Source organism: Chenopodium quinoa, unplaced genomic scaffold (assembly GCF_001683475.1).
Source record: "Chenopodium quinoa cultivar QQ74 unplaced genomic scaffold, ASM168347v1, whole genome shotgun sequence".
Taxonomy (NCBI): Eukaryota; Viridiplantae; Streptophyta; class Magnoliopsida; order Caryophyllales; family Amaranthaceae; genus Chenopodium; species Chenopodium quinoa.
The window spans coordinates 1363-73451 of record NW_018744055.1 but is presented as its reverse complement, the minus strand read 5'-3'; the positions used below and the strand labels follow the sequence as shown (position 1 = coordinate 73451).

General features: G+C 40.6%; 1 protein-coding gene and 1 pseudogene across 1 annotated transcript; both read left to right on the top strand.

Annotated features, from left to right (window-relative positions):
* The first annotated feature begins 36210 nt into the window (after positions 1-36210).
* LOC110690627 (probable glucan 1,3-beta-glucosidase A) lies at positions 36211-39056 on the top strand. The gene is made up of 8 exons (XM_021867475.1): positions 36211-36622; positions 36800-36919; positions 37044-37241; positions 37360-37518; positions 37630-37799; positions 37904-38059; positions 38174-38526; positions 38610-39056. Exons 1-8 carry the CDS (start codon positions 36404-36406, stop codon positions 38795-38797), a joined length of 1563 nt encoding a protein of 520 aa, XP_021723167.1. The 5' UTR covers positions 36211-36403; the 3' UTR covers positions 38798-39056.
* Positions 39057-39226: 170 nt separating this feature from the next.
* Positions 39227-64302, top strand: LOC110690626 (annotated as a pseudogene).
* Positions 64303-72089: the final 7787 nt, after the last annotated feature.

Sequence of the window (72089 nt, the reverse complement as noted above, 5' to 3'; positions counted from 1 at the left end):
GCCGTACTAGAAGATAAAATAATATAATTTCAGTCGAAAATGCTATTTGATCTAATTAAAACTCTAAAGAATCCTAATTGAATTAAGAATGATAAGACCTTCTAGAATGTTCTAGAAAACCAAAACCATTCCTAATTACATTAGGAATGATAAATCATATTAGGCCCTCCCCTAGATCATTGGGCCGTACTTAAAACTCAAACCGGGCCCAGTTTAGTAAATTGGCCATAACTTCCTCAATATTTATTGGAATTGGGCTTATAATATCGTTGGAAAGGTCTTTGCAAGCCCCATCCAAATACACCACTATTGGACCCATATCATGGACCAACCAAACTGGATTGGCTGTTTTCTTAAAATAAAGTTTTCAAAAATAGAGAGAAGAGAAAAGAAAAGAAATAAAACTTTCCGCAACACTAGACCTTTCCACACTTTCGTTTCATTCGATTATGATCCGATGTGAAAGGCACTCATCACTGGGTTTGGTTTTGGGGAGACACAAATGGGTGTCTACAGAAGCCCCCACTTTGACTGAGTTTGGAGAAACACAAGTTTCGAAAAACAAAAGTCAAAGTATCGACAGGGATGGAGAATGATTCAGAACGTTCTGCGATCCTAAATCAATCTTATAACGCCGATACCTGCAAAACTAGCATTAGTTAAACAAATAAAAGAGTTAAGAAACGCGTATCTTGCACCGTCAAGCACACGTCTCTGAAGTAACCGATTTGTTTTGATGACCTCCTGGAAGCTAGAGAATGTCATCCCGCTTGAAAACTGCTACGCCTTGTAACTGCTTCCAAATTAGAAGATTGCTTCGCCCGAAACGATCCTATCCGCTTTGATAATATTCCACGTCCAAGGGAATATCATCGAAAATTATTTCTCTTGAAATAATTCTCATCCGCATTGATAATATTCCACATCCAAGGGAATACCATCAAAGATCATTTCTCTTGAAACAATCCTTAATTTTTGTGACAACCCTCCACAATCTAGGGAGCGTCATCTTGCTATTTGTTTTGACGATCTTCCGCAATCTAGGGAACGCCGTCGATCAATGTTGCTACATCTTGAGCCTTTTCTTGAATCATAGTGACAACCTTTCCAATCATAGCAAGAGTCGTCGAAGACTGCCCATCTCGTGCTATCTTCTCAAATCTTGGGTGACAACCTCCACAATCTTAGCGAATGCCGTCGAAGACCTCCCATCTTGTGCTATCTTCTCAAATCTTGGGTGACAACCTCCACAATCTTAGCGAATGCTGTCGAAGATCGCTCATCTCGTGCTATCTCTCAAATCTTTGTTGACAACCTCCACAATCTTAGCGAATGCCGTCGAAGATCGTCCATCTCGTGCTATATTCAAATCTTTGTTGACAACTTCCACAATCTTAGCGAACGCTGTCGAAAATAACTTCACTTGAAGTCATCCTCAATTGTTGCGATAATTTTCCCAAAGGAAAAATACCGAAGACCCACGCCTGTCGATCTTTAAAAGTTCGCCTGAACTTTGCTTTTTCTATGCCTGTACGTCGGCGTTCTTTGCTCTTGAACCTATATATCGGTGCCCTTTTGCTAATGAACCTATATGTCGGTGCCTTTTTCTAATGAACCTGTATGTCGGTGCCTTTTTGCTAATGAACCAATTCTTAGGCTCTTTAAGCTTAGTGAGGCGATCTTTTCATCAGGTCGATCACTTCATGTAATCAAGCCGATTACCTAATCATGTCAAATTTCTCAGAGGGGCTAACTGGCGTACCAAGGAACCCAAAATATATTGCAGAAGGCTAGCACAACCCCAACAGGTGGCTGGCTGATTTGGCGTCGCTGAAAATCAATCAGCGCCAAAAATATGGCATTAGCGCAGGCCCTGGAATTGGCGCCTGGCGCCAAGCACAGAAAGTGACGCCAATTCCTAGGGACTGGCGCCGGCACGGATTCTCCTTTAAATTCAATTTTCCGTTTTATTTCTTGCTCTGTTCGTCACGAACGTTGCGATAGGGTCTTCCCTGTTCTGCTGCACCTGTATTTATTTTGACTATAGAACTTTGTCAATTTCTTTAATCATCTTAGGGTTGACCTAAGGTTTAGCGTTGCTTGACTCATTGACTTGACACGACTCAAGGTATAAATTTGATTCATGTGATCGACCGACTCGAGGTTGACTCGACTCAAAGTGAAATGACACGTGTGACTCAAATCAAAGTGATATGGCACGACATGACTCAATGTGTACATGACTCGTGTGTGAATTTTAATGTGATCGTGCGACTCGAAAAAAAAAAAAGCAAGAATTTTCCGTCAATTGTGGAGGGTACCGACTTTCTCCCGAAAAAGAAAGACGTGAAAAGAATCGAAAGTTTGAAGATGCATGTTGAATGAGCTTAGTCAAATGTCACTTGATACTATCTCTCAAGGTGCAAGGATTAATCCATCATAGGCTATCTCAATGGTTGACTCCATGATGAAAGTATTTGGGTAACTTAGGGCACGGAGGCTAAGCACTTCATGCTTCGTGATGCAATGACAATTATGAGTGATTTTGACGAAGCATGCTTCAGCGTTGTGTTAAGATTTCATGACAAAGGGTTCCTAAGGGAAATATATTTGGTCATGTATCTGTGCAGTGTGTGATAGTGACACTAAAGCTAGGCCGCAAGAGCTAAGTGTGTGGAAAAATATTATTGTTAGAAGAGCCAAATAATGGTGACTCTTAGGCTAGGTAAGCTAATGATGTAGGGATCAAGCCCCAAGTCTAGCTCTAAGTGAATAGGGATGAGCATTGGAGATCCCTTGATATGATCATGTTGTAAGTGTGTGAATGTGAAGATGAATGCATGTTTATTGCGGCCGCACCTCGATGTGAGGTTGCCTACGCATCGTTAGGAATCAGGCCGAACGTAGCTCTAGCCGAACCTCGCACAAGTGTGTGTACCTCAAAAAGGACTTTTAAGGGTTGTAACGCGGTTAGGCTAAAAGTTATAGAAGAAGGGGATAAAGGCTCAAGACCCTAGACAAGCCCCCAAGGTGTGCAACCTTGCTTCTGAATCTTTGTATTTTCATGCTTGAGGTTTTCTACTCTTTTTTTTTAGCTCTTTCTTTTGCTTTAGCATTTATTTTATTTTTATAAGTGTGGGCAATCCCGATCATGCGGTCTATCACTCACTGGCATTCATGTTTCTCAGGCACGGTACCGAGCACTTGATAAGAGACGCAATCTGAGACGTGTTCTTATCGAAGATATTTTCATATCAAAGACATTGGAACACTTTGCCCTTTTGTACACTTGTTTTCGTTTTTTTATTATTATTTATTTTTGCTATTGCTTCCTTTTGAATTTGCTCAAGCTTTCTTTAGAATTGCATAAGTTGCACGCCATCCCATCCCAAGGTTAGGTAAATGTAGGTTGAAAAGAGAAGGGTCTATCGTTAGACGAGGCTCAAGTGGTTTATGAAGAAAGGATTGTATAATTGAAGGGTGAAATGAGATATGATGTGGCTACAAGGGGTGCCTCAAATCATTGGTATACCTTGTGCTTAATTCGACATGGTTTTTATTTTATTTTTTTTATTTTTTTATTTTTTTTGGAAACACAATATTAATGCAATGATCATATGCAAGGAAATAAATGCTCATTTTATTAAAAAGGGAAAAAGGAAAAAATCCTATTAATCTACAAAGAAAAGAAAAGGTGCCTATGCTAGACTTATTGGGGAAAGAAAAGATGAAAAAGAAATAGAAAAAAGAGGTCACGAAATCTTGTCGTTGCAGCTCGCCTCTTGTCTTGTGTTCATTTGTTTCATCATCACCCAGTCTTCTTGTTAACTGGAGGCATGGGAAACTTGTTATTATCAATCAAATGTTGGGATAGCCTCCTTTAGCTTCCAACAGCTCTCAGTAGTATGACCCCTACCTTGATGGTACTTGCAGTGTTCGTCTGGATTCCAACTAGGAAAATCTCTTTTCAGGTGCGGGATCTTGAATAGGTCCAATGGGAGTAATGAGTCCTTTGGCATGGAGTCGATCGAAGGCAGTATCGTAGCTCATCCCAATGGGGGTGAAGTCTTTCCTTAGTTGCTTCTTAGATCCTTGGTTATCTATGGCTAAAACTTCACTGAGATCAAAGGTACTAACATTGTTACTAGAGTGGGCGTTTTCGGAAGAAGAAGGATTGTCGTTCTTCTTTCCTTTCCAGCCACCGTGGTTACTATTGTTAGTAGTTTTTTTCTTTGCAAGGTCATCTTCGATTTCAATTCCGATGTCATAAACGGCCTTGAAAGTATTCAAATTGTGTTGATATTTTAGGTGCTTTGAATACTTTTCTTGGAGATTCTTGATAAACATCCTCACAGATTCTTTTTCGGTGGGGACCTCAATCATCTTGGCGGAAGTTTCCCTCCATTTATTAAAGAAGGAAGTAAAGCCTTCATTTTCTTTTTGTCTTAGCATCTCAAGTTGTCTATGATCGGTTTCAACTTGAATATTGCACTTGTACTATCAACGAAAGCGTTTGTTGTCGATTCCCAGATAGAGGTTTTCTCTTTGTCAAGGGAGAAGAACCATTGTTGGCAAACTGTTTCAAGAGATAGTGAGAACAGAGAGGGAAAAACCTTCTTATCGATACCCTTAATGGTCATTATAGTTTCAAAAGCTCTTAGATGGAAGTAAGGGTTATCTGTTGCCTTGAATTTAGGGATGTCAGTGGCGTTGAACTTATGCGGAAGAAGTCAATGAGACTTGAATAAAGAAGTTGTCCTTGATTAATCGCCCTTCTCTCCTCGACCAAGTATTGTGGAAAAGGAATTTGGGGATACTTATTGTTAATTATTTGACTCAAACTTTATTCAACATGCAATGGATGGAGGAAGTGAAGAAAAATTGGAATAGAATGTGAAGAGGATTTAGATGGAGGGACATGAAGGATTAGGAGTAGAATATACCCTCCAACTCAAATGACGGAAAGACCGACTCATGCATGGACCTACGACATGGTCATGGTGACGTGTACTCAAAGTGTGTGCTAAGATTAGTGAGTGTAGATGACATGTTAAGGCTCGTGTCATGACCATGTGGCTAGAATATGTGACCAAGACTCGATTAATGACTCGACAAGGTGTTATCGACAACGAAAATTAACCGAATTAATTAGCAAACTGGTTAATTAGACCCTAGGTGATGACTCGACAAATAATCCGAACTGTCGGCCAAGCGACAGAACTGGCGTCACAATATGGTGATTTGGCGCCAGGCTTTTTAGCAAATGTCTGGCGCTACACACCATACAGTGGCGCTACAGCTCAGACTTTGGCGCCAACATTGGAGCTTTGGTCTGGGACTGTTTTCGGTATTATTAGTCAACTGGGGTATGCCTAAAGTCGTACTAGGTCGATTCCGATTAAAAGAAGAAAAAACTTTATTGACTCGAATTAATTAATTAATTAATTAATTAGGCAAAGTTCTTTAATTCATTAATTATAATCTCAACACAAATCACAAACGGTTAGGAGGAGCATAGAAAATATATGCACAACAAATAATGCACAATTAGTCAAGTAGGCACAATATGATGCAATGAGTTCGCAACATAACCATGGCGCTAGTTCTCTAAAGTTTGGGATATGGTTTAGTCAAATAGGGTCCATGGTTAATTGTTCAGATGCACCGCGTAGAAGCCTAACCGTGAAGGGTTAACGCGTGTGGATAGAACACTGCGAGTTTTTAGAAAAAAAAACTCGCTTCCATGGTTTGGTGAATTCAACCTCTCAGATGTACCCTTTGTTACCAGGAGCGTTCAATCGGGTAGATAGAGCATGAAATTCCCAGAGGGTTATGTCCATATGTAGAACACATATGGGTTTCAGAAAAATGAGAAAAAATTCAATCAGGAAGTAGGATCGAGCAAACAATACGAAAAACCGGTCGAAATTAGAACGCATATTTCTTGCTCGGTATTGGGGGAAATTGGCGCCAGTAAACAGAAACTGGCGCCAACTTTTAACTGTAGCGCCTGGCGCCAATACTGGCGTCTGGCGCTACGGCTAAAAGTTTGGCGCCAAGCTCTGGCCCCTGACGCTACTTCCTACATGCCTCAGCAGCTTTCTGTGCTCAATAAAATCATCCAGTTTCGCGCGATGTTATTTCAGTCCTAGTTGTGAAAGACATTTCTCAAATTTCCTACGTGTAAAATCCTTATGTTTTTGACTCATTACGGATGGTCATTCCAAAGAGAACCTTTTTATGCATATGACAATAATGTTAATCAAAATTACGCACATGAAATACTTAGAACTTTTCGAGTCTCATACACTCATTCTAAATCATTGCCGAAACAAATTCAGGAATTAAAATAGAAATCCTCCCCAGTGGAGTCGCCAAAAAACTGTAGGGAATAATTTCAAGCCTTTAAAATCCCACTAGCTTGAACCCCACTGTGATCATACACTAAAGTACGGTGGCGTCCAAAAGGGAAGAAGATAGAACAAAAGAGTCGCCAACAAGTTTTTAAGGAACTTGTAAACCGTTCACGAGGTGAAGGTTACACCCCTTAACGATCCAAGAGATCGCCAACTCCATAAGGTCATGAACCAAATAATGGTTCGGGGATGAAGGTACAAATCCAACCTAAAAGAGATTGAACCTGCCCTAATGATAGGCCTCTACTTTATTCTGCTCGTATTCATGTGCGCTTTCTGACTAACATACAATCAATAGGGTTAACCCTAAACCTGTTTAATCTATGTTGGTTGAATATTAATGCACAAATAAACTATTATTGGCGATCACTTGAATTATAATCACAATTAACCTAACAAGATTATTAATTATCTTATTAAGCGTGATTGCAAATACCAATTCCCTTTAAACTGCAACAAAAGGTGATCAAGCAATAGACAATATACAATAATATGCATATCAAGCAACATAATAAATAATCATCATCAATCATAATCATAAATGTTATAAAGAACATAGGAAGCATCATACTCTTAATCATGCTTAATATTAAAAACACCCTAGACATGATACTAGGAATCATAATAATCTAAGCATGATATCTACATCATAAAATCAATAAAGTACTTACTTGGATGCCTCGTACCTCTTTCTAATAACAAAATACACACGTTAGTAACTTCAAGGAAAATAATAAACAAAGCAATTAAATTAAATAATTGAAAGAGAGATTTGGGACCAAACCCTCAGAAATTAAAACCTTTCACGTCTAGGGCGAAGGAAACTTCGAATATGGCTAGGTGTTTCAAGATCTTGTGAATGCGGAATTTTGTATGAAAAAGCAAGAAAGAAAGAATGCTAAAAGATTAATGTTATCGAGAATTGATGAAAGAAAGATGATGAATAGAGAGAATTGGATGAATGAGATGAATGATAAAGAATAAGGAGAATTGATGAATGTCGGTGATTGTTGATTGTAGATGCATAAAAACGGAGTTTTTGATACGATATTTATAAAGAAAATCGGCCAAAAAAGATAATTTATCAAAACAGAGTCTGAAGATCACAGAAACACATTGGCGCCAGTCCTGACTCATTGGCGCCAGGACCAGTGGCTAGCGCCAGGCGCCAATGGCTGGCGTCTGGCGCCAATCCTGGTTCCAGGCGCCAAGGCCTGGGTTGGACGCCAAACCGGCTTTTAACACGTTTTCGAAAATATGATAATTTTACCGTACTGGAAGATAAAATAATATAATTTCAGTCGAAAATGCTATTTGATCTAATTAAAACTCTAAAGAATCCTAATTGAATTAAGAATGATAAGACCTTCTAGAATGTTCTAGAAAACCAAAACCATTTCTAATTACATTAGGAATGATAAATCATATTAGGCCCTCCCCTAGATCATTGGGCCGTACTTAAAACTCAAACCGGGCCCAGTTTAGTAAATTGGCCATAACTTCCTCAATATTCATTGGAATTGGGCTTATAATATATCGTTGGAAAGGTCTTTGCAAGCCCCATCCAACTACACCACTATTGGACCCATATCATGGACCAACCAAACTGGATTGGCTGTTTTCTTAAAATAAAGTTTTCAAAAACAGAGAGAAGAGAAAAGAAAAGAAATAAAATTTTCCGCAACACTAGACCTTTCCACACTTTCGTTTCATTCGATTATGATCCGATGTGAAAGGCACTCATCACTGGGTTTGGTTTTGGGGAGACACAAATGGGTGTCTACAGGGGCAGAACAATCTTTGTAAGTACATTTTGAACTATTAATGAAAGGCCTCCGAGCCACTATTTTCTACAAAAAATTGCAATCTTTACTCTTTCATTCTTTCTTTATTCTATCTACTCTTTAAGGGTTTTCTTCAGCCCTGTCCGAAACCTTCGCCCTCAGAGCATCAGGTTTTGGATTGCCGATAAACTCGCCTTTAAAAAGAACACTGGTCTTTCAGCTGGGGTGAAAACCTCAGTAAGGCTTGTTCTATAAGGCATCGAGTCCATGGAAAAATCTGGGATATTGCCTTAACTGAGCCTTATATCCCAGATAGCCATTATTTAAAACACTGCCTTCAGCTGGCCTTGTGTTTGAAATATCCATATTTTCAGTTAGACAAAAAATCAAGAGCAAAAGCATAAACTGATAGAAAATAGACAAGGAAAACAAAAATGACCTCAGAAATCTAAAGAACAAGTCTTCAAATCTCTGCGGGGAAAGAAGCACAACAAGTGCAGACTGCCTCAGCTGAGACCTCTAAGCCGAAGCTTTGTTCAAAGCAGTCCAAATATTCAAGCATGCAAGTTCAAAGCAAGGCAATATGAGGGAAATAGCAAATTCATAAATAGGAAATCATGCTCGGATTACGAGATACAAAACATAAGTGTTTTAAATAAAGAGAAATAAAATATCGGCAGCCGCCCACAAGCGGAAAATAACAGCTGCTGAAATGCGTACAAGACAAAAAGTAAATAGTTTGTACACTGAGGCAAGCTGAAGAAAAAACAAAGGCAAAAAACATTCAGAAGTGGAAACTATCATTTTAAGAGCACGTTGATCCGCAAGACTCTGAAGATGAATGCCCAAGTCCCTAGGCTTCAGCTGAGGGGTCAGGCCTCCCAGCAAGGTTGGAGTCTGTAGGGAATAATTTCAAGCCTTTAAATCCCACTAGCTTGAACCCCACTGTGATCATACACTAAAGTACGGTGGCGTCCAAAAGGGAAGAAGATAGAGCAAAAGAGTCGCCAACAAGTTTTTTAGGAACTTGTAAACCGTTCACAGGATGAAGGTTACACCCCTTAACGATCCAAGAGATCGTCAACTCCATAAGGTCTTGAACCAAATAAGGGTTCGGGGATGAAGGTACAAATCCAACCTAAAAGAGATTGAACCTACCCTAATAATAGGCCTCTACTTTATTCTGATCGTATTCATGTGCGCTTTCTGATTAACATGTAATCAATAGGATTAACCCTAAACCTGTTTATCTATGTTGGTTGAATATTAATGCACAAATAAATCTATTATTGGCGATCACTTGAATTATAATCAAATTAACCCTAACAAGATTATTAATTATCTTATTAAGCGTGATTACAAGTACCAATTCCCTTTAAACATGCATAAAAGGCGTGATCAAGCAATGAATAAAATATCAAGCAACGTGATAAATAATCATGAATAATAAAAATATAATCATCATCAAAATAATAATAATATTCATAATCATGTTAAAGCATAATAAAAATAGCAAGATCCTAGGCATGATACTAACAAGATTAATAACAAACCCTAGCATGTCACTAAGCAATAAAAATCAAATCTTTAGCCCTAACATGATACTAACAACCATAAATATTAGGAAGAACGTAGGAAGTATCGTAACAATCATATTTAATATTAAAAATACCCTAGACATGATACTAGGAATATCATAATAACAATGTAAACATGATTTCTACATCATAACATCAATTAAAACCATTAAAGTACTTACTTTTATGCCTCGTACCTCTTTCTAATTACAAAATACACACGTTAGTAACTTCAAGGAAAATAATAATCAAACAATTAAATTAAATAATTGAAATAGAGATTTGGGACCAAACCCTCAGAAATTAAAACCTTTCACGTCTAGGGCGAAGGCAACTTCGAATATGGCTAGGTGTTTCTAGATCTTGTGAATGCAAAATTTTGTATATGAAAACAAAGTTTAGAGAAAAAAGACGAATGAATGCTAATTAAAACTGATTGTAGATCTTGAGATTTGGTGAATGATTAAGAGAGAATTAGTGAATTAATGATTGCGAATGAAAACTGATTGTAGGTGTATGTAGATGATTGATGATTGAAAACGGAGTTTTTAATACGATATTTATAGAGAAAATCAGCCAAAAGATAAATTAAACAAAACAGAGTCTGACGCATAAAAAACAGAGCTGGCTCCAACCCTGGCTAGCTAGCGCCAAGCACCAACACTAGCCAGGCGCCAATGGCTAGCGCTAGGCGTCAAGGCCTGGGGTCAGACGCCAAGATTAAATTTAATGCGTTTTCGAAAATCAAATAAGTTTGCCGTACTGGAGGATAAAATCATATAATTTCCTCGAAAATGCTATTTGATTTTGATTAAAACTCTGAAAAGTCAACAAAAGTCAATTTATCAATGCTAATTGAATTAGGAATGAAAAGAACCTTCTAGAAGATTCTAGAAAACTAAAACCATTCCTAATTACATCAGGAATGATAAATCATATTAGGCCCTCCCCTAGATCATTGGGCCGTATATAAAGCTCAAATTGGGCCCAGTTTAGTAAATTGGCCACAACTTCCTCAATATTCATCGGAATTGGGCTTATAATATATCGTTGGAAAGGTATTTGCAAGCCCCATCCAACTACACTATTGGACCCATATCATGGACCAACCAAACTGGATTGGCTGTTTTCTTAAAATAAGTTGTCAAAAACAAAGAGAAGCGAAAAGAAAATAAAACTTTCCGTAACACTAGACCTTCCACACTTTCGTTTCATTCGATTATGATTCAACGCAAAAGGTACTCATCACTGGGTTTGGTTTTGGGGAAACACAAATGGGTGTCTACAGAAGCCCCCACTTTGACTGAGTTTGGAGAAACGCGAGTTTCAAATACAAAAGTCAAAGTATCGATAGGGACGGAGAATGATTCAGAACTTTCTGCGATCCTAAATCAATCTTGCAACGCCAAGACCTGCAAACTAGCATTAGTTAAACAGATAAAAGAGTTAAGAAACGCGTATCTTGCACCGTCGAGCACACGTCTCTGCAAAGTAACCAATTGTTTTGATGACCTCTACAAGCTAGAGAATGCCATCCCGCTTGAAAACCGCTACACCCGTAACTGCTTCCAAATTTGGAAGATTGCTTCGCCTGAAACGATCCCCCTCCGCTATGATAATACTCCGCGTCCAAGGGAATACTATCGAAGATTATTTCTCTTGAAACAATCCTCATCCGCATTATGACCATCTTCCATGCCTGAGGGAATATGATCGAAGACAACTTCGCCCGAAATTACCTTCAGTTGTTTGTGACAACTCTCCGCAAGCTAGGGAATGCTGTCGAAGATATCTTCTCTTGAAGTCATCCTCATTTGATGCGATAATTTTCTAAAGGAAATTACCGAAGATCCACGCCTGTCGATCTTTAAAAGTTCGCCTGAACTTTGCTCCCGCTATGCCTGTACGTCGGCGCTTCTATTGCTTTGAACCTGTACGTCGGTGCCCTTTTGCTTTTGAACCTATATGTCGGTGCCTTTTGTTAATGAGCCAATGCTTAGGCGCTTTAAGCTAAGTGAGACGATCTTTCATCAGGTCGATCACTTTACGTAATCAAGCCGATTACTAAATTATATCAAATTGCTTAGAGGGGCTAACTAGCATACCAAGGAACCCAAAAATATGTTGCAGAAAGGTAGATCAACCCCACCAGGGGCTGGGTGATCTGGCGCCGCTGAAAAGCCATCAGCGCCACTCATTTAGTCCTAGCGCCAGGCGCTGAGCTTGGCGCCAGGCGCTGAGCTTGGCGTCAGGCGCCAAGCCAAAATTGTGACGCCAATGCATAGGTCTTGGCGCCAGCACAGGGATTTCCTTAAATACCCCTTTCTTCTTCATTTGCTGCTTTGCTCGTCGCGATTTTGCTCGAAAAAAGTCTGAAAACTTCAATTGCTTGGTTCTTGCTCGTTTCTCAACCGAATTTGCTCAAATTTGTTGCAAATCAAAGCTCTTTTCATATATTTTCCCGAGCTATGTAAGTTTCCTTCAAACTCACATCGGTTTTCATGAATTTTTGGCATGTTCATTCACGAATTTCATGAAAATTCGAAATTTATAATGCTCAATTTGCTTTGTTTGTCAATTTTTATGCCATGAAATTGCTTGATTATGTTTATATATTGCTTTGGGAGTAATTTGAGACTTGTTTGACTCAATTTGGTGAAGAAATGAGCAATTTGCCATTGTTGGACCTCTTAAGGTCGTGAAGAACAATGTGACTCGTTCTTGATATTTTTGCTAGCAATTCTTGTCCAATTTGTCACAATAATTACTATAGTGTTTCAAGAAATTGTTTGATTGCTTGAAAAAATGTTGTTATGCTCAATTTGAATTTGTGCTCTGTTTTAGTACTACGTACTCTGTTTTTGCGAACATAGTATCATGCGGCTAGGCGAACCTTAGATACTATAGAACCTTAATTTATGATAATTTTGCACAATGTAGCATGGCTAGAAAGCGAGGCTCGGGTTCACGGTCCCGAAACACTAGACGGGAGCATGAGCCCGTAGAGGATGACGTCACGCCCTCCACTTCGCTTGGTCGACTTCCGGAGTGGGATGAGCGGACCCTGTTCTTCGCCCCTATCCACCACATTTCTGAGAGAGTGAGACAGGGCATCGCGCCCGGGAGGACACGACATCACGGCTCTGACTGTGATGGTTTGGGCGATTTGTACAGGATTTACATCGCCAGGGATCTTGAGACGAGACTCCTATGGGAGTCTTGCGGGCTAGCTACTCTGTTTGAGACCTCCGAGGCTATGGTCGCCTCCAGCGGGGGTCATCATGTAGTGCGCGCTTTGGTGGAGTTCTTTTGGGACACTGCCAACACCTTCCATTTCCCCTGGGGCGAGATGATGGTCACCCCTACGGACTTCAGTCTCATCACAGGACTGGAGTTCACCTCTGTGCCACTTCCGTTTGACAGCGAAATTGACGTCTTTTCTTTTGAGGTCGAGGAGCTGTTGGGGCCGATCGCTATTCGGGCCCGAGCTGAGGTCGAGACGACTCAGTTTAGTGCTAGAGGAATTCGCCGCTCGGCGCTGGCAGCGGTTCTTGATGACGATGCGACCACCCGAGAGCAGCGAGTGCGCATCTTTGTGCTGATGTTGTTGTCATGGACATTCCCCCCTGACAAGGGTAGTAGGGCATTGCTTTACTACCTCCCTGCTGTCCGTGATCTCCATCGGATCGGGACTTATGACTGGGCCAGCTTGGCCTATGCTGACTTTGTTCGTGTGCTGAGGAATTCGTGTCGACACCGACCCTTTGGGATGAACGTTGCTTTGTCTGCCTTTTGGAAGGTCGTAGAGGTAAACATTTATTCCCTATAAAGTTTAGCTCTACATATTAGTTTAGCATTTACTCATACTTTTAGCTCTTTGTAGATCTGGTTCTACGAGTATTTTCCTTTTGTTGCGCCGGCGAGACCATCGCCACGGGGATTTCCAGTGAGCGCCTCTTGGGGCGGCCACCATGTGGACATGTCCACTACACATGTCCGGAATCGGATCATCGCGGTACGACTTTTATTATTTATTTTGCTTTTTTGTGATGCTATAAGTATACCTTCGCCTGATTGATGTTTGTTGTAGGGTCCTGAGGTGGTGTACCGGCCGTGGGGCGGTTGGACAGTCCCTAGGTTAGCCGCATAGTATTCTGCTGAGCGTTACTATTTCTTGGGGACTTATGGAGCGGTCGCGTACTTAGGAGAGAGGGTTGCTAGACAGCATTCCTCTGATGTCTTCGTCGTTCCCACTCCTCCACCACGTCATATGTTTGATGACGCACGTTTGTCAAGCATGTCTGAGGGAGCTGGTACCCCTTGGTGGTCCTATGTGATCCTCGGGCGGTGCTACGCTTAGGAGCTACTACCTTTGTTAGCTCCAGCCCCCGTACCGGCTGAGGATGTGAGGGTAGGATTTTCAGTTCTTTACTTTCCACGAAGTAGCCCCCAAGTAATGTTTTACCGACTTTTTTGTCTTATCAGGACGGTGTTGCTGAGTTCGTGCCATCCCGTATTTCCATCCACTATCAGGGGATGTACGAGCCGATTGAAGAGATGATTTCTCCAGCTCCCGAGGGCGAGCGCTTCGTAGAGCGGTCGATTCCTCGCCACCAGACTCGAGTAAGCCTAGTTACCCACATTTTTTGTTTTTGTCCATATATCATGCATGTTTACTGACTTATTTTTCTGACAGTTTTCACGTGAGGTGGTTTCGGCGATGGCACGATGTATAGATGCCTTCCGGAGCGAGCTCGTCCGGATGAGGAACGCGACCACTTGCCGTCGGGATGACGTCACCCGAGAGGTAGTCTTTCTTTATATATTTCCTTGCATTACTGCTCAATTTTTCCCTGTTTCTGATTTAATTCTTTTTGCAGGGCCAGCCTATCGCTTCTCACACCCGCGCGAGACCTGAGGGGCGGAAGGATCCGGCGAGGTCCAGCTCGAGACGTCGTCGTACTTCGTCAGGGGGTAGAGGTGGTCGCTCCGAGGCTGCCCGTGCTGACGTTGCAGAGGGCTCGGGATCTTCTTCTGAGGGTGCTCATGCTGCACCGGTAGGAGAGGCTACCTCGGCTTTCAGAGGTGGTGGGATGTATGAGGTAGGCTCGTCATCGCAGCAGCCTCCGCAGCCTCAGCCTCAGGTTGATCCTGGGTGGAGTGATCCTATATTGAGTCTTCCTCCTCCTACGGAGACTGGAGCTGGAGATGGTGGAGAGGTGACTCCTCGTACGGCGCAATTTTATGATATGATGGGCCTACGTCCTCCAGCGTCGTAGTTTGTTCCTGTGTATATTTTATTTTGACTTTTTATAAAACTTTGCCTTAGACTCATTATTTATAGCCACATTTTGTATATTTATGCTATTATGAATTTATTTATTGTTATGCGTATGTTTGTGTGTGCAAGAGAAGTGTGAAAACAATTTTGCGCAAAAATTCCGTCATTTTATTATTCGATGGAGGGTATCCGACTCTCTCCCCCAAAAAGAAAAATAAAAAAGGAAAAAAGTCACATGAAATGTAGGGTGTTGGAATTTAAATAAAGTCCAAAAAGAAAGAATAATATAATAAAAAAATGATAGCTATTTTAATTAGTTAAGAAAAAGGATAAAAAAGAAGATGCTTAGGAAAGATAATCGGAGCCATAAAGTCATTAGTCGACTCAAGTTCAGTATTAAAAACACAGGTTAATCACGCGCGTGCTGTGACAAGTTAGCGCCAGCTGGCGCCACAATATGGCGCGTGGCGCCAGGCGCTACACTTAGCGTGTGGCGCCAAGCGTTGGCGGCTGGCCCCAATTACAGGATTTTGACGCCAATTGACGCTGATGCCATATTTCATTCTGATTAAAACTTCTCGTGATTTGTGCATAAATAGCCCCCTGCCCGACCGATTCTTTTTATAATTCCAGCGAATAAAATTATTCTTCTCTTTTAGAAATAATAACCATGTCTTTAGTCACCAAAACCTTCACCCAATATACTCATGAATGGTGTCGATCTCTTAATGCTAGGGAGAGAAAAGAATTAGATTTGTGTCACTTGGGGGGAATTTATGGCATCAAAGGGGTAGATCTTGACTTAGATTTCATACATACCGCTCTAGAATTTTGGAATATTGATACTCATTGCTTCAGAATAGGGTATGATGAGATTAGCCCTTTGCCGGAGGAATTTGGTGCTATCTTAGGCTTCCCTGCAATAGACCTTATAGCAATCCCTAGAGTAGATGCATATTATTATAAGGATTTTGAGCGCTTCTTTAATTTGAAAGAAAGGGATTTATCAATGGCAACATAGTTAATTTGAAAGAACTTGCACGCCATTATTTTGATAAACCTCTTTCTGAATCTTTTCATATATAAAGAAGAAGGGCGTTCCTGTTTTGCATGCTTAATCAATTTTTTCTTAGTAGTGGTAAAAATAATGAGGGCCAATCAATTATAACCACTGTTTTAGAACAAATTGAATCAGGGAGAAATCCAATGCCATTGATAGTTGGAGAGACTATGATTAGTCTGGATGAATTGAAAAGGGACCCAAAAGCACCTTTTTTTATTACAGGTAGAAAAATAATATTTTTAATTACAGAAATCAAAAAAATATATTTTTGTATTGTAATAATAATTTATTTGCATTGCAATTTTTTCACAGATGTGGCTAATGGAGAGGCTAGGATTAATAGCCCTCAGGACGATATTGAGAAGTATACTCCCAATTGCTTCGTGAGAAGGAAGAAGCGCATCCCTAAAATTGGGCGCCATGGGTGGAGAAAAGTCTTCGAATCACGTGATTTTGCTATTAAGTGGGTCGTCCCATGGTGGAAAATAGAAAGGATGGTTGGTGTTAACAAGCAACCTTTCTTCCGTCTTCCAAGCTTGTCTCGTGTTACTTATTATTACCCCTGCAGGGTAAAAAGACAATACGACTTGCTTCAGAATATTCCTTCCGGGGATCTTCGTCCTCCCTATGAGTACCCTGTATCTCAAGAAGTAGATAGATTCGATGCTTATTGGAGCGCTAGACCTTTATGGGAAGTGATTACCCAAAAGGTTCCTCCTTCTTTGCCCAATGATGTAAAGAAGTGGTTGCTGAAGAAATCTTCGAAAGATCAGGGTAGAACCGATGTGAAGAATCGTCTAGGTGACAGGGTGATTCCCGCCAAGGAACGCTTAGGTGCAAGAATTGAATTCAAAACACCTGCAATGCCTAGGAAGAAAGGTGCTACCAAAGATAAAGGGAAAAGGAAAGCTAACACCACAGATAAAAAGGCTTGGGTGGAAAAGAAGCATGGAGTGTTAGCTGAAGGGGAGACCATCTACTCCAAAATTGAATGTAGGTCCTCTAAAGGATGCCTACTAGCTAAAGTTATGGATGAGGAGGAGGAAGCAGACAAAAATTGGAAAAGAGCTAGAAAGGAAAAGAAAGATTAAGAGCATTGCTTAGCTTTAAATTTATTAGCCTTAGATTATTATTTTTATTTAAAGTTAATTTATTTAAGCTTTATTTAAATTCCATCTATAATGTAATTTTATTTTATTAATGAAATTTGAGCTTTTAATTAAATTATTTACTTTAAATTATTTTATTAAAGCAATGAAAATCGAAAAAAAATTAATTTTCCAGAAATTCTTCGAGTACGGAAGTCGAAAATTTTCCGAAAAAACACCGAACTTCGCCCAGAATTTATTTCCATATTGGCGCCACTTATTTGCAATTGGCGCCAATCATTGAAGTCTGGCGCCAGGCGCCAATATCATCGGCTGGCGCTGATGATTGTTGGCTGGCGCCATGTTCTTCTCTGCGACGCCGTTGATTCGCCGGTCTTCTGTCAAATTTTTACTTAATTCTGGAATGCGGGGATGTCGAAGAATAAAGTGGCCGCACCCGTAAAGGGTTGCCTACGTATCCTTTCTTAAGGAATCAGGCCGAACGTAGCTCTCTTGAGTATCCTACTCAAGTAATTATGGGTAGTATTTCTTAAGTTGGTCAAGATTTGTCATGTTTGAGAATTCATTGCTATCCATATTAGTTAATTTTGCTGCACCTCCTGACAGGATTGTTTTGACAATGTAGGGTCCAGACCAATTAGGTCTAAATTTACCCCTTGGATCTAAAACATTTTTCCTTAGTGCTTTTAACACTAAGTCTCCTACTTTGATATTTCTTGTCTTGACCTTATTAAAATTCCTAGCCATACGAGTCTGGTAACACTGAGTGTGATGTAGAGCTTCTAGTCGTTTTTCATCGAGTAGAATCAATTCTTCCTATCTTGCCCTAGTCCATTCGACTTCATCGAGTTTACTCTCTAGCGTAATGCGTAGAGATGGTATTTCTAGTTCGACAGGTTGTACGGCATCCATTCCATATACCAAGGAAAATGGTGTATTTCCTGTTGATGTACGGATTGACGTGCGATAACCCCACAATGCGAAGTGAAGCTTGTCAGGCCAATCCTTATAATTTTCCATCATTTTCTCGATGATAGTCTTTAAATTTTTATTAGTTGCCTCAACTGCTCCGTTTGCTTGAGGTCTATAAGGGGAAAAATGATGATGTTGAATGCCATATTTTTGTAGCAATTCTTCACATTAGGCTTGAAAGTGAGTTCTATTGTCACTTATCATTGCATGTGGGACTCCATATCGACAAATAATATTTCTTTCGATAAAGAGTGCTACATGTTTTGCAGTGAGTTTAGCGTACGATTGCGCTTCGACCCACTTTGTAAAGTAATCGATTGCTACTAGGATAAATTCGTGGCCTCCTGTTCCTAGGGGAATGATTTTGCTAATGATGTCAATTCCCCATGTAGAGAATGGCCATGGCGATGTGTAGGTGCAGAGCAAAGATGGAGGGACATGTTGTAAATTGGCATAAATTTGGCACTTAGGGCATCTTTTTACGTATTGATGACAATCCCTATTCATTGTAGTCCAATAATATCCTTCTCGCACTATTTTCTAGACTAACATTTTGCCATTTATATGTGTCCCACAGATTCCTTCGTGGACTATTCACATTGCTCTTTGTGCATCTTCCTTTCCTACGCATAGGAGAGCTCGACCTTTAGGTACCTTTTTATGTAGCTCGTTGTCTATGAGTACATATTGAGAAGCCAAAAGTCTTAATTCTCGCTTTGCTCTTTTGTCAGCATGAGGAGGGTATTCTCCATTGGTGACATAATTGAGTATGCCCGTGTACCATGGTTCTTCTTCTTCTTCTTCTTCTTCTTCTTCTTCTTCTTCTTCTTCTTCTTCTTCTTCTTCTTCTTCTTCTTCTTCTTCTTCTTCTTCTTCTTCTTCTTCTTCTTCTTCTTCTTCTTCTTCTTCTTCGTCGTCGTCTTCTATGGCCTGGATGTATGCTGGTTTGTGCCTTTTTTCAATAGTTAGAGGCATTTGCTCAATTTCCGTGGGAATCCTAACCATTGAGGCTAATCTTGCCAAGGCATCAGCAAATTGGTTTTCTTCTCTAGGTAGATATGTGTATTCTACCTTCTCTAACTGATTGGTAAGAGTTTCCAAATAGGTTTGGTAAGGGGCTAAGATTTCGCTCCTTACTTTCCACCTCTTAGATATCTGATTGATGATTAAAGAAGAGTCTCCGAATATCCTTAACTTCTTTAATCCCAATGCCAAAGCTGTTTCAAGGCCTACCACACATGCTTCATATTCAGCAGCATTGTTGGTAACGTCGAAATCAAGCTTTATGGAGATTGGAACATGCTCCTCTTTAGGTGATACTAGTAGTACTCCAACGCCACATCCCTTTTGGTTTGAGGCTCCGTCGAAATACAAGGTCCAAGTGTCATCTTCAGTAACCATTAGGTCTTCATCTGGAAATTCATTGTCTTGCATTGGCGTCGAGTCTTCTATTGGAAAATCTTCTAGAAAGTCTGAGACCACGGATCCTTTGATAGCTTTTTGTGGCATGAACCTCACATCAAACTGGGCTAGATTGACTATCCATCTTGAAATGCGTCCATTGAGTGTAGATTTCTCGAATAGATACTTGAGTGGATCTAATCGGGAGACTACGAAAACGGTATGCATCAACATGTAATGTCTTAACTTAGTTGTGGCCCACAATAAGGCGAGCACAACTTCTCGAGCGGTGTATAGCGTGCCTCGTATTCGAGCATCTTTTTGCTTAAGTAGTAAATTGCGTTCTCTTTGCCTTCTACTTCTTGTGCTAGCATAGCTCCCATTGTCTCTTTGGTAACCGTCAAATATAACCTAAGAGGTATTCCGGGGAGTGCTGGTGCTAATATGGGAGGATTTGCGAGATAAGCTTTGATCTTTTCAAAGGCTTTTTGACACTCGTCATCCCATATTATAGGTACATTCTTCTTGAGTTTTTTGAAGATTGGTTCACAAATCGTCGTCAGTTTTGATATGAACCTACTTATGTATTGTAACCGGCCAATAAATCCTCGAATCTGTTTCTCAGTCTTGGGCGGTGGCATGGACATGATTGCTTTGATCTTGGTTGGGTCTACCTCCATTCCTCTAGAGCTTATGACGTAACCCAAGAGCTTGCCTGAGGTGACTCCGAAAGCACACTTAGATGGATTCAACCTCATATTATTTTTTCTTAGACTTTCGAAAAATTTCCTTAAGGCTACTTGATGGCCTGGACGGTCTTTTGATTTTACAATCATGTCGTCGACATATACCTCGACTTCTTTGTGCATCATGTCATGTAGTAAGGCAGTTGCTGCACGTTGGTAAGTAGCACCCGCATTTTTCAACCCGAACGACATTACCGTGTAGCAGTAAGTGCCCCATTGTGTTATAAAGGTTGTTTTCTCCATGTCTTCTTCTGCCATGAGAATCTGGTTGTAACCTGCGTATCCATCCATAAACAAAAGAAGCGCGTGATTTGTCGTGTTATCTACTAGAATATCGATGTGTGGCAAAGGGAAGTCGTCCTTTGGACTTGCCTTATTTAGATCTCGATAGTCGACACACATCCTCACCCTTCCGTCTTTCTTCGGAACAGGGACGACGTTGGCGACCCATTTGGGGTATTTGGATACCTTGATAAAACCTGCGGTTATCTGTTTTTGAACTTCTTCTTTTATTTTAAGTGCTATGTCGGGTTTCATTCGACGTAACTTTTGTTTTACAGGTTTCATTCCTGGAATTAGTGGTATAGTGTGTTGAGCTATTTCTCTATTAATGCCTGGCATGTCTTCATATGACCAAGCAAATACATCGATAAATTCTTTAAGTAGGTTAATTAAGTCGATTCTTTCTTGCTTATTCAATGTTAATCCGATTTTAACTTCTCTTTTATGAGTTGAATCATTTGAGATGTCAACTGTTTCAGTTTCTTTAATTACCGGTGTTTTCTTTTCGAGTGTTTCCATTGCTTTAATAATTTCTTTGTCTTTTTCATCGTTAGCTAAGCAATGCTCGTCATCTTGGGTTAGGGAAGAACACAAGAAGTAAGGAGAATGAGAAATATTATTATACTCTGAGATCATTACATCAAAGAGTGATATGTCCTCAGGGACTAGATCACTAACTATCCTAGGAGAAGAACTAGGAGGGGGAGGTGTTACTACTAAAGACTTAGAAAACTCTAGAGGGAGAGACTCCGACTCAGACTCTGACTCAGACGACTCCTCAAACATCGGTCCCTGTCCTGTCGTGATTGATATCTTCCTTCCGCTTGGAGTAGTCACCTTGATAGTCTTGCGCCACCCTTGTAGTGATCCTTCAGCTGGAGTAATTAGCTTCGAGGGGTCGAAGCTTTCACTTTGTAGGACTGTTTGAATGAGCGAGGAGTTATCTTCTTCAAAAGTTGGCTCATTCTTTTCTCGCTCAAACAGTAATCCCATGACGTTAAAGTAAAAGCATGGGGGTGCTTTCTCCTTATGGACAGGAGTTGGGATTTCATAAGTGAAGTAGCAATCCAAGAAAATCTCGAATCCCGGTTGTCTTATGCCGTTTACAACAAATGGCTCGGGAAATTCATGGCATGGATAGTTCTCTCCTTCTTTTATGAACTGACCATTAAGCGTAAGAGGGTACTGATCCATTGGAATTGCTTTCTTTTGAATGCGAGCGTCCCTACGTGCTTTCAACTTTTCCTGGGCACGCTTTAGATCTTTCCGAGTCAGTTCAAAACCAAGTCCGAAAGTATCTAACTTAGGGAGGCCAGGTGACTCCAGCGGTTTTGCCATTCCTTTCTTCTTTCCTAAAGTCATCCCAGGAAAGTGTCCTTGTTTCTTCAGCATGGCGTTGACAATCATGTTGGAATGGGGGTCATGGCAAAGAGGGGTCCTTTCATCCTCCTGGATTAAGGAGACTTCTTCGTTAAAGCCCCATAAATCTTCATCATCTTCGTCGTGCTCTACATTAATGATTGGATTCTCTATGGATTTGATTCTCATGGGTGAAGCATCTATAGTGATTGGAATTCCCCCAACTATAGCTTTTACTTGTTGGTGGAGAGATGAATGGATGGCCTTTAGATCATGAAGCCAAGGGCGTCCCAACAATAAGTTGAATGAAGCTTTGATGTCCACTACTTGGAAAGTAGTAGCATGTTCTATTGCTCCTGCTGTTACATTTAGGGTAATTTTGCCAAGAGCTTGACGACGAGTATTATCGTAGGCTCTTATTCCTTGTGTGGACGGAGTTAAGTCTTCATCCCTTATGCCGAGCATCCTTGCAGTTCTAAGTGGACAGACATTGATGGCCGATCCATTGTCTACAAGAGTCATAGGAACATTCATCCTTTTGCAAACTACCGTGAGGTTTAATGCCTTGTAATGTTTGTCACCTTCTGGGGGTAAATCTTTGTCAGGAAAGGTGATCAAATTAATCGGACTAGGAAGGTCACTTGTGAGGAAGTTGGCTAGTCCCTCAGGAGTAGTGTTAGAATCTATCCCGATTTTATCCAAGGCATTCATTACAGCCAATGATATGTCGTGTTTTTTGTATATTATTTGGCTTATTTTTAGTTAGTTTTGTTAGTTTAGTTGAGTATTTGAGTCCGTTTTGGTGTAATTTGGTTTAGTTTCAATGATACAATGCTTTTATGGGTAGTTTCGTTGTTTTTGATGTATTTCAGGATTAACGGAGCTAATTTGGAGATTTTACGAAGTCACGAAGCTATGCCGAGGCCCACAAATATTAAATCATGTGTTCGAGACGAACTTGAGTGAAAATGAAGCAAAACGTTGATGAAATACTTGACAAATATGACATCTGTTCACTATTATGCTCATAACTTTTGGTATACAAATGATAATGGAGTGATTCAAATTGCATTGGAAAGTAGACTTGAAGACCTTTCCAACAATATATTACACGCCTCAAACGGAGCTCTGGATATAAAGTTATGACTGATTTAAGATGAGTGATACGCGCAGCAGAGCAGGCACGTCCGTGCCCATCATCAGGCACGTCCGTGCCTGGAAGACAGACTCAGCAGCGTTTTTATTTATAGAGAGGCACGTCCGTGCCTCCTGGGATCCTTGTGCGCCAAGCTTTTTGCCGACTTTCTTATCTTTTCTAGGGCTATTTATATACTAAGTGGTGTTTTATTATTTCATTAGTTTTATTCTAGTCTTTTATTTTTACGTTATTAAGAACTAGTTCTCTATCTTTATTTCATTTACTTTTGTAATTCAAGATTCAAGCTTTCTACCTTCAATTCAATTCAAGATTTGGTATTTATTTTTCATCCTTTGTTATTCAATTATGTTTTCATTATTTATTATTGTTTTTGTTTCTTTAATCATGTGTGAGTAGATTCTTTAATTCAAGATCTAGTGTAGCCCTATTATTATTGATGCATGAATTAAATCTTTAAATTCTTTAACAACTTTAACAATTGAATTGCTAAATTGATTGTGATTATGCCAATGCTAGGTTAGACGTAACTATAGTATTGCGATTATTCCATTGTTTTTATCACAGCGAGAGTTGGGTTTAAACGGATTTGAATAAATTAATTTAGGGTTTGATTCATAACAAGAGAGTAGTTGTGTTTGATAATTGGGAAGTTAGAGTAACGTGTTTAATGTCTTTAATATGCATGATACCATGAGAATAGGATTGATTGTATGTTAGGGAAGCCATTGATACTCGAGAGAGATCCTTGGTAATTATTAGGGTTTACTTTTCCCCGTTCGATTGAAATCGTATGTTAAGGGTAGAATTACAATTGCATCGATAATAGTTGTGGTGAAGCTAGATCTTGGATGTTTTTAATTGCTTGATTTAATCATCTTAATTAGCTTATTTTTGAATTTTTCCTAAATTTTAGATCCTTAGTTATTGATTATAATTGATTCTTGCTTAGTAGAAATTCGAGTCTATTTAATTATTTTTGAACCTTAGTCTCTTGGGATCTGACCCTTACTTGCCAGTCTACATTAGTATTGGTCTGTTAGGTTATTTTTGATAGGTACGCGACACGACTACCAACCAACCTGTGCTCTCGAGATGTTGCCAGAAGTTTCCACACATTCATCTCAACTTTTGTCTTCTTAAACTGTTTAACAATGTCATTGTCTTCGATGATAGGTATGGGAACTTGTTGTATGGTTGGTATAGGTTGTGTTGAAACGGGAGGTTGCATTATCCCAGATCTTGTGAGGACATCTATCGATGAATCTTCTTCACCCCAAATATCATCTGTGGTGTATGACACAAATGAAGGTTCTACTATGTCCTTTAGATAGACATCTTCTTCATCACTGTCCCAAACTCCATTAATGGTTGTATCCTCTTCTTGTTGAACTTGGACTAGTTTCTTTTCATCAATCATTTTCTGTACCAAATCCTTGAATTTGAAACAGTTTTATATAGTGTGACCCCCTGATTGATGATATTGACAGTAATATCTATCTGTCCTTTTTAATGACTCGAATGGTCTCGGTTTGAGAGGTTTGACCTCGCCACTCTCGGAGAGCATTTCGAACATTTGCGCATGTGGGATCCCAATCGGAGTGTAGATTTTATTGCTCTTCTTGGGTTTTTCAGTGACTTGTAAGGGAAAGTGCTTTGCCTCATAAGTCGTTCTCACTGGTGTGAATTCTCTTTTAGGCTCTTCTTTCGGAAGTGGAAGCTCATCATATTTCTTATGGAGTTTGTTCATAAATTTGAGAGCTTCGCGTAGTAGTTGCGATACCTTCCTCATAGACAGTGTGAGCAATTGTATATCTTCCTTATTTACCGGTTCTGGAAGGCTATCCTTGACATCGAAAAAGGTTTCCTTTTCTTTTTCTTTGACACAGATTTCTTTGACAGGTTTAATGAGAGATGAGGGGTCAACCTCGTTTTCTTCATCGGAGATAGCTAGGGTATGAGCGAGAGGTGCATTGTCAATACTTGGCTTCTTACTGACTGGGGGCAACGGCAGTTTGTTATTGTCGATTAGGTCTTGGATAGCTTCTTTAAGCTTCCAACAACTTTCAGTGAAATGGCCCCTACCTATGTGATACTTGCAGTGTGCATTGGGGTTCCTGTTAACCGACCTCTTCTCAACTGGTGGGTCCCCAAATGGTCCAATAGGAGTTATAAGATCTTTTGCATTTAATCGATCAAATGCGGTGGCATAACTCATGCCAATAGGAGTGAAGTTCCTCCTAAATGGTTTTTTCTGTCCTTGGTTGTTCATGGCAAGGACTTCTCCTAAATTAAAGGTGTTAACATTATTTGAGTGGGCGGTTTTGGAAGAAGAAGGATTGTCGTTCTTCTTTCCTTTCCAGCCACTGTTGGAGTTATTGTTGGCAGCTTTTGACTTAGCCAAGTCATCTTCAATATTGATCCCAATTCAATGTCATAAACGGCCTTGAAGGTATGAAGATTATTTTGATACTTGAGATGCTTGGAATATTTTTCTTGAAGATTTTTGATGAACAGTCTCACAGACTCTTTTTCACTTGGCACCTCAATCATTTTAGCCGAGGTTTCTCTCCATTTGTTAAAGAAAGAGGTGAAGCCTTCATTCTCTTTCTGCTTGAGGATTTCAAGTTCTCTATGGTTAGTCTCGATTTGAATGTTGCACTTGTACCTATCAACAAAAGCGTTTGCTATAGACTCCCAGGTAGAGGTCTTTTCTTTCTCGAGAGAAAAGAACCGTTGTTGGCAAACGGTCTCGAGATATAGTGAGAACAGAGAAGGGAAGACCTTCTTATTGATACCCTTGATACTCATTATTGTTTCAAATGCTCTTAAATGAAAGTAAGGGTTGTCAATTGCTCTGAATTTTGGGATGTCGTTGGCGCTGAACTTCTGCGGAAGAAGCTCTTTGTCCACCGAGACCCCTTGTGATGTAAGCTCTTGAAACTTGTAGTCGCTAGACAACTTGCTTAGACTCTCTTGCATGAGGTCCATCTGTTGTTGCTTCACGGGATCATCAATCTTGAGTGCAAGAAGCTTCAGTGTCTCAGTCGCAGTAGCTAGTTGGTTCTTAAGATCATTGACTTCTTCTTGTGTTGCCATTATAGTCTTAGCTTTTCTCTTGCGAGCTATGGGTTTGTCGAAAAGTTGGACTTGTACAAAGAGGTTATCTTTGATTAACCGTCCTTCCTTTCTTGACCACGCGCTGTAAATTAAACCATTTTGCGTTTTAATTACTTGACTCGAATCAACTTGACTTTATGGTTTATTTTAAGGAGGAAGAAGAAAGAAAAAGGAAAAAAAGTGTCTATTTTTTTGCAAAAATAATGTACATATTTTTAGGGAACTGAGTATAGTTTTTTTTTATTGGAGGATTAATATCCGACTTACCCCCTTAAAAAATGACGGAAAAAAACGCGCACACAAGACTCTCTTAAACATGGTCAAAGTATGTCTATTGGTGTGTGCGTTGAGTGTAAGTGACATGCTTGGACTCTTGTGTAAGACCATGGGACTTAGTGCCTAAACTCGATCATTGACTCAAATAAAAACTATTGACAACAAAATTTTAGCCGAATTAAACAGAAAACTGATTAATTAGACTCCAGGTGATGACTCGACCAATAATCCGAACTGTCGGCCAAGCGACAAGACTGGCGTCGCACTGTGAAGCTTGGCACCAGACAACATAGCTGTCGTCAGGCACTACACTCCATGATGTGGCGCTACAGCTCAGACCTTGGCGCCAATATTGGAGCTTCGATCTGGGACTGTTTTCGGTGTAATTAGTCAATCGGGGTATGCCTAAAGTCGTACTAGGTCAATTCCGATTGAAATATTAGACTTTATTGACTCAAATTAATTAATTATTAAATTAAATAGGCAAAGTTCATTAAGTCATCAATTTTTTAGTCTCAACACAAGTCAACAAATAGTTAAGAAAAGCATAGAATATATATGCACAACAAATAATGCACACTTAGTCAAGTAGGCACAATATGATGCAATGAGTTTGCAACCTAACCATGGCTCTAGTTCTCTAAAGTTCAGGATATGGTTTAGTTAAAAAGGGTCCATGGTTAATTGTCCGGATGCACCGCGCGGAAGCCTAACCGTGAAGGGTTGGCGCGAGTGGATGGGACACCGCGAGTTTTAGAAAAAACTCGCTTCCATGGTTTGGTGAATTCAAAAATCTCGGATGTACCCTTTGTTGCACGGAGCGTTCAATCGGGTAGATGGAGCATGAATTCCCAGAGGATTATGTCCATATGTAGAACACATATGGGTTTCAGAAAAGTGAGAAAAAATTCAATCAGGAAGTAGGATCGAGCAAACAATACGAAAAACCGGTCGAAATTCAAACGCATATTTCTGGCTCGGTATTGGGGGAAATTGGCGCCAGCAATCAGAGACTGGCGCCAAATTTTAACTGTAGCGCCTGGCGCCAATACTGGCGTCTGGCGCTACAACTAAAACACTGGCGCCAAGCTCTGGCCCCTGACGCTACTTCCCACATGCCTCAGCAGCTTTCTGTGCTCGATAAAATTTTCCAGTTTCGCGCGGTGTTATTTCACTCCTAGTCGTGAAAGATGTTTCTCAAATTTCCTACGTGTAAAATCCTATGTTTTTAACTCATTACGGATGGTCTTTCCAATGAGATATTTTTTATGCATATGACAATAATGTTAATCAAAATTACGCACATGAAATACTTAGAACTTCTCGAGTCTCATCCACTCATTCTAAATCATTTCCGAAACAAATTCAGGAATTAAAATAGAAATCCTCCCCAGTGGAGTCGCCAAAAAACTGTAGGGAATAATTTCAAGCCTTTAAATCCCACTAGCTTGAACCCCACTATGATCATACACTAAATTACGGTGGCGTCCAAAAGGGAAGAAGATAGAGCAAAAGAGTCGGCAACAAGTTTTTTAGGAACTTGTAAACCGTTCACAGGATGAAGGTTACACCCCTTAACGATCCAAGAGATCGTCAACTCCATAAGGTCTTGAACCAAATAAGGGTTCGGGGATGAAGGTACAAATCCAACCTAAAAGAGATTGAACCTGCCCTAATAATAGGCCTCTACTTTATTCTGATCATATTTATGTGCGCTTTCTGATTAACATGCAATCAATAGGATTAACCCTAAACCTGTTTATCTATGTTGGTTGAATATTAATGCACAAATAAATCTATTATTGGCGATCACTTGAATTATAATCAAATTAACCCTAACAAGATTATTAATTATCTTATTAAGCGTGATTACAAGTACCAATTCCCTTTAAACATGCATAAAAGGCGTGATCAAGCAATGAATAAAATATCAAGCAACGTGATAAATAATCATGAATAATAAAAATATAATCATCATCAAAATAATAATTATAATAATAATATTCATAATCATGTTAAAGCATAATAAAATAGCAAGATCCTAGGCATGATACTAACAAGATTAATAACAAACCCTAGCATGTCACTAAGCAATAAAAATCAAATCTTTAGCCCTAACATGATACTAACAACCATAAATATTAGGAAGAACGTAGGAAGTATCGTAACAATCATATTTAATATTAAAAATACCCTAGACATGATACTAGGAATATCATAATAACAATGTAAACATGATTTCTACATCATAACATCAATTAAAACCATTAAAGTACTTACTTTTATGCCTCGTACCTCTTTCTAATTACAAAATACACACGTTAGTAACTTCAAGGAAAATAATAATCAAACAATTAAATTAAATAATTGAAATAGAGATTTGGGACCAAACCCTCAGAAATTAAAACCTTTCACGTCTAGGGCGAAGGCAACTTCGAATATGGCTAGGTGTTTCTAGATCTTGTGAATGCAAAATTTTGTATATGAAAACAAAGTTTAGAGAAAAAAGATAAATGAATTCTAATTAAAACTGATTGTAGATCATGAGAATTGGTGAATGATTAAGAGAGAACTAGTGAATTAATGATTGCGAATGAAAATTGATTGTAGGTGTATGTAGATGATTGATGATTGAAAACGGAGTTTTTAATACGATATTTATAGAGAAAATCAGCCAAAAGATAAATTAAACAAAACAGAGTCTGACGCATAAAAAACAGAGCTGGCGCCAACCCTGGCTAGCTGGCGCCAGGCACCAACACTAGCGCCAAGTGCCAGGCCTGGGGTCAGACGCCAAGCTTAAATTTAACGCAATTTCGAAAATCAGATAAGTTTTCCGTACTGGAGAATAAAATCATATAATTTCCTCGAAAATGCTATTTGATTTTGATTAAAACTCTGAAAAGTCAACAAAAGTCAATTTATCAATGCTAATTGAATTAGGAATGAAAAGAAGATTATAGAAGACTAAAACCATTCCTAATTACATTAGGAATGATAAATCATATTAGGCCCTCCCCTAGATCATTGGGCCGTATATAAAGCTCAAACCGGGCCCAGTTTAGTAAATTGGCCATAACTTACTCAATATTCATCGGAATTGGGCTTATAATATATCGTTGGAAAGATCTTTGCAAGCCCCATCCAACTACACTATTGGACCCATATCATGGACCAACCAAACTGGATTGGCTATTTTCTTAAAATAAGTTTTCAAAAACAGAGATAAGAGAAAAGAAAATAAAACTTTCCGTAACACTAGACCTTCCACACTTTCGCTTCATTCGATTATGATTCGACGCAAAATGTACTCATCACTGGGTTTGGTTTTGGGGAGACACAAATAGGTGTCTACAGAGTCCAGTGCGGCATCAGCCCCAGCTGTGAAAGAGGCGGGTTGAACTGAAGCTTGGACTTCAGCCTCCTTCATCTCAGCATCCTCGGCCTGGAGGCGGGCCAGCAAATCGACCTCAACCTGACTAGCTTGCTGCATATGAGGATCCTTGGGGTCTTCACCCCAAATCTCGCATTGATACCAGTCCAAATCAAGCGCAGCATGGAGAGCCAGTCTCCGAGCCAGCCCATAGCCGTTGAGGTAGGCTGTCGAATACTCCTCCTAGGTGTAAACCCTGAGGGCTAGCTGAGCCTCAGCATCGGCCAACTTCTTCTGCACCTCTTCCAAGGCTTTCTGGGAGGACTCCCGCTGCTCCTTCAACTGAGCCTCGGCATCAGCAAGCCTTTGCTCAGTCTGCTCAGCCTTGTCTCGGGCCTGGGAAAGATGTTCCTCCTGGTTATTTAGCTGAACCTCCAGGCTGGTGTTGCTTTGCCGCTGAGACTCTAGCTGGACCCCGACCTCGACCAGCTCGTTCTCCTTCCTTTTGCAGGCTTGGCGGTGTTGATTGGCGTCAGCCTCCAAGATCTTGATCTTCTGCCGAGATATTTCTTCTCGGGGTAGCACTTAAGATTGAACCTCAGCGACGATTTTGTGCTGGATTTTGGCTTTGAGGCTGGGGACGTCAACCGCGCCGAAAGATTTGAGCAGGGCCTTACCCTCATCTATTTGAGGCAAGAAATATTTCTCCATTTCAGCACAGAAAGTGTTGAAGGAGTCGATCACGACCTTATCCCTGTGCTCGGCTTTCTCCTGCTTCAGCTGGGCAAGCTTTGCCTCTGTCTCAGCGATGTCTACCCTCCCCTGGAGCGTGTCAATCATCTCACGGGTCAGGGTATGGTTGTAGACAACCTGCAGAACCGAGATTAAATCTAAGTTCAATAAAGTTACAAGTAAATTGAAACCGCCGAAGGTGAAGAATCTTGTTACATACCTGCATCAGCAGCCTCTGGTTGTCTCGGGCGGGATCTGGTACTGAGGGACCGGGTTCAGCAATCCCGGCGGTTGCCCAAACAGACCACTCTCGGACTTGCTCCATTTCAGATAATTCGGAGCAACCGCCGAAGTAAGCCTCAACGCTTTCTTTGTGCCTCCCCCAAATTTCGGCTCTAACGCCAACTGGGATAGAGCACTTCTTAGCTGAGAACCCCATGTCCCCAGACTGGAAAGACTTGAAATAGGGGAACAAAGTTGATGGTACCTCATCCATTTTTTTGGGCTCAGTCGTTGTCCCTCCTTCAACATGGGCCACTTCAGTCTGGACCCCTTCAGCTTCCCCGAGAGGTTGACTCGTCAAGGCGTCAACCTCTCGCTGGATCTCAGCAGTGAAGCCCCTAGGGGCCTCGTCTTCAGTAGTAGCTACCTCATCGGCTACTTCAATAACCTCGACTTCAGGGAGCTCAGCAGCACTCCCTTTGTTGGAAACCGCTTCGAGAACCCCCTCCTTTGGATCAGGAGTTCGCTGGTCCACCTCCATGTCATCAATGGGAGGAGGTGGTGGAGGGGTCCTCGGCGGTGATGGAATTGGCCGCGGTGGCTGAGTCGGGGGCGGAGGACCCCCTATACCTCTTGGAACCCTGCCTCGGCCAGCAGCAGGTTCCCTTATTACAACGCTAGGCATCGGCCGACCAGCAACAGGTTCCCTTATTACAACGCCAGGCATCGGCCTCAGCGTGAAGTCTCCCGGACCCATAACAGCTGGGCCCGTCCTCCTTCTCTTCCTTTGTTCAAGAGGTTGGTCGTCCATATTGTCAGAATCCGAAGAGTCGAGTTCTGAAAGGTCGTCTGACGACTGGGGAGCCTTCCCTTCTCTCTTTTTGCCCTCTTCCTCATACTGCAGAAGTGGGGGAGCAAGAAGGGATCAGTAAAGAAAGAAAGAAAAGAAAGAAAAAATAAAAAGCAAAGTGCTGAAGGCCTTACCGAAGTCCTCGGCTGAGCCTCGGCAGCACCAGAGGTCCCTTCACCCCTTTCCAGGGAGTTGATGGCTCAGGTCACTTCCGCAGCGGCTTAAGCGGCGAGCACTTCTTCGGCTAGCAAGGGCCTCAAAGGATCCTGCTTCTCCCACCAAGGCTTCTGCTTCAGATAATCTGCAACAGCCTCGATCTGAAGGCCCGTTGAGTGTAAGTGCAGCGGACGGTCCTTCAGAGCAGTAATCGCCAGAGCTCGGTCTAAGATGACCTTTTCAGCGTTCACTCCTAGTTGATCGTAGTCGATTTCGGAGGTAGCCTCGCTCAACTCTAAAAGAAGAAGGTGAAGGTTAGCCTTAAGGTATAGACAAAACAAATGAAGCAATAACAAAATAAAGTCCTCGGCCCCAGCCGAAGGTACTTACCGCCTCTATGCTTTCGACTGAGGCCGACAACTGCCAACATCTTCTCTTGAAAGACGTAATGGTTATCTGGAAGCCATCGGGTTGGGATGAACTTCATTCGGCCGGTCCCCCCAGGATTTTTCTGCTTCCCGAAGAAGCTCATCTGCTCATAGCTGGGGTGGCGAGCGGCATCAGGCGGGGTCTTCGGGGCCCAAATCCTGCATGTTCAGATCGGGCCTGGAGAGGTAACGGGGGGCCCCAAAAAAATAGGGGTGCTCCGGATCAGCGGAAGCCCTTACCCAGATCCACTGGCCTCTCCAGTCCTTATCCGAAGAATCGTTCGGCCACATAGTCAAGTATTGTGGATGGCTCTCGATTCGCCACCAGCCGGCCCCATGGTGACCGTATACGCTCTGGGTGTTCTGCACCAGCTGGTGCATCCTTCGGAAACAGTGCAAGTTCGATTCAACAACAAAAAATCGGCATACCCAAAGATATGTCATCACCCGCCGAATACTGTCGGGCGTCAACTGGCACAGGGAGATCCTGTACTTTATCAAAATGTCCCTGACGAAGGGATCTAAGGGGAACCGAAGCCCGTACTGTAGTTGTCGAGTATATACCCCCACATACCCAGGGGGAGGGCGATGAATTCTGTTAGTCAGCGAAGGCATTCGGCATCAATACCCATCTTCCTCAAAGATGCCATAGTGCAACTCAATCTGTTCGGCAAACCGATAAGCTTCGGCGTGCCTAACCCACCAGTAATAAGGGGTATTGTCCCTCATGGCTCTCTGGGCTTCGACATTTTTCCATTCAACGTGCCCAGGTAGCAAATCCCAAAGCACAGGAGGCATATCTTCCTCCTGTTCAGCAACCTCAGCCTCGGCACCTTGCTGAGGGGCAGCAGCGTTCAAGGGGACGGCCGGAATCCCCCTTTCTGGGTCTTCCTCGACGCATTCCCCGTTCCATACGTCGGCGCGGTCCCTAGGTTCCCTGGCCTGACCTCGTCTTCTAGTCCGGCGACCTCTTAAGCGAGCCATTGGTGAATTCGTGAGAAAGGAAGTTGGGAAAAGAGGAATTCTTTTGAAAAACTAAGAAAATCAAGGGAAATTCGAAGAAAATTACCTTTATGAGAATCGAAACTCGCCGATTCAGTTAGTCGGAGCAACGGGTTTGAGCGTCAAACTTTGATTTCGGGTGTGGAGTGAAGTTGCAAAGTGGAAGCGATAGTTTTTCAGAGAATTCGAGAGTGAATTGGTGAAGAAATAAGGAGAGAAATAGCGAATTTGGCCTTATATTTCCAGAAAATGGGAATTTCGAAAGTCAGAGTGCTTAGATTTTCTTAAATGCCTCCTTAAGTAACCGTTAAACACTCTCTCTCTCTTAATTAACCGCCCATTATCCACTCAACTTCCCCACTAATTATCCTAATTACAGTTATTTAGTTAATGACTGTTTAAAATTTAAATCTTTCGATTTAATTAAATCATTTACTTCCCTCCATTTTTATTGGATTCAAACCTGACCAGTCATCCTTCCAAATCGGGTCTGGGGGCCAAGTTGTTTGGGTCCAATTAAGCCAATTGGGCCTAGTCATTAAATGATTCAATATTCCAAGGTCAAGGCCCAAGCCTCCATTAAGCCAAGTCAACATGAAGTCAAGCGGCCCAAATTGTCATGGTCAGCCCATGACTAGGTCTGGCCCATCCATCCTCCTCTCTTTGTCATGCTAAGGTATAAAAGCCTTCACTTGCACCATTTATCATTCATTCACAATTAAAGCCTCAAGCATTAACTCTCTTGCATAGCTTTTCTCTCAAAACACTGTTTGACTTCGGCATTGGAGGGGTCTTCCTCGGATCCACCCCCGAGGCCAGTTTAAGTGTGTTTGCTGTGCAGGAAACCTTCGGCCTAGCATCATTTGGACCGGCCAGTCTTCATCCGCTTCATTGGACCTTTGGCAAGGTCCCATTGTTTTCACCCGAAACATTTATTAATATAATAAATTACAAAAGGCAATTAAACATTTACATTTTCAAACAATGTGAATGAAATATAAGGAGGAAGTACTTTCTTAGTGTGCCAGTACAGTGTCGACGGATGCAAATGATACGCAAACAATTTGTCGTGTAAAAGACTCTCAGAAAGGTCAGAACTTAAAAGTGTTATTTGGGTTGGTCAATTACCTTAACATGGCATATTGGCATGTGTCTGCATGAGTGCATGACTGCATTTTCTACATCAAATAAAGGCAATTGACCTTGGGCCCCCTTGGATAGCCTCACATAGCATGTGGCCCGGCCCAAACAAAACAACTTAGATATTTACCTCTTGGCACTATTTGCCATCGATCTAAATATCTAATACTCTCTCCGTTTTTAAATACTTGCTCCAATTCTCAATGCGCGGAGTTATAGGATAAAGTGGGGAAAATAATAAAATATGGAGGTAGTGGGGTTAGTGGAAGAATAATAAATTACAAAAATCAAAAGTAGTGGAGATAATTGGAGGAGAGAAAATATGAAATTCATAAAATATGATTCATGGTGGATCGTCTAGGTGAGAGAAATTAATTAAATATTGTAAAAGCTTTCCAAATAAAAAAAATGAAGCAAGTACTTAAAAACGGTCAGAAATGAAAAGTGGAGCAAGTATTTAAAAAAGCAGAGAGTAATGTCTATAATGAAAAATATTTTTTCTTATATTTATTTCAATCGTCATAATAGAATTTAGGGTTCTACAAATTGAGTTATTATAAAAAGAGTATCACTTGTCAAACTTGAAATAAGACTCAAGAAATCAAGAACATACAATTTTTATTTTTATTTATTTTTTTTTTTTTATCAATCAATGGTACAACATGAAATTTTAGTATCCGAAAATACAATAAGATTATTTAAGTAAGGAAAATGCTCACGATCACACTATAAAATAATGTTCGGTTTCAAAATAAAATAATGTTTGTTAGGAAGTACTATAATACTATATACTACGTGTTTCATAAATTATCATCACCTCAAATTAAACTGCCTCTATAGTCTATCCATGATATTTGCAATTGCAACTTTGCAAATATGTGACTGTGAATTGTGATAGAGGTAAAGTGGTGATGCACTTACTTGTCCCCATCCATTTGGTTATGCATGCGTCAACTCTAAGCAACAACAAGAGTACCAACTTGCATGTATATATATTCGTAACGCGGAATTTCCTTAGAATTTTGTATTTCTAGATGGTCTTATTCATGAATTAGGCTGGTCAAATAACGTGTCCTAATTATTATATCAGTATTTCACAATTATCTTCTAATCATCTAGACATCAAGCAATGACCTAATTATAAACTAGCATATTATTTACAATTTCATAATGATCTTCTATTCATCTAGACATCAAGCACGTCTAGCATATACAATTCTAGACATCAAGCAATAATCTAAATTCTAAACTAGCATTTTATATACAATGCAAGTACATCTGTTGTCTTCCGTTTCCTTACGAACATTTATAATAGTTTATATTTTTCATTTTTCACAAACGAAGGTTATAGCTTGATGATTATTTTCACTAATGTACCACTAAATCAATTCAAGTATAATAACTTGATTAATATCTTAATATATACTCGTATAATTTTTTTGGTCCTTTAATTTATACATAACCCTAGTGAATTTAAATTGTACATTGTCTTTCTTTACCATTTAATTCACTAAAATCATCACTAAAACAAAATTACTCTATACAATTCGTTTTTAAAGTTCCTCAATACGTAATTGAAAGGTGATTGTCTTATAAAACGATCAAAATAAAAAGATCGACTTTTTAGAGACAGTTGATAGTAGAGTCTCATACCTTGCAATATTCAAACTAACACAAAAGTCAAACCTTAAACGTTGGGATAGGAATGAAGTTTATACTTAATGCAGGCAGTCAAATGTCTATATGATTAGAAAAAGTCAACTTTGCAATACCAAATTATTTCTACACGACTGCGCGCGTTGGCAATTCATGTTCACCAGATAATCCCTTCATTCTGATTCCTTCCTATAATCATACTTCATACACAATATAAATAGAAATACTCCTTAAAATCATAATCAAATAACCAAAATCTTTCATTAAAAAAAATAAATAAAAAAATACAGGGGAAATAAATAATGAAGACTGGTGCTAAATTCGCTTTGTTATGTTCATTGTTAGTAGGAATTTGTTGTATACAAAGCTTGATAATAGGGTGCCAAGCTGGTAGGGTTGATTTAAAACTTTCAATAAACCCGGTTTTTAAAGTTAAGGCAGTTAATCTTGGAGGATGGCTTCTTACTGAAGGATGGATTAAACCTTCACTTTTTGATGGCATTCCTAACAAAGACTTACTGGTTTGTTTCTCTTTCGCTCTTTTTATAACTTATATTTTGTCCGAGATTAGTAGTCACATATTCTATTTTAGAATGTCTGGGAAATAAACAATGCTATTTTTGTATTGGATTTTTAGCCAATTTTTCATATTTTTTCTAAGACTACATTTAATTTATTTAGTACTTGTAAATATACAGGATGGAACACAAATTCAGTTAAAATCAGTGACAATTGGAAAGTATGTATGCGCTGAGAATGGTGGAGGGAACATTTTAGTTGCTAACAGAGTTTCTGCATCAGGTTGGGAAACCTTTAAGGTAAGCTACACTGTCTAAAAATTCGCTTAGTTTAATTTGTTTCAAACTGAATGTGCTAATCAGAAGTTTGCCTACTTACTATTGTAAGCTAGCTGTAACAATTTTTATTTTTTTTTGTATGTAGTTATGGAGAATCGACGAAAATACGTTCAATTTCCGGGTGTTCAGCAATCAGTTTGCAGGAGTGCAGGCAGGTGGAGGCAGTCCTACAGTAGTTACAGTAGCTACCACCCCTGGAGCTTCTGAAACATTTAAGATTGTCAGGAATTCTAATGATAAAAATCGTGTTCGAATTCAAGCCCCTAATGGCCTATTTTTGCAGGTTTAACTCTTACCTTTTCTGGCTAGAACAACATTTGCAAGTTTCATTACGAGTAAATTCACTGAATTTGGTAGTTTGCTGAGATTGAACCGTTTTTAATTTGAATGAACTCTTGCAGGCAAAGACACAGGATCAGGTCACTGCAGATTATGCAGGGGATGGTGGATGGGGAGATGATAACCCATCTGTTTTTGTGATGAATATAGTAGGAACCTTACAAGGCGAATTTCAAGTTACTAATGGTTATGGCCCCGAAAAAGCCCCAGAGGTTATGAAGGTAAGAAACATATACTTAACCACTTGTAATATGTTGCTTTATATATAACCAGCTTCTCTAGCTGAAAATTTGAACATTCTGACAGAAATAAGAATATGTTCATTATATCAGGAACACTGGAACACTTTCATTGTTGAGGACGATTTCAGGTTCATTTCTCAGAATGGACTCAATGCTGTCAGAATTCCTGTAGGATGGTGGATAGCCAGTGACCCGACACCCCCTAAGCCTTTTGTGGGAGGGTCATTGCAGGCCTTGGACAACGCCTTCACTTGGGCACAGTATGTCTTTTTTCATATTTTTCCCTTCTATGTTCTGTTCACAATGACTTACTAATTTGTGAATTAGGGACTTATGGTGTTATTTGCGTGTGTCGAACCTGCAGAAAATATGGTATCCAGGTTATAATTGACCTGCATGCAGCACCCGGTTCACAAAATGGAAATGAACACAGTGGGACTAGAGATGGATCTCTTGAATGGGGAAAAACTGATGCTACTGTACAGCAGAGTGTTGCTGTTATCGACTTCTTAGCTTCCAGGTACTTGATCAGAACTAGAAGCTTCAGATCCTTACATTATAATTTCCACTTTTGAAATTCTGTTTACATATACATATAGCCGTTGTCTGACTGCACAATCTCATTTGAATTCAGATACGCAAAAAAGTCTAACCTGCTGGCAATTGAGCTGATCAATGAGCCTGTAGCGCCTGCTGTGACTTTGGACACATTGAAGAGCTACTATCAGCAAGGATATGATACAGTGCGCAAGTACTCTTCAAGCGCGTATGTTATAATGTCCAATCGTTTAGGACCTATAGATGCAAGGGAGTTGTTTCCCGTTGCCAGTGGAAAGCAATTAACAGTAGTCGATGTCCATTATTACAACCTCTTCTCCAGCATATTCGATAACATGAGTGTCCAACAGAACATAGACTTCATCAACAACAACAGGTCTTCAGATTTGAGTTACATTACAACCTCTGATGGCCCCCTTACTTTTGTTGGTAAGTACTTATTATGTAGCACCTAATACATTTTCCGAAATTTGACACTAATAATTAATTTAAATTTTGTTTAAATACTACAGGAGAATGGGTTGCTGAGTGGCAGGTGAACGGAGCAACAAAGGAGGATTTACAAAACTTTGGAAAAGCACAACTTCAAGTGTACGGCCGTGCCACCTTTGGATGGGCTTACTGGACTTACAAGAATGTAAACAATCATTGGAGTCTTCAATGGATGATTCAAAATGGTTACATCACACTAACCAATTAGTAGTATCATCGGCTATCCTTGGATACGAATGAAGATCATCCGTTACCTCAGCTTTATGGAATTACGACTTTGGTAATATTATTGTAACAATATGATATGATGTAAACTTAAGCCCTTTTATTTTTCAATATATATAACAATCAAAATACTACTCGTATCAAGTATACGAATTTAAGCACGTGATTGAAGTGGACAGTTTTATAAATCAACAAGAGAAGATAAATGAAAAATTCTATAATTCCAAGTTGGGCATTTTTAATCTTCAGAATCCATCTTCCAACAACCCTATATCAATCTTGTATTCTAAGGAACTAAACAATTGAGAACAAATTATCCTTTTGCAAGTATCAACTATATGATGCATTGGATGGATCCTTTATATATATGCTCTATTCAGTACAATATCAACTACCAATTAATTTTATTGCTATGTTGGCAATTGAGCTGATCAATGAGCCACTAGCGCCTGCTGTGACTTTGGACACCTTGAAGAACTACTATCAGCAAGGATATGATACAATGCGCTATGCGCAAGTACTCTAGCCTTTAAGCGCGTAGTATAAGAAGTTGCTTGCACCCTAATATACAATGCAGAGATACGTGTATTGTGGTACGTATCACACATGCCAATTAATTATCATCAATAGCAATTAACGTATGTAGTTCAGTAACACCTAATAAATTTTGGTAAATTTGATACTAATCATCTTATTATGTGAGTGGGAGGTGAATGGAGCAACAAAGGAGGATTACATAAACTTTGCAAATGCACAACTTCAAGTGAATGGTCATGCAACCTTTGAATGGAATTACAAGAATGTGAACAACTAATCATTAGAGTCTTCAGCGGATGATTCAAAATGGTTAAATCACACTAACTAGTATTTCCTCTGTTCTTTTTTACTTGACCAGTTTCTTTTATCACGCTTGCCAATGCACAAGTTTAACCATCAATAATTTTAATACTATATAAGTAAAAAATTATAAAAGTTATATATTGTGATAGTACTAATTTAGACGATTCTAACAAGATCCTACATGAATATGTTTTTCTTTACCTATACTTCACAAAAGACGGTCAAAGGTGGGTTAGTGAATAGTGTAAAAGTCAGAGCGGTCAAGTAAAAAAGAACGGAGGAAATAATTAGTATCAATCGACTCGACCCGGCCTTTGTACCCATGTGATTAATTGACAAAATATAGTACGATATGATGCACGTGATGATTACCTGATGCGAATATTACGCATATACGGAGTGTTTTCTTTGTTTTACTGACATTGCAAAAAGATAAAATTACGCATTCTAAAACATGTTTTATATGCTAAATATCTATAATTATATAAACGTAAAATTTATAAGAATTTGATATTATGAATGTATATTACAAAACGAATCTAATAAGACTATACATAATTATACTTTTCTTAACGCATAAATCATAATTTGTAGTTGAAAATGAGCGATGAATAGTGCAAAATAGTAATTGTTGTAAGATGATGAGTATATGGTACAAACCTAGGATCATTTTCCAATTAATTAATAAAAATAACGTACTCAGTACGAAGACGTAATTAATTACTCGTAATACTCCCTGCGTATTTTATTATTTGCTCCATTTCTCAATGTGTTCAGTTTTAGGAAGAATAATAATAAAAATTAAAAAGTACTCCTTTATAGAATGTGATGGAAGTATAGTTGGCTGAAGAATAAAAAAAAATTCTAAAAAAGCAAAAGTGAGTAGAGTGGGGAATCAAGAATATAAAAAAAATATATTAAAATATGATATGAGGGGATTATCAGTGAAGAGGAACGAGTAAAATAATACTAAACGTTTCCAAAAAAAGATTATGAAGCAAGCAATAAATACGGCCACGAAATAAAAGCGGATCAAGAAATAAAATACAGCCACAAAAAAGGAATTATATATATATATATATATATATATATATATATATATATATTTTGACGTCAAATCGAATTCAAAGGGTAAAATGACGCTTAAAACCTCTAAAATATGTGTTTGACACGAAAATCAAAGAAATTTTTTTAAAAAGTTAGATTTAACGGTATTTTTAACGGAAATTGTTAGATGGTGGTGAAATCTAACATTTTGTCTTTTTTAATGGTATTTATTTTAAAATATTTTTTTTGGTGGTAATTTTAAAAAGTGAGTTATTTATGGATGGTAAAATACAAAATTCCTTTACTAATATTTCATTGAAATGATTACATCAAACCTTAATGCGGGCAATCAAATGATGATTAGAAAAAGTTCAACTTCACAATACCATATTATTTCTTGACTAATTGCGTGTTGTCAATTAATTCCTTCTAATTGTCTTACTTCATACGGAGTACTCCGTATACTCTTACAGTATAAATGTGCATACGGCATACCCTTTGAAATCATAATCAAATACAACTAGAATATTTCATTTGTAAAAATAAAAACAGGCTAAAGATTTAATGAAGATTATTGGTGCTAAATCTGCCTTTTTATGTTCATTTTTAGTAGGAATATGTTGCATACAAAGCTTTGATAATAGGGTGTGAAGGTGGGAGGGCTAACAGAAGTCTTGCCGTAAACCCGGGTTTTAAAGTAAAGGCAGTTAATCTTGGGGGATGGCTTGTTACTGAAGGATGGATTAAACCTTCTCTTTTTGATGGCATTCCTAACAATGACTTGCTGGTTTGTATTTCTCTCACTCTCTTTTTTATGGCATTCCTAGCAAAGATAGCTTTTATTTTGGGCGGTATTTGTAGTTAGGGATTAGTAATTAAAAATTGATAGTGTAATTAGAAATTGATAGTGGGAATTAATTAGAGAATGTCGAATCAGGAAATAGAAATTGTGTTTAGAAATTAGAATTTAGAATGTAGGAATTGATAGTGGGAATTAGAAAAAAAAAATTTAGAGATGTAGGCCTTAGAGTGATTTTGGCTCCGATACCATGTCACGAAATAATTTTCCGTAGTTTTCATTGGAGTATAGCGAGCAAATATATATACAACCTAGCAAAGAGATTAGGGCTCATGAGATAGGCCCGATAACTATACACTATACACAATAATAGGCCCTAACAGTAGTCGAGCATTGCATTTTAGCTTAATACTTTTGCCAGCTATACTAAAATCCCGTCCAAAAAAAAAAAAAAAAAAAAAAAAAAAAAAAAAAAAAAAAAAAAAAAAACTATGCCAGAGTTACTCAACAAATTTATCAGGCATTTAAACTTAAAACATTTTATGCTCATTCTATATTGAATTCCATTTGTGAGGCCTTATGTTATTGGGCTGTTTGCATACCTTAGTAGCCGGCCCTAGCTATATTTTTGTTGGGCTTTCATAATTTTATTAAGTTTTTTTCCTTTGTAAAATTCTAATTAGTGAACACTAGACCCTAGTGTAGGTAGGACACCCTACACCCCCTCTAAACGCATCATTTAGAGTACTACCCACACCCTCCACTAACTTTTATTTTATCTCTCCTCACCCTTTTTTACATTTTCTCTCTCCACACCCATTTCTCTGCAAGTTTCTTTCTCATCAAAAGCTTTAATTGCAAAATTTTTTTTAAATTATCATAAGAAAAAAACTTCAAGCACTATGAAATTCAATAAAACAAGACGCAAAATCTGAAAAAGTAAGTTATTTTATTTAAATTTGGAATGAAAAAGAGTATAAACCCTAGGTTTTACTAATTTTTTTGTTGCGATGTATTTCGAAAATGTAATCGAAACATCAACCATGAAAATTGTATATCAATGTAAGTATTTACGATAATCGATCTTAGTAATTTTTATTGAAAAACTAGTAAATTATATCAGTACATTCTTCAGTTTTGTTTGCAGAGCGAAGGAAACCGTTTCAGAGAAGAGAAACAAAGAATATAGTTCGTAGTTTACTATTATTATTATTATTATTATTATTATTATTATTATTATTATTATTATTTCTTTAATTTTTCATTTTTATAAATGTTCATTTTCATTTTGTTAAATGTTCATTTTCATTTTGTTAAATGTTCATTTATAGGTTAGTATAACGTCATTCACATTTTAATAAATGATAAATGTTAATTTACGTATTGATAAATGTTCATTTTCATTCTTATTCATTAAAAGTTCAATTTTATACTATTAATTAAAGCACCCAATTATATAATGAGTAGTTATTTTTACAAATTTAATAAGAAATTTCAATAAGAGTGTGTGTTATATTGTAGTTGTCATGGAAATGATTCTTACAATTACAATAAGGAGTGTGTGCTACCTTCAAAAATTTTCAATAAAAAGTACAAAAATTATAAATTTTATACATTTTTCATCTATAATAATGCTCCTTAATCAAATGTTCAATTATAAATAATTGTATGTTCATTTACAACTATTAAATAAATATGTTCAATTTTGAAATATTATATGTTCAATTACAATAATCAAATATGTTCATTTTTGAAATATTATATGTTCAATTATAAATAATTGTATGTTCATTTACAACCATTAAATAAATATGTTCAATTATAAATAATTGTATGTTCATTTACAACCATTAAATAAATATGTTCATTATTTTTGAAATATTATATGTTCAATTATAAATAATTGTATGTTCATTTACAACCATTAAATAAATATGTTCATTATTTTTGAAATATTATATGTTCAATTATAAATAATTTTATGTTCATTTACAACTACTAAATAAATATATTCATTTTAAAAATATTATATGTTCAATTATAAAATTATACGAGTATACTATTTATTAAAAAATTTAAAAATTATACACTTCTCGTTAAAATCAGAAGCAAGCTTTATCAATGGTGATTTGAGCTTCTTTATATTTTCCCTGCTTCTTAATCGTTTGCACTTTCCCTCTTTAACCCACTCAACTAATTAAGCCACAATAACCATTGTTGCCTCATTGCCTCACGACCACTGTTGTCTCGCTGTCGTCGCCGCTACCACAATAACCACCATCATCTCGCCACCACCGCTACCATAACAACTGCAATTTGTTCATAATTGCTTCGATTAGGCTTGCAATTTTCTTATTGAGTTGATTGCTTGTGAGTTAGGATCATCAATTGCTTTTTTAGTTTTTTGAAACAAAGGATCATCAATTGTTTTATTATAATTGATACCATGGAAATCTCTTCACACTCTTTATTTTATACGAGTACAATACTTTTTACATGTAATTGAAACTCAAAACATTGAATTAACTTGCAATGGTATATAACAAAAAAAAAAAAAAAAAAAAGTAAACACAAAAAAGAACCAAATGACGTCACTTGGGGAGGGGGGTGTAGGTAGCAGAAGCTACACTAGGGTGTAGTGTAAAATTTTCAGTAAAATTCGGAACATGTAAAATGTGTTACATTTGGTCCTTTATGAATAAGATTAACCCATTATATTAGCACTTTACTTGTTTGGTTTAAGTTTAACTTGGGGCTTATTTTTGTGGCTTGCTAAATAAGCCATGACTGGGAAATTCGTGAACGGAAAAATAAGGCATCAAGTGAGAACAATTAGTCTAAGGTGCATCCTTGTGCACCTTAAATAGGTGTAACAACATAGCCCAAAAGCTTAATTACACATAACCCAATTAAAAAAAGCCCTAAATCTAAAAAATACGAAAAATGCAATACACCCACCCACACCCAATAAATGTAACGTCATTTTCAAACTCAAAAATCTTCTTCTATATGATTTTCTCTCTCCTCTTTTTCACTTTCTCTCTCCTCTATTTCATTCTTTCACTAAAAAAACTGCAAAAACATCTATGGACATTAGGAAAGAGATGCAAAATCAAAAGGATCCTCCCCAAAAAGGCAATTTTATGTAAATTTCACTTAATTTTGTTTGAATTTATATGATTATCACTTAATTTTGTTTGAATATTGTTCGAAATTTATTATTGAAATTGTCAAAAAAATTAGTGAAATCAAACGGATATTTTATGTTCACATTTCGAAATGCATATGTTTATATTTTGAATTCTTATGTTCATATTTTGAATCCGTTTGTAAACTTTCTGAAATGCTTATATTCACTTTCTAAATCCATATGTTCATATTTTTTATGTATATATTCACCTTCTGAAATGCTTAATTATGTTCATACGCATTCAAAATGAACCAATGCATATGTTCATATTTTGAATGCATATGTTCATATTTTTAATACTTATGAATTATGATGCATATGTTTCATAACCACATTATTTTATTTCTTCAATTTTTTATGTTCATAATAAAATGTCTTATATTCATAATAATATTTTATATTTCATAATGTAAATATTCGTAGTAAATATTTGTTGTTCTCAACAAGTCTGTTTATGCATATCTTCTCTCTCTTAAATGCATATGATCATAGTTTTTACGCATATGTTCACCTTTTAAATGGTTATATTCACTTTAAGGAAACCAATGCTTACGTTCATATTTTGAATTGTTATGTTTACTTTCTGAAATGCATATGTTCATATGTTTTATGCTTATGTTCACTTTCTGAAAAGCTAATGTTTACATTTAAGGGAACCTATGCATATGTTCATATTTTGCGTGATTATGTTCATTGATAAAAAAAAATGCAGAAAATCAAATGAAATTCATACACAAATGAAATTGATCGAAGCTAAAAAAAAAATTCAATTCATATGAATTTAAAAAAACAGATAAACAATCAATCCCATATTGTAAGTAACATATTCAATCGTTAAATAGAAAAAACGAGAAAAATAGAAAAAAAAACGGAGGAAAAAGGAATTAAAGAAGGAAGGAGAAAAAATAGAGTATAATTTGTGAATTCAAAGATTCATATATATACCTTAATCAATCGAAATTAAAGCACAAAATCAAAATTCACACAAAAATTCATACTTAATAACTACTTTCATGTTGTAAGAAACAAATTCAATCAAAAAAGTGTAAAAAAGGGGAAAAATTAAAAAAACAGAGGAGATAGAAAATAAAAAATGAAGGAGAAAAATAAAGGAGAAGAAACCTAATGTTCACTTTTTGAAAAGCTAATGTTCATATTGTGCTGTTGTTACACCTAATTCTAGGTGCATGAGTGTGCACCTAAGAATATGTGAAGTGAGAATGAATGAAAATTTTCCAGTAGGATACTCAAAACTACAGGTGTTAAAAGCACACCCGATTCGACTTGATCCAAAAAATATCCGATTCAGATTTGAACTCGCATGAACATAATAATTTAGGGTCTGTCTAATAGACTGAAATCAACTTAACTGAACTGAACTGAACTGAAATGAATATTTTATAAGAGAAAGAACTGAACTGAACTGAGCTGAGCTGAACTGAACTGAACTGAGCTGAGCTGAACTGAACTGAACTAAACAAAACTGAAAATAAACGTATGAGAACAGATATGACTTAATTTTAAAAATTGACCCGACCCGACCATATCAAACCCGATCCAATCATCCGAATTGACACCACTACTCAAAATAAAAAGTTATTAGTTTGTTTTTATGCCAAGCTATTGAATAATAAATAGAAGTATATTATTTATTAACTAAAGACAATTAATTTGTTAAGTAGTTAAAATTATACAGGATGGTTCACAAATTCAGCTAAAATCAGTGACAATTGGCAAGTATGTATGTGCTGAGAATGGTGGAGGGAGCATCTTAGTTGCTAACAGAACCTCTGCATCAGGTTGGGAAACCTTTAAGGTAAGCTAAACCATCCAAACATTAGCTTAGTTTAATTTCTTGCAAAATCTTAATATAATACTATTGTAAGGTGTAACAATTTTTTTTTTTGTAGACATGGAGAATTGACGAAAATACCTTCAATTTCCGGGTGTTCAGCAATCAGTTCGCAGGACTGCAGGCTGGTGGAAGAAGAGGCTCTGCAGTAGTTACAAAAGCTAGTACCCCTGGAGACTGAAACATTTAAGATTGTTAGAAATTCTAAATGACAAAAACCGTATTCGAATTCAAGCTCCTAATGGTCGATTTCTTCAGGTTCGACTCTTACAACAGTAGTCGTTTGAAAAATAACTACCACATTACTTTAGTGATATACAATAATTGGTTTATTTTTTCACCTTATAAAATGATCACAATTAATACTTTTATTTTTTCTCAAAAAAAATTAATACTCTTATTTTATCTACAATGCAAATATATTTTTTGAAATTTTTAATCCAACATAAAATAATTTTTTTTCTAGAAACTATAAAATAAGAATAAAAATTACATAAATGAAACTAAAAAATTGATAAATAAAAAAAAGTTGATAAAACTATTTTATACCTTAAGTAAAGTAATATAATTAATAATCAAGAGAAAATATATCAATTATGAACTATATAATCATGAAAACATAATGATAGTCATATTTCAAATAACTATTGTAAAATTTTCAACATTTTCTGGCTAGAGCACATGATTATATTGGTTTTAAAACATTTTTGGAATTAACTTTTGCAGGCAAAGACACAAGATCAGGTTACTGCAGATTATGCAGGGGATGGTGGATGGGGAGATGATAACCCATCTGTTTTTGTGATGACTATAATTGGAACCTTAGGAGGCGAATTCCAAATCACTAATGGTTATGGCCCTGAAAAAGCCCCGGAGGTTATGAGGGTAAGCAACATATATATTCACGAAAACAAAGAATTAAATTTGTAACTGATAAATTTTGAGAGAATATAAAATGTGGCCTATAGACAACCAAAACAAAGAGTAGAGTTCGGTTCACAAATAAAGTTAAAAGGAGGTTCCATACTAAAGCCAATTGATGATAATAGAATTATAGGAGCACGTAACTCCTCTATCTTATAAAGTGGAACCGTCTTTCCTCTTTATCTAATTTGGGACACTTATAAGTGGGTTTTAATTGATTTTATCAATAACTTTTTGATATAAATATGAAAATGTTCATTGTAACAGAATCACTGGAACACGTACATTGTTGAGGATGATTTTAGGTTCATGTCTCAGAATGGACTCAACGCCGTCAGAATTCCCGTGGGATGGTGGATAGCCAGTGACCCGACCCCCCTAAGCCTTTCGTGGGAGGATCGTTGCAAGCCTTGGACAATGCCTTCACTTGGGCACAGTATGTTTTTCATTATTATTATTATTATTATTATTATTATTATTATTATTATTATTATTAAATAGTGCTGATTACAAGGACTTTTGTATGTTTTTGAATTAAGGGACTTGTTATTGTTTTGTGTGTATGTTATATTTGCAGAAAATATGGTATTCAAGTTATAGTTAACCTACACGCAGCACCCGGGTTACAAAATGGGAATGACCACAGCGGAACTAGAGATGGATCTCTTGAATGGGGAAAAACTGATGCGACTGTACAACAGAGTGTTGCTGTCATTGACTTCTTAGCTTCCAGGTGCTTGATAAGAATTAATAATGACAACTCTTATCTTTCTGAAATTGAGCCATTTAGAACAAGCACAACAATGAACAAAATAACACTCCTCTTGGCTTGCTCATGAGCATTTTCGGTGATCATATTTTTATCCTACCAATGATCAAATAAATCTTTGCACCATTCTCTCTCCTACTTTTTTTAATGCCCCACTAACATTTCTCTCTCTATACGTACATCAACATATTCATATTTAATTATCTTTTGTTTAATGGAGTTATACTACTATTTCCTCCATTTTTTATTACTTGACCCGTTTTGACTTTTACACTATTCACCACCCCTCCTTTACCGTCTTTTATGAATAATATATAAGAAAAAATATATTCATGTATGATTTTTTTGGATCCGTCTCAATAAGTATTATCATAATATATAACTTTTATAATTTTTACTTGTGGAGAATTTAAGTTATTAATGGTTAAAGTTTTGCATTGACAAGCATGATAAAAGAAACAGGTCAAGTAAAAAAGGACAGAGGAAGTATAACTTACATTTTTGAAACAGTTAAAATGTAATTATATTGAAACAATTATGTAAATAATATATAGCAAAATTATGTAACGAAAAATTAACCGATGAATCAGCCACTTAAGAAAAAACTCATTTATTATATTATTGGTTTTGCTCATGACCATATTTGGAAATGCTCATTGATGTATGTAGTAGCTTATTTTTGGTTTTTGCCCATAATTTTTTTCTCACAAGCATTTTTTTTTTTTTTTTGTGTAGTCAATTCTCTTAAATCCTTTTTTTCAAATATAACTTTTGTAGTCTTTGTTTGTGTAAGTACAGGGAAACATGCATCTAATATAAAACACCACCATTGTATATGTTGATGTAATTTTGCACATTTACAATCATCTTTATTTTAGAAAAATCCCCTCAGTTGTCAATAAACATTTCTCAGTCCTGATAATATATACTAACTAGATTAAACCCCGTGCAATACTCGGTTGTTAAATAATTCTAATGACAATAAATTTTACCAAAAATAATGGATATAAATATTATAAATAGACTTAGTAGTAAAAAGTATGAAGTATTTAAGGACATTTATTTTAGATTTTATTATACAAACTAAAAGTCATAATTTAATTACAATAAGCTTTTTTTTAGTAAGTGGTTTTGGAGGGAAATTTTTTTATAATATTTTGCCAAGTGATCTCTAAGTTTCGCCTTTAGTATAATGTAATTGATGATTGATTGATGTTATTTTGAGTGCATATATGCAAAACGGTCTAACCTATTAGCAATAGAGCTAATAAACGAGCCTATAACGCCTGCTGTAACTTTGGAGACCTTGAAGAACTACTATAAGCAAGGATATGATACAGTCCGAAAGTACTCTTCAAACGCGTACGTTATAATGTCCAATCGGTTAGGACCTATAGATCCAAGGGAGTTGTTTGCACTTACTAGAGGATTGCAGTTAACTGTAATTGATGTCCATTATTACAACCTCTACTCTAGCATGTTCGATAACATGAGTGTCCAACAAAACATCGACTACATCTACAACAACAGGGCTTCAGATTTGGGTTATGTTACAACCTCTGATGGCCCCCTTACTTTTGTTGGTAAGTACATAACCAGTGTTTGGGTCCAATTTAGTCCAATTAGGCCTAGGCATTAAATGATCCAATTAAAAGCCCAAGGTCAAGGTTCAACTCTCCAATTGAGTTAAAGTCAAAGGGCAGCCCTCAAAGCAAGCCAATTGGGCTAAGGCCCAACTTCTCCATGTATGAAGAGGTATAAAAGCCATCAATATTCATACATTCACGGATAGATTCGTATATTCTCATATACTAAAATAAAGCCTCAAGCAACAAATTCTCTTGCATAGTATTCTCTTTCTACACATTGTACTGACTTTAGCATCGGAGGGGCCTTCCTCGGCAACACCCCCGAGGCTAGTTTACGTGTGTTTGCTGTGCAGGAAACCTTCGGCCCAACATAACTTGGACCGAATACGGTCTTCTCCGTTTCAGCGGACCTTCGGCAAGGTCCCATTGTTTTCACCCGAAACAATTTGGCGCCGTCTGTGGGGAAGGAGTTTCAAAAATCTTTAAGCCAAATTTCTAACCAGGATCATCTTGCAATTATCTTAGTAGCAATGGCTAAGAACCGCAAGAGCAAAAGCCTCCGTCAAGGAGCGGGCGAAAAGCCTAAAATCCCTACACCATCACCCTCGCCGGACCGGAACTCTCCCAAGGGTGCCAGCTCGGGGAGAGGGTCATACAAGGAGGATTCCCTTTCTCCTGTAATTCATGACTCTCATCATAGGCCGAGTCACTCTCGGTCTAGCAGGGGTGAGTCCGATCATAGGACACATTCAGTGCCCCAAAGCCAACCATCGGCTGTACGCCCTCATTCCCATACTCGGCCGAGGACCCCTTTGACGGGGCCCAGCTCGGAAGAGGTGGCAAGAGCGCTGGTAGTACTCATGGAGGCGATGAGGGCACAAAATATGCCACCACCTCGTGATCGAACTCCTCCGCATACCCGGCTTCAGCGGAGGAAGTTAGACCATGATGGTGGGAAGCTTCCTTCCTTCCGGGAACTGGAAGAGTGGGAAGAGGATACCTGGAAGAATGAAAAAGAGAGGAAAAAGAACCCTAAATTTTTAAAAGGATCCTCATCCTCACGACCAGAAATGCACAAGAGCAGCAGCTCAGCTTCTCGGCCAGAATCTACTCACCGAGAACCTGAGACTGCTCGCCGAAGCGTCCACGACCGACTCGGCGGCAAGGAACCGAGCGTGCGCAGTCGCCTCTCGTTCCCTGCAGCCGAGGCCCAGACTTCCCAACCAGGGACGAAAACCACTCCTACCTCTCTAAGAGGGCGAAGCGCGGTCCCTTCGGCCAGGAGCAAGGGCAAGGCCGTTATGCTACCCGCCAGTTCACCATTCGAGCAATGGATACTGGAAGAGCGCGTGCCCACGGTTAAAATACCGTCGCACATCACATATGACGGGACCTCGGATCCGAAGGATCATGTGGCCTCGTATGAGACTCATATGCATCTTTTCCCCAGATCCGAAGCGACTTGGTGCAAATATTTCCCAACCACTCTCAAGGGGGTCGCGCAAGCGTGGATCTCCAAGGGAGTAAAGCAAGGCTCCATAACAGGGTGGGATGATCTGTCCTCCAAATTTAGGAGCAAGTTTTCCACGGCAAATCGCCGAGAGAAGACTACTGCAGAACTCATGAGTCTGCAACAGGGGGAAACCGAAAGCCTCCGAGACTATCTGACCCGTTTCAGTAACGAGTCATCCAGCGTCTCTCAGCTGGACCAGGGGCTAGCCGTTTTTGCGATGCAGAATGGCCTTCAGCCCGGAAAGTTCCTAGACTTCATGGTCATGCATACCCCGCAGACCCTGGAGGAAGCTCTGAACGCCTCGGATAAGTTCATCCGAGCCGAAGAATGGAACAAAGCGAAAACCCAACCTCAATTTAGGGGAGGGAAACAAAGACAAATACCCTTGTCTGAAGGCCAAGGCCATAAGGCAAAGGGAAAGTCGAAGGCCTCGGAGCAATCTTCGGCCAGCGACCCAAAGAAGGAAAGATCTGCCTCATACACAGGCAGATACGAGTCCTACACTCCGCTCTCTCTTCCACGCGCCAAAATTTACAGCGTGACGAAGGAAGAGCAGAGTTACCGAAATCCGAGACCACTCCCAGAGTGGTATCAGCGAAAAAATAAAAATCAGTGGTGCGAGTTCCACGAGTCTTCGGGACACAACACTGAGGAGTGTATCCAACTGAAGGACCAGATAGAGGACATGGTCCGGAAGGGATACTTGAAAACATACATCGCGGATCACCGCGAGAAAAAAGAATCCGAGAAGTCAGCAAAGGACTCTCGGCAAGACCTCGACTTCCCCTGGAAAAACAGTAAAAAGCCGGAGGGGAAATTCCCTCCGATCAATGTTATCTCGGGAGGAATATACTCTCGGAGGGAGCACAAGCGACACCTTAGAGCTTTGACTCACCAGGTGAACAACGCTGACATTCAATCTCCCCAGTCGCCGGTACCGAACATGACGTTCACAGCCGTCGACTGCCGGGGGATTACGTTCCCTCACGAGGATCCGTTGGTGATCATCGCCACGGTGGCCAACCACGACGTCAGTAAGGTCCTTGTTGAGGTGGCAGCGGAGCAAACATTCTGTTTCGAAAGGCCTACAATCAAATCAAGCTGAAGCCCAAGCACCTTACGCCGGTACCCTACCCGGTATCCGGGTTCAACGGGGCTTCAACTTATCCAGATGGGAAGGTGACACTTCCTGTCACCATCGGCTGCGATGAGGCAGCCAGGAACGCCATGATTGAATTTTTGGTAATTGACGCTCCTTCAGTGTACAACGTGATTTTGGGGAGACCCATAATTCATGAGATCCAAGGGGTCGTCTCAACTTATCATCAGCTGATGATTTACGTCTCAGACGCCGGCTTCCCCGAAAGGATACAGGGCAACCAAAAGGACGCCCAAAGGTGCAACTACCTCAAGCCATCCACTAGTCGCCCAGATGACGATGACAAGGATGAGGAGGAGAAAGAAAAAGAAAGAGAGCCCAGCACAAAAAATCCGACAGGCCTAAGTGCTTCGGCCCAAGGTTATGTGCCTAGAGAAAAAGGGCCAGAAAGGGAAAAGGCTAGCTCTTCATCTGAGCCGAAAGACTCAGAGAGCCAGCCGAAGAACAAAAAGTCTAGGACGCCTGCTGACATAGACAACAGGCCAGATTGTGAAGAGTCCAGTCCATCAGCAATGGACATGGACCAACAGACTGAAACGGTCGAGTTGACCGAAGGAGACGCTGAGAAATGTGTAACAATCGAGATGGACCTTGATCCGAACACCCGTTGTGAACTTATTCAACTCCTTCGGGACAACAGAGATGTGTTTGCTTTCTCGGCAGCTGATATGTCCGGGATAAGTCCAGACCTCATCTCCCATAAGCTTAATGTTGACCCAACGTGTCGACCAATTAAGCAAAAGAAGCGGAATTACTCCGCTAATAAGAACCGAGACATCGCAGCCGAGGTCAAAAAGTTACTGGAGGCAGGCTTCATCGAGCCTTGTCAATATCCAGAATGGCTGGCAAATGTGGTGATGGTTCAGAAGGCCAATGGTACCTGGAGGATGTGCGTTGACTTCACGGACCTAAATAAGGCTTGTCCGAAGGATTTCTATCCCTTGCCGAGGATCGATCAGCTAGTCGACTCGACAAGTGGCCATGCCTTGCTTAGTTTCATGGACGCATTCTCGGGGTATCATCAGATCTTCATGCACCCCGACGATCGAGCAAAGACGGCATTCGTCACGAACGCCCAGATGACGACAAGGATGAGGAGGAGAAAGAAAAAGAAAGAGAGCCAAGCACAAAAAAGCCGAAAGGCCTAAGTGCTTCGGCCCAAGGATCTGTACCCAGAGGTAAAGGGCCCGAAAAGGAAAAGGCTAGCTCTTCAGCTGAGCCGCGAGACTCAGAGAGCCAGCCGAAGAACAAAAAGACTGGGACACCTGCTGACATTGGCAGCAGGCCAGATTATGAAGAGTCCAGTCCATCAGCAATGGACATGGACCAACAGACTGAAACAGTTGAGTTGGCCGAAGGAGACGTTGAAAAATGTGTAACAATCGGGATGGACCTTGATCCGAACACCCGTTGTGAACTTATTCAGCTTCTTCGGGACAACAAAGATGTGTTTTCTTTCTCGGCAGCTGATATGCTCGGGATAAGTTCAGACCTCATCTCCCATAAGCTTAATGTTGACCCAACGTGTCGACCAGTTAAGCAAAAGAAGCGGAATTACTCCGCCAATAAGAACCGAGACATCGCAGCCGAGGTTAAAAAATTGCTGGAGGCAGGATTCATCGAACCTTGCCAATATCCAGAATGGCTGGCAAATGTGGTGATGGTTCAGAAGCCCAATGGTACCTGGAGGATGTGCGTTGACTTCACGGACCTAAATAAGGCTTGTCCGAAGGATTTCTATCCCTTGCCGAGGATCGATCAGCTAGTCGATTCGACAAGTGGCCATGCCTTGCTTAGTTTCATGGACGCATTCTCGGGGTATCATCAGATCTTTATGCACCCCGACGATCGAGCAAAGACAACATTCGTCACGAACGTTGGGGTGTACAATTACAAAATGATGCCCTTCGGATTGAAAAATGCGGGGGCAACCTATCAAAGGCTGGTGGATCAAGTTTTTGCCGATCAAAAGGGCCAAAACATGGAAGTCTAAGTTGAAGATTCGATCGTCAAAAGCAAAAAACCAGAGGACTATGTAAATGACCTGGCTGAAACTTTCGCCACCTTGAGAAAGCAACAAATGAAGCTGAATCCGAAGAAGTGTGTCTTCGGCGTGAAGTCAGGGAAATTCCTTGGGTTCATAGTCAGCAAAAGGGGGATTGATGCCAATCCCTCTAAGGTCAAAGCGGCGCTCGACCTTCCTGAGCCGAAAACGAAGCGGGATGTTCAACGGCTCACCGGAAGAATGGCAGCCCTCTCGAGGTTCATTTCCAGAGCTTCGGATAAGGGATTACCTTTCTTCAAACCCCTGAAACTCCCGAAAACAAAAGAGCTCGTTTGGGAGGAAGAGCAAAAAGACGCCTTTAAACAGCTTCGGGAGCATCTGGCTCAACTCCCAACGTTGTCTAGTCCAGCTGAAGGAGAAACTTTGTACCTATATGTGGCCGTTAGTCCAGCCACCATCAGTGCAGTACTGCTGAAGGAAGAAAGTAAAAGTCAGCAGCCGATCTATTTTGTCAGTCATACACTGACGGATGCCGAGACTCGCTATCCTCTACTCAAGAAAGTCGCTTTCGCGGTAGTAGTAGCTGCTCGGAAGCTGAGGCCCTATTTTGATTGCCATCAGATAGTGGTCTTAACTGATCAGCCGTTGGAAAAATTTCTCGGCAAGGTTGAAAAATCTGGTAGGCTAGCCAAGTGGGCTTTTGAGCTCACCGAATTCAGCATCAGCTACCGTCCGAGGGCTGCCATTAAGGCTCAAGCTCTAGCGGATTTCTTGGCCGAATGCTCATACCAAGAAGCGCTAGACAGTGAAAGGAAAGTCTGGACCGTGTTTACGGATGGATCTTCCACGGAAAACGGTTCGGGGGCAGGAGTGGTGATAACTTCTCCTGAAGGCAAGTCCTTTGAGTATGCACTAAAATTTTCTTTTAAGGCCTCGAACAATGAAGCCGAATATGAGGCAGCAATCGCCGGCCTAGAATTGTGCATCTCCTTGGAAGTCGATCATGTCTGCCTGAAAACAGACTATCACCTAGTTGCATATCAGATCAGCGGCAGCTACGAGTCCAAAGAGCCCTCCATGATAGCTTATCTTTCCAAGATTAAGTCAGTCATTGCAGAGCTGAAAACTTTTGACGTTCAGCTGATCCCAAGGGGTCAGAATACTCAAGCCGATGCACTCTCCAAACTTGCCAGTTCATCTCTTACCGAGCTGAACAGATCCGTATATGTAGAAGTGCGCCGAGAGAGAAGTGTCGACGAAGCACCTGAAGTGTGCTGCGCTGACCCAGAGCCTAGTTGGATGGACCCCATCTTAGCTTTCAAGCTTCGGGGAGAAACTCCCGAAGATAAAGCTTTGGCCTCCAAGATAAAGAGAACCAGCTCTAGGTTCATTGTCTTCAGGGGGGAACTTCTGAAAAAGTCCTTCTCAGCCCCATTGCTGAAATGCGTGGGACCAACAGATGCAGATTATATCCTACGGGAGATTCATCTCGGCATCTGTGGGAACCACATTGGGGGAAGGACCTTAGCCCACAAGGCATTGAGGGCTGGATATTACTGGCCCACCATGATCGCAGATGCTAAGGAGGTGGTTCGGAAATGCGAAAAATGTCAAAAACACGCTCCAGTTATCCATCAGCCAGCAAGGGATCTTCAACCGATCCTTAATCCACTCCCGTTCGCCCAATGGGGACTGGATATACTGGGACCATTTCCAGAGGCTGTGTACCAGAAAAAATGGCTGATAGTTGGTGTCGACTACTTCAGTAAATGGATCGAGGCCGAAGCAGCCTCGAACATTACAGAGCAAACTGTCAGAAAATTCATCTGGCAGAATATCATCACTCGATTTGGCATCCCGAGAGTATTTGTCTTCGATCATGGGAGGCAATTTGATAACTTGCCGCTGAAGCGGTATACAGATCAGTTCAGCATCAAACTGGCATATTCAGCGGTATGCCACCCGCAAAGTAACGGACAAGCCGAAGCTGCAAATAAACAGATCTTAAATGCCCTCAAGAAGAGGGTGGAAGATAAAAAGTCCAAGTGGCTGGAGGAGCTCCCAGGAACCCTATGGTCCCTTCGGACAACTGAAAAAAAGGCAACGGGCTATTCACCTTTTGAACTGGTGTATGGTGCCGAAGCCGTCCTTCCAGTGGAAATTGGCTCTGAGAGCCTACGAGTGCACCACTTCTCGGCTGAGAATGAGCGACTGATGAGGGAATCTCTCGATTTCCTCGACGAAGTAAGAGACTCAACCCGAGACAGATGGGCCGCCTATAAGCAGAGAATCAGCAAATTTTATAACCGAAGGGTCCATGCAAGGCCTCTCAAAATTAGAGACCTTGTCCTTCGGAATGCTGTTGCAGTTCAGAAAGGCCGAATCCATGGGAAACTCTCAGCTACATGGGAAGGACCTTATGAAATTTATGATGAGCTTCAGCCAGGGACATACCGACTTCGGCAGTTGGATGGAACTGAGTTGAAAAGTCACTGGAACGCTGATGTACTGAAAAAATATCATGTGTAAACCCTTCGTGGCAGAACAATCTTTGTAAGTACATTTTGAACTAATGAAAGGCCTTGGAGCCGCCATTTATATAAATGTTTACAACTTTTTATCCTTTCAAAGTTTTCTTTGTTCTATCTACTCTTTAAGGGTTTTTTATTCAGCCTCGTCTGAAACCTTCGCCTTCGAGTAACTGGGTTTCAGATTGCTGATAAAACTCGTCTTTTTAAAGAACAATGGTCTTTCAGCTGAAGTCAAACCTCAGTAAGACTTGTTCTCCAAAGACATGAGTCCATGGACAATTCTGGGATATTGCCTTAACTGAGCCTTGTATCCCAGAGAGTCATTATCCGAAACATTGCCTTAAGTTGGCCCTGTGTTTCGGGTATCCATTTTTCAAAGATAGACAGAAAATCAAGGATAACAGCAACAGTTGAAAATTGTTTATTCAGCCTCGTCTGAAACCTTAACCTTCGGGTAACTGGGTTTCAGATTGCTGACAAAACTCGTCTTTTTAAAGAACACTAGTCTTTCAGCTGAAGTCCAACTTTAGTAAGACTTGTTCTCCAAAGACGAGTCCATGGACAATTCTGGGATATTGCCTTAACTGAGCCTTGTATCCCAGAAAGCCATTATCCGAAACATTGCCTTCAGTTGGCCCTGTGTTTCGGATACCTATTTTTAAGAAATGAAGAAATTGTTTATTCAGGTGAAGCCATACTTCAATTTCTGGGGGGGCAAGAAGCACTACCAGTGCAGGTTTATGTTCAGCAGAATTGAAGAAACAGTAAAGCATTCAAAAACAAAGCAGCTGAAGAAAAGAGCATCAAATTAATAATTTATGCTCAGAAATTGAGCTACAAGTTCAATTAAACTGTATCGGCAGCCGACCACAAGCGGAAAATAACAGCTGCCGAAATACGTACATAAGCAAAAAAATAAACTGTTGTACGACAAGGCAAGCTGAAGCAAAAAACAAGGCAAAAAAACTCAGAAAGCGGCAAGTCTAAAGTTAAGCGCATGATGAACCGCAAGATTCTGAAGACGACTGCCCGAGTTCCTATGCTTCAGCCCGAGGATCAGACTGATCAGCATTGTTGAGCCCCATGGTGGCCTCAACCCCAGCAGCAGAAGAAGCAGGCTTTGCACTCTGCCGAGCCTCCCTTTCCCTCTGTTCAGCCTCCAACTCCATTCTCTCAGCTTCTTCTTCGGCTTCCTCAGCCTTAAGAATTTCAGGTTCGACTGGAGTTGCATACTTCATATGAGGGTCTTCGGGATTCTGGACCCATTCAGCACACTTGGACCAGTCCAGCTTCGGCTCAGCATGAAGGCAGTCTCTTCGGCATACTCGGAACCCGTTTCTGAAACCCATTTCATATTCTTCCTGGGTATAGACACGGACTTTGAGTAGAGCCTCAGCATCAGCTAACTTCTTCTAGGTCTCCTCCAAGTCTTCCTTGGATTTCTTCAGCTCATCGGCGAGCTTGGAGGAGGAACCTTTCAGCTCATTCAGCTCCTGCTGAACTTGAGAAGCCTCTGTCTGAGCCTGGGCCATTTCTTCTTTTTTGGCCATCAGCAGATCCTCAACCTCTTGGAGCTTAGCTCTCTGAGCTTCAGCAGCAGCAGCAGCAACAGCCTCTGAAAGTTGGACATCTCTGGCCTGGAGCAGCTCTTCAGCAGCCATTCAACTGGCTTCAAGAGCTTCTAGCCGTTGCTGCACTTCAGCTTGTGCAGCAGCTCCTTCCTGAATACGGCTCTCAACGACAGCCTTGAATTTGGAGACGTCCACTCCCAGGTGCTCCTGGAGGAATTTTTCCCCTTCCATCAGTGGGGGAAAAACTTCCTTCTCCATAGCGTCGCAGAAGGTTTTGAGGGCTTCAGCAGCTTTTTTTCTCGTACTCCTCACCCTTCTGCTGCTTCTCTTCAGCTGCTGCTTGCTTCAGCTTAGCAAGCTTTAATTCCTCTTCAGCTACCTTCTTGTTGTGCTCGGCAGCGTCTACCCTATCTTGTAGGGTATCTATCAGCTCTACAGTGAGAGTCTGATTGTGCACGAACTGAAAACAGAAGCACAAGTTAAAAAAAATAAAAATAAATAAAAACAAAGCTGAATTTTAGAGGAAATAAAGGCAAGGAAAATCACCTGCATCATCAGCAGTTGGTTAGACCTGGTTGGGTCAGGAACTGATCTGCTGGATTCGCCCATCCCAGCAGTGGCCTTCAGCAACCAGATTCTTGCCCTATCTACTTCGGACATGCCAGCAAAATCGCCGAAGTAGGCTGCAGCTCCTTCTCGGTTCTGACCCCATATGAGGTCCCAGATGTGATCTGGGATTGGAATTCGGGGGGCCGAGAAACCCATTTCTCCAGATTGCAGAGTCTGGAAGGAGGAAAAGGATGACGATGGAGCTTGTTTAGCTTTGGATGGCTCAGCATCATCCTTCTCAGAGGAGTCAATTACTATGACCTCCTCTTCTTCAGGGGTGAGGACGAAAGCCTCAACCTCTCTTGCGATGTCTGCCGTGAAACCCTCAGCACTGGGCATCACGGCATCCTTATTCTTGTGCTCAGCAGCACTCTCCTGAATTTCTTCTTGGACCCCTCCCTTAGATTCGGGAGTTTTTTGATCCACCTCCATCTCAGAAGGTGGCGGAGGGATCTTTTGAGGTGATTGAGGTTGTGGCCGGGGAACCCTCGGCGATCCATTGCCTTCCTCGGGTTCCCTTATTTCAACGCCGATGGTCATCGGCCTCCGCTGAAAGTCATGCGGCCCGATGATGGCCATCCTTCGACGCCTTTTCTGAAGGGGCTGATCGTCCATGTCTGAGTCTGAAGACTCTTCTTGTATCTGGTCTTCGGGACGAACAGGGGCTTTCCCTTCTCTGTGTCTGTTACTCTCTTCAGATTGTAACAGACGAGGGAGGAAGAATGTGAATACAAAAAAAAAAAAAAAAAAAAAAAAAAAAAAAAAAAGAAGACAAAGTTAAGTCTGAAAGCTCACCGAGGTCTTCAGCAAAGCCTCGTCTTCTTCAGCTGCCCTAGCTGCAGCTTCCTCTTCAGCAGCTCTGGAGGACCCCTCTCCTCCTTCGCAAGCTTCGAGAACCCGTGCAACCTCTTCGGCTGTACGGGCAGCTTCAGCTTCTTCGTCCAGCAGCTGAAACCAGGGGTCTCTCTTCTTCCACCAAGGCTTCTGCCTCTGATACAGAGCAACAGCCTCAATTTGGAAGTGGGAAGAGTCTAGATGAACTTCCCTATGCCTCGGCTCAGTGATAGACGGGGCCCGATCAGTTACAACTCGTTCTCGGTTGACGCCAAGACGAGCGTAGTTAATGCCAACGTTGGTCTCGTCCCGCTCTGAAAAAGAAAAGGGGAAAGGTCAGTTCAGTTAGGCTGGCACAGCATAAAAAAGCGAAGTGAGGAGAAAAAGAGATAATTTAAAAGCCTCGGCCCCAGCCGAAGAAGCTTACCATCCTTAAAATTTTGGCTGAGGCCAACAGCTGCTAGCATGTTCTCTTGGAAAACATAATGCGTATCGGGGAGCCAAGTCTCCGGGATATGCTGCATTCGGCCGCTGCCCCCCCGGTTCGGCAGCTTGCCGAAGATATTTTGTTGATCAAGGTTCGGATCCGGCCCGTTATCTGCGGGGGGACCTAGACTTCCCATTTCGGGATCAGGCTCAGCAAGGTACCGGGGAGCGCTGAAGACGCAAGGGTGGCCCGGATCTGTGGGTGCCCTAACCCAAATCCATTGACCTCTCTAGTCCTTGTCTGAAGAGTCGTTCGGCCACATGGTCAGGTACTGGGGCCGAGACTCAATTCGGTACCACCCAGAACCATGGCTTCCGTGCCCACTTTGAATATTTGGCACTAGCCGATGAAGCTTTTTGAAGCAGTGCAGGTTCGGCACATACTTGAAGAACTTGCAGACCCATAGGTATGTCATCACCCTTCGGATGCTGGTAGGAGTTAGCTGACATAGGGAGATATTGTAATGGATCAGCAGGTCTTGGACAAATACGTCCAAAGGGAACCTCAGCCCGTACTGAAGCTGTCTTGTGTACACCCCCACATACCCCGGGGGTGGACGATGGATTCTATCGGATGCCGCGGGCATTCGGCACCAATACCCATCAGCTTCAAAAATGCCGTAATGCAACTCAATTTTCTCGGCAAACCGATATTGTTCGGCATTCTCCACCCACCATGAGTAGGGGCGGTTCTTTATCATGGCCGAAGCTACTTCGGCGTTCTCCCACTCTGAAAACCCGGGGAGGATATCCCAAAGGACAGCGGGAACTTCATCGTCCCGTCCAGAAGCGCTCGGCCCCTCCGTTCTCTGAGGAGGAGCCGAGGAAATTGGAGTCGCCCTAATCCCTTCAGCAGGGTCAGACTCTGGCCTTTGTCCATTCCAGGTCCCAATCCTGTTCCTAGGATCGGGAATTGGCCTTGCTCTTCTTGGAGCACGGGCTCTACCTCTAACTCCTCTTGCCATTGATTATTTCGAAGAAAAAAGTCGAAGAAAAAAAAAAAGAGGAAGGAGTTCCAATTCGAAGAAAAATAAACTGAAATCAAAGGAATTTACCTTAATCTGAAGCGAAAGTTGCCGATTTACGAGTTCGTAGTGGCAAGTCTCAGTTTCTAAGCTTAATGCTCGGGGAATTTGCGAAGTTTTGATGCGGGTTCTTGGTTTCTCTCGAGAATTCTGGGTTTGTGTTGGTGAATAAGTGAGGAGAGATGACGCGCCTCTGTTTATATCTCCAGGAATGGGAATACGGGGAGTCCGCGTTTCAATTTCTCTTAAATACCCCACTAAGTAACCGTTAAAACACACGACCTTGTGATTAAACTGCCCATTATCCGTCCAACTTCCACAATCATCCGCCTTAACTGTTGTTATCTCATTAATTACGGTTTAAATTCAAATTTTTGGATTAATTAAATCATTTACTTCCCTCCTTTTCTGAATTAAATCAAACCCGACCCGTCATCCTTCCAAATCGGGTCTGGGGGGCAAGTTGTTTGGGTCCAATTTAGTCCAATTGGGCCTAGGCATTAAATGATCCAATTAAAAGCCCAAGGTCAAGGTTCAACTCTCCAATTGTGTTAAAGTCAAAGGGCAGCCCTCAAAGCAAGCCAATTGGGCTAAGGCCCAAATTCTGAAGAGGTATAAAAGCCATCAATATTCATACATTCACGGATAGATTCGTATATTCTCATATACTAAAATAAAGCCTCAAGCAACAAATTCTCTTGCATAGTATTCTCTTTCTACACATTGTACTGACTTTAGCATCGGAGGGGCCTTCCTCGGCAACACCCCCGAGGCTAGTTTACGTGTGTTTGCTGTGCAGGAAACCTTCGGCCCAACATAACTTGGACCGAATACGGTCTTCTCCGTTTCAGCGGACCTTCGGCAAGGTCCCATTGTTTTCACCCGAAACAACCAGTATAATAGCCAACTTATTGTTAGTCCGGACCAATATGATCTTATACACTTTTTACTCTTTTATTTAGAATATCTTTGAAAAATTGCTAAAAATAATACAATCTTTGTCCCATTCTTTTTTAAAAATACAACATTTTGATTATTTTGTAATAATATAACCTTTAGGGGGTGTTCATTTTAAACAAGATAAAATCGAATTTTCTTTGAGTTTTGAGGTGGGAGAAGGGGAGGGGATATTCCATCCTTCCTCATCCCCACCACAAAATACTCATCCGTCCCCTTTCCTAATCTCAAATTTCACCGAAAATTTGATTTTATCTTATTTAAAATGAACACCCCCTAAAGGTTATATTATTACAAAATAATCCAAAGGTTGTATTATTAAAAAAGAATGGGCAAATGTTGTATTATGTTTAGCAATTTTTCCTATTTTCTATAAAAATTGTCAAAAATAAGTACCTGCATAAGATATTTTCCCAAAATGAGTTATAATTGGTTTTGGATCCGAATTAACCGGTTGCTTAGTTAAGTATGTCACGACGTGTCATAATATGATTGGTTCATTTAATTTTTTTTATAAAAAGTATTTTTATTTTTTAAAAATATCCCCTCCCCCACCACAGAACATCCCCCGTGTCATAATAAGAGCTTGTTCACATTTATTGAACTGAGGTGAAATAAACTGAACTGAACTGATTGGATCTGAACTGAACTGATTGGAACTGAACTGAACAAAACTAAACTAAGCTGAAACTAAGTTGAAGTGGACAGACCCTTACTTTAAGAGAAATTGACAAATACCCAAATCAAATGAATGAAAAGTTGTTGATGGATCGGATTTTATGTGGATAGTGCTCTATTCCACCTGTTGACCATCTACTACCTGTTTAACATATATAAAGATATTTACCAAATAATTTAAATAAAAAATACGGAGTATGAAACATGTAAGAAGAATACTTTTTATTATTTATTTTTTATATTTCGAATAATTCTTTAAACAATACGTTGTCATATTATCCTTTTTATTAAAAATTATTTTAAGCGCGTATTTGAACTATTTTAAGAAAATACTCTTTAAAAGACAACTTATTTTTATTTAATCAAAATGTTAAATTATTTTGAGCTAATTACGTAAAAATTGGCTTATTCTTGACATAATTTTCCTTTTATAATAATAATAATAATAATAATAATAATAATAATAATAATAATAATAATAATAATAATAATAATAATAATAATAATAATAATAATAATAATAATAATAATAATAATAATAATAATAATACGTACTATAATAAGTTTCCCCTCCAAAAAAAAAAAAAAAAAAAGAAGTATACAACAAGTTAATTGCACGCTAATATATTTTGTAATCACACATTCCAATCTTTTGGCATGCATGGTAAGTAGTTTAGTAATACCTAGTTAATTTTCGTAAATTTGATACTACTAAGGATTCCGATGTTTTCTAATGCGCACAATGTGACGAGTCTTTTGGAAAGAGTGTTTTCAACTTATCATAATGTTCTATGCCTATTTGCATAACATTTTATTTTAAATATTTACATATAGGCAATATATGTGTTGGATCTTGTATAACCATATAACCATACTAGATAATCAACTAATCATTTATTATGTTCATTTTTGTTCATGTCGATGCAAGAGAATGGGCCGCCGAGTGGAAAGTGAATGGAGCAACAAAGGAGGATTATCAAAGATTTGCAAACGCACAACTTCAAGTGTATGGTCGTGCAACCTTCGGATGGGCTTACTGGACTTACAAGAATGTGAACCTTCATTGGAGTCTCAAGAGGATGATTCAAAATGGTTACATCACAATTACTGGTAATTAGTAATTTGGTGATGTTGTACGTACGCATCTTTGGAATTAAGACTTTAATTTGGTGATGTTGTAACAATAAATAAATTAAATAAATAAAATAATGAAACCTATGACCATTTTAATTTCCAAGCAATTAACCAATGAAAATAAGATACTAAGGGAAAATTAAGTGAATAACTTTGCTACCATTAGTCCCAATGGGATCTGTTTGGGTCCAATTTAGTCAAAATTGGGCCTGAGCACTAAATGATCCAATTAAAAGCCCAAGGTCAAGGTTCAACTCTCCAATTGCTCAAAAGTCAAAGGTCAGCCCACAAAGTAAGCCAATTGGGCTAAAGCCCAACCTCTCCATGTATGATGAGGTATAAAAGCCATCATATTGACACATTCAAAAGGACATATACACCGATATTCCAATTCATATGCTCATTCTTGCATTCAGAAATATTCCACAAAAGCCTCAAGCTACAAACTCTCTTGCATAGTGTCTTCCTTTTACACATTGTACTGACTTTAGCATCGGAGGGGCCTTCCTCGGAAACACCCCGAGGCTAGTTTACGTGTGTTCACTGTGCAGGAAACCTTCGGCCCAACACAACTTGGATCGAATCCAGTCTTCTCCATTTCAGCGGACCTTCGGCAAGGTCCCATTGTTTTCAACCGAAACAATTTGGCGCCGTCTGTGGGGAAGACTTTCAAAAATCTTTAAGCCAAATTCCTAACCAAGATCATCTTGCAATTATCTTAGCAGCCATGGCTAAGAACCGCAAGAGCAAAAGCCTCCGTCAAGGAGCGGGCGAAAAGCCTAAAACCCCTACACCATCGCCCTCGCCGGACCGGAACTCTCCCAAGGGTGCCGGCTCGGGGGGAGGATCACACAAGGAGGATTCCCTATCTCCTATAATGCATGACTCTCAATATAGGCCGGACCACTCTCGGTCTAGCAGGGGTCAGTCTGATCATAGGACATATTCAGTGTCCCAAAGCCAACCATCGGCTGCACGGCCTCATTACCACACTCGGCCGGGGACCCCTTTGACGGGGCCCAGTTCGGAAGAGGTGGCAAGAGCGCTGGCAGTACTCATGGAGGCAATGAGGGCACAGAATATGCCACCGCCTCGTGATCGAACTCCTCCGCATACCCGGCATCAGCGGAGGAAGTTAGACCATGACGGTGGGAAGCTTCCTTCCTTCCGGGAACTGGAAGAGTGGGAGGAGGATTCTTGGAAAAATGAAAAACAGAGGAAGAAGAACTCTCAATTATTTAAAGGATCCTCATCCTCAAGACCAGCAGCGCATAAGAGCAGCAGCTCAGCTTCTCGGCCAGAATCTACTCGCCGGGAACCTGAGACTGCTCGCAGAAGCGTCCTTGACCGACTCGGCGGCCAGGAACCGAGCGTGCGTAGTCGCCTCTCGTTCCCTGCAGCTGAGGCCCAGACTTCCCAGCCAGGGACGAAAACCACTCCTACCTCTCTAAGAGGGCGGAGCGCGGTCCCTTCGGCCAGGAACAAGGGCAAGGCCATTATGCTACCCGCTAGTTCACCATTCGAGCAATGGATACTGGAAGAGCGCGTACCCACGGTAAAAATACCGTCGCATATCACATATGACGGGACCACGGATCCGAAGGACCACGTGGCCTCGTATGAGACTCATATGCATCTTTGCCCCAGATCCGAGGCGACTTGGTGCAAATATTTCCCAACCACTCTCAAGGGGGTCGCGCAAGCGTGGATCTCCAAGGGAGTAAGGCAAGGCTCCATAACAGGTTGGGATGATCTGTCCTCCAAGTTCAGGAGCAAGTTTTCCACGGCAAACCGCCGAGAGAAGACTACCGCAGAGCTCATGAGTCTGCAACAGGGGGAAACCGAAAGCCTCCGAGACTACCTGACCCGTTTCAGTAACGAGTCATCAAGCGTCTCCCAGCTGGACCAGGGGCTAGCTGTTTTTGCAATGCAGAATGGCCTTCAGCCAGGAAAATTCCTAGACTTCATGGTCATGCATACCCCGCAGACCTTGGAGGAAGCTCTTAGTGCTTCGGATAAGTTCATCCGAGCCGAAGAATGGAATAAAGCAAAAACCCAACCTCAATCCGGGGGAGGGAAACAGAGGCAAATACCTTTGTCTGAAGGCCAAGGCCATAAGGCAAAGGGAAAATCAAAGGCCCCGGAGCCATCTCCGGCCAACGACCTAAAGAAGGACAGGTTTGCCTCATACACAGGCAGATACGAGTCCTACACTCCGCTCTCTCTTCCACGCGCCAAAATTTACAGTGTGACGAAGGAGGAGCAGAGTTACCGAAAGCCGAGACCACTCCCAGAGTGGTATCAGCGAAAAAATAAAAATCAGTGGTGTGAGTTCCACGAGTCTTCGGGCCACAACACTGAGGAGTGTATCCAGCTGAAGGACCAGATAGAGGACATGGTCCGGAAGGGATACTTGAAAAAATACATCGCGGATCACCGCGAGAAAAAAGAATCCGAGAGGCTAGCAAAGGACTCTCGGCAAGACCTCGACTTCCCCTGGAAAAAACAGTAAAAAACCGGAGGGGAAATTCCCTCCGATCAATGTTATCTCGGGAGGAATATACTCTCGGAGGGAGCACAAGCGTCACCTTAGAGCTTTGACTCACCAGGTGAACAACGCTGACATTCAATCTCCCCCAGTCGCCGGTGCCGAACATGACGTTCACAGCCGCCGACTGCCGGGGGATTACGTTCCCTCACGAGGATCCGTTGGTGATTATCGCCACGGTGGCCAACCACGACGTCAGTAAGGTCCTTGTTGACGGTGGCAGCGGAGCAAACATTCTAATCCGAAAGGCCTACAACCAAATCAAGCTGAAGCCCAAGCACCTTACGCCGGTACCCTATCCGGTATCTGGGTTCAATGGGGCTTCAACTTATCCAGATGGGAAGGTGACACTTCCTGTCACCATCGGTTGCGATGAGGCAGCCCGGAACGTCATGATTGAGTTTTTGGTCATCGACGCTCCTTCAGTGTACAACGTGATTTTGGGGAGACCCATAATTCACGAGATCCAAGGGGTCGTCTCAACTTATCATCAGCTGATGATTTACGTATCAGACGCCGGCTTCCCCGAAAGGATACAGGGCAACCAAAAGGACGCCCGAAGGTGCAACTACCTCAAGCCATCCAGTAGTCGCTCAGATAACGACAAGGATGAGGAGGAGAAAGAAAAAGAAAGAGAGCCAAGCACAAAAAAGCCGAAAGGCCTAAGTGCTTCGGCCCAAGGATCCGTGCCCAGAGAAAAAGGTCCCGAAAGGGAAAAGGTTGACTCTTCAGTTGAGCCGCAAGACTCAGAGAGCCAGCCGAAGAACACAAAGACTGGGACACCTGCTGACATTGGCAGCAGACCAGATTCTGAAGAGTCCAGTCCATCGGCAATGGACATGGACAACAGACTGAAACAGTTGGGTTGGCCGAAGGAGATGCTGAGAAATGTGTAACAATCGGGATGGACCTTGATCCTAACACCCGTTGTGAACTTATTCAGCTCCTTCGGGATAACAGAGATGTGTTTGCTTTCTCGGCAGCTGATATGCCCGGGATAAGTTTCAGACCTCATCTCCCATAAGCTTAATGTTGACCCAGCGTGTCGACCAGTTAAGCAAAAGAAGCGGAATTACTCCGCCAATAAGAACCGAGACATCGCAGCCGAAGTCAAAAAAATTATTGGAGGCAGGGTTCATTGAACCTTGCCAATATCCGGAATGGCTGGCAAATGTGGTGATGGTTCAGAAGCCCAATGGTACCTGGAGGATGTGCGTTGACTTCACGGACCTAAATAAGGCTTGTCCAAAGGATTTCTATCCCTTGCCAAGAATCGATCAGCTAGTCGATTCGACAAGTGGCCATGCCTTGCTTAGTTTCATGGACGCATTCTCGGGGTATCATCAGATCTTTATGCACCCTGACGATCGAGCCAAGACAGCATTCGTCACGAACGCTGGGGTGTATAATTACAAAATGATGCCCTTCGGATTGAAAAATGCGGGGGCAACCTATCAAAGGCTGGTGGATCAAGTTTTTGCCGATCAAAAGGGCCGAAACATGGAAGTCTATGTCGACGATTCAATCGTCAAAAGCAAAAAACTAGAGGACCATGTAAAGGACCTGGCTGAAACTTTCGCCACCTTGAGAAAGCATCAAATGAAGCTGAATCCGAAGAAGTGTGTCTTCGGCGTGAAGTCAGGGAAATTCCTGGGTTTCATGGTCAGCAAAAGGGGGATTGATGCCAATCCCTCTAAAGTCAAAGCGGCGCTCGACCTTCCTGAGCCGAAAACAAAGCGGGATGTTCAGCGGCTCACCGGAAGAATGGCAGCCCTCTCGAGGTTCATTTCCAGAGCTTCGGATAAGGGGTTACCCTTCTTCAAAGCCCTGAAACTCCCGAAAACAAAAGAGCTTGTTTGGGAGGAAGAGCAAAAAAGACGCCTTTCAACAGCTTCGGGAGCATCTGGCTCAACTCCCAACGCTGGCTAGCCCAGTTGAAGGAGAAACTCTATACCTATATGTGGCTGTTAGCCCGGCCACCATCAGCGCAGTATTGCTGAGGGAAGAGAGTAAGAGTCAGCAACCGATTTATTTCGTCAGTCATACACTGACGGATGCCGAGACCCGCTATCCTCTACTCGAGAAAGTTGCTTTCGCGGTAGTGGTAGCTGCTCGGAAGCTGAGGCCCTATTTTGATTGCCATCAGATAGTGGTCTTAACTGATCAGCCGTTGGAAAAAGTTCTTGGCAAGGTTGAGAAATCCGGTAGGCTAGCCAAGTGGGCTTTTGAGCTCACTGAATTCAGCATCAGCTACCGTCCGAGGGCTGCCATTAAGGCTCAAGCCCTGGCGGATTTCTTGGCCGAATGCTCATACCAAGAAGTGCTGGACAGTGAAAAGAAAGTCTGGACCGTGTTTACGGATGGGTCTTCCACCGAAAACGGTTCGGGGGCAGGAGTAGTGATAACTTCTCCCGAAGGCAAATCCTTTGAGTATGCACTAAAAATTTCTTTTAAGGCCTCGAACAATGAAGCCGAATATGAGGCAGCAATCGCCGGCCTACAATTATGCATCTCCTTGGAAGCCGATCATGTCTGCTTAAAAACAGACTCTCAGCTAGTTGCATATCAGATCAGTGGCAGCTATGAGGCCAAAGAGCCCTCCATGATAGCTTATCTTGCCAAGATCAAATCAGTCATTGCAGAGCTGAAAACTTTTGAGGTTCAACTGATCCCAAGGGGTCAGAATACTCAGGCCGATGCACTCTCCAAACTTGCTAGTTCATCTTTTACCGAGCTGAACAGGTCTGTATATGTAGAAGTGCGTCGAGTAAGAAGTGTCGACGAAGCACCTGAAGTGTGCTGCGCCGACCCAGAGCCTAGTTGGATGGAACCCATTTTAGCTTTTAAGCTTCGGGGAGAAACTCCTGAGGACAAAGCTTTGGCCTCCAAAATGAAGAGAACCAGCTCTAGGTTCATTGTCTTCAGGGGGGAACTTCTGAAAAAGTCCTTCTCAGCCCCATTGCTGAAATGCGTGGGACCAACAGATGCAGATTATATCCTGCGGGAGATTCACCTCGGCATCTGTGGGAACCACATTGGGGGAAGAACCTTAGCCCACAAGGCATTGAGGGCTGGATATTACTGGCCCACCATGATCGCAGATGCTAAGGAGCTGGTTCGGAAATGCGAAAAATGTCAAAAATATGCTCCAGTTATCCATCAGCCAGCAAGGGATCTTCAGCCGATCCTTAATCCACTCCCGTTTGCCCAATGGGGACTGGATATACTGGGACCATTTCCAGAGGCTGTGTACCAGAAAAAATGGCTGATAGTTGGTGTCGACTACTTCAGTAAATGGATCGAGGCCGAAGCAACCTCGAACATTACAGAGCAAACTGTCAGAAAATTTATCTGGCAGAATATCATCACTCGCTTTGGCATCCCGAGAGTATTTGTCTTCGATCATGGGAGGCAATTTGATAACTTACCGCTGAAGCGATATACAGATCAGTTCGGCATCAAACTGGCATACTCAGCAGTATGCCACCCGCAAAGTAACGGACAAGCCGAAGCAGCAAATAAACAGATCTTAAATGCCCTCAAGAAGAGGGTGGAAGATCAAAAGTCCAAATGGCTAGAGGAGCTCCCTGGAACCCTTTGGTCCCTTCGGACAACTGAAAAAGAGGCAACGGGCCACTCACCTTTTGAACTGGTGTATGGTGCCGAAGCCGTCCTTCCAGTGGAAATTGGCTCAGAGAGCCTTCGAGTGCACCATTTCTCGACTGAGAATGAGCGACTGATGAGGGAATCTCTCGATTTCCTCGACGAAGTAAGAGACTCAGCTCGAGATAAAATGGCGGCCTATAAGCAGAGAGTCAGCAAATTTTATAAACCGAAGGGTCCATGCAAGGCCTCTCAAAATTGGAGATCTTGTCCTTCGGAATGCTGCTGCAGTTCAGAAAGGCCGAATCCATGGGAAGCTCTCAGCTACATGGGAGGGACCTTATGAAATTTATGATGAGCTTCAGCCAGGGACATACCGACTTCGGCAGTTGGATGGAACTGAGTTGAAAAATCACTGGAAACGCTGATGTACTGAAAAAATATCATGTGTAAACCCTTCGGGGCAGAACAATCTTTGTAAGTACATTTTGAACTAATGAAAGGCCTTGGAGCCGCCATTTATATAAATATTTACAACTTTTTATCCTTTCAAAATTTTCTATGTTCTATCTACTCTTTAAGGGTTTTTTATTCAGCCTCGTCTGAAACCTTCGCCTTCGGGTAACTGGGCTTCAGATTGCTGACAAAACTCGTCTTTTTAAAGAACACCGGTCTTTCAGCTGAAATCAAACTTCAGTAAGACTTGTTCTCCAAAGACATGAGTCCATGGACAAATCTGGGATATTGCCTTAACTGAGCCTTGTATCCCAGAGAGCCATTATCCGAAACATTGCCTTAAGTTGGCCCTGTGTTTCGGGTATCCATTTTTTCAAAGATAGACAGAAAATCAAGGATAACAGCAACAGTTGAAAATTTTTAAATCAGCCTCGTCTGAAACCTTCGCCTTCGGGTAACTGGGTTTCAGATGGCTTACAAAACTCGTCTTTTTAAAGAACACTGGTCTTTCAGCTGAAATCAAACTTCAGTAAGACCTGTTCTCCAAAGACATTAGTCCATGGACAATTCTGGGATATTGCCTTAACTGAGCCTTGTATCCCAGAAAGCCATTATTTGAAACATTGCCTTCAGTTGGCCCTGTGTTTCGGATATGCGTCTTCTTTAAGAACGCTGGTCTTTCGGCTGAAGTCAAATTTCAGTAAGACTTGTTCTAAAGAGGTTAGTCCCAGAAAGCTAATATCCCAAGCATTGCCTTCAGCTGGCCCTGTGTTTCGGATATCCAACTTTCAGACAGTCAATCTTCAGTAAGACTTGTATCCCAGAAGCATTGCCTTCAGTTGGCCCTGTGTTTCGGATACCCATTTTGAAGAAGTTCAGAAATTGCTTATTCAGCTGAAGTCATACTTCAATTTCTGTGGGGCAAGAAGCACTCAGTACAACTATGTTCGGCAGAGTTGAAGAAAAGAAACAGTAAAGCATTCAAAGTAAGCAACTGAAGAAAAGAGCATTAGATTAATGTTTTCTCAAAAATTGAGCTACAAGTTCAATAATTCAGTATCGGCAGCCGCCCACAAGCGGAAAATAACAGCTGCCCGAAATACGTACATAAGCAAAAAAAAATAAAACTGCTGTACGACAAGGCAAGCTGAAGCAA

What these genes read in the sequence shown, in the direction of transcription:
- LOC110690627 (XM_021867475.1), top strand. Translation starts at nt 36,404, where the DNA reads ATGAAGACTGGTGCTAAATTCGCTTTGTTATGTTCATTGTTAGTAGGA. An exon ending in CAGGTTGGGAAACCTTTAAG is followed by an intron (nt 36,920 to 37,043) that starts GTAAGCTACACT and finishes TTTTGTATGTAG; the next exon opens with TTATGGAGAATCGACGAAAA. An exon ending in ATCGACTTCTTAGCTTCCAG is followed by an intron (nt 38,060 to 38,173) that starts GTACTTGATCAG and finishes ATTTGAATTCAG; the next exon opens with ATACGCAAAAAAGTCTAACC.